General features: G+C 39.1%; 2 protein-coding genes across 2 annotated transcripts; one reads left to right on the forward strand and one right to left on the reverse strand.

The window, feature by feature from the left end:
• Positions 1–30,280: 30,280 nt before the first annotated feature.
• Positions 30,281–33,156, forward strand: LOC133777453 (serine/threonine-protein phosphatase PP1-like). Its single transcript, XM_062217049.1, has 3 exons — positions 30,281–30,731; positions 30,842–31,401; positions 32,601–33,156. Exons 1-3 carry the CDS (start codon positions 30,563–30,565, stop codon positions 32,778–32,780), a joined length of 909 nt encoding a protein of 302 aa, XP_062073033.1. The 5' UTR covers positions 30,281–30,562; the 3' UTR covers positions 32,781–33,156.
• A 4,205-nt stretch (positions 33,157–37,361) lies between these two features.
• Positions 37,362–37,769, reverse strand: LOC133779233 (uncharacterized mitochondrial protein AtMg00810-like). The gene has a single exon (XM_062219220.1). It carries the CDS (start codon positions 37,767–37,769, stop codon positions 37,362–37,364), a length of 408 nt encoding a protein of 135 aa, XP_062075204.1.
• Between the last annotated feature and the right edge of the window lie 23,179 nt (positions 37,770–60,948).

The following is a 60,948-nucleotide window of genomic DNA, read 5'->3' on the forward strand; positions in this document are numbered from 1 at the left end:
TAAATTAGAAATGTAAAATGGAAATTCTTCCATTCTAATTTATGAACTAATTAATTAGAGGGATGAACTATTGTAAGATGATTATATCAATGGGTGACTTAAGATAAGATTTCTGTAAAAGTATATCTATAACATAAAGAATGCAATTCTGAATTTATAGTGGAGAAATATCATAATTAATAAATCAACTATAATGATTGAAGAGTTTAATCATTTAGTTACAATTTATTGGAGCTTAATGTTATAGGTCCATGGTCCCCGAAATGGCTCAAACAAACACTGACAAAGGTAAATACAAATATGGGCAAAATGACTTATTTAATAAGTAAATTATTTTTCTATGCACTAAACATAATTATTGTATAATTATGTGTAATTAATTAATTGAGAATTAATTAATTATTTGATTTAAAAAATATATAATTAATTTATTTTTTGGAATTTTGGTATTTAAGTAATAATAAAAATTGGGAAAACTCACATGTCTTCCCTGGCATGTGATACACGTGTAGCACAGTGCTCAGTCATTGTGCTACACGCATAAGAAGCTCTTGGTAGTTTCTTAGTTCCACAATTTTAGTTATTTAAATATTAAATAAATAATGAGATATTGTAATATGATTAAAATATTATTATTTAATAAAAATTTGATAACTGATTAGTTATTTTCAAATTGTTTAAAATAACTAATATTTTATTTTTAATATATTGGATATATTAAATATAGAATATTAGTTTTTCAGAAATATACTTTTCAGGGATAGAAAATATATCATAAAATCTCTCTGAGAGACAAAGAACAGTGATACAAGCATAGGTCACTGTTCTTCACAAACTTAGGTCCAAACTTTATCAGATCTCATGTGTCGAGAACATCTGATAAATAGATTTTTCCTATTATTTTGTATAGCGAGCCCACACTCGTTCTTTGTGTGCTGGGAACATTTTGGAAGATCTTGGTGTGAGATCTCAAGGATTTTTGTCATACAAAAAGATAGCAGCAAGGAAGGACTTGAGGTAATTTTCTATTCATATCTTTGATTCAATATATATATATGTATGTGAAGAAGTAGATCTAGAAATCTTGTGGGATTAAATTAACAATTTTGATTGTTGTTCCGCTGTGTATAATCTCTGATTTTATCTATAAAAACCAACAGGTCGAGGTTGAGTTAATATTCATCGTTGTAGTTTTCGTGGGCTGAGGGGTCAGTTTTAATGCTGACCTCGCCTCCTCTACATCGACGAATCTCTGAGCCCTGTTGTTGAACTCGATTATTGTTCTTATTGGTTTTCTCTGCATATCATCCCAAAGAGGACTTACTAGTAATACCAGCTCAAACAGCCATAAGATGGCCACTGTCATCGATGTGGCACGCTCGCACCACCTCTATGTTAAACCTCGCGAGGTAACTTTTTAATAATTCTCCTGGTTGTTGTCTGACAATTGTCAAGGTCGAGGCTTCGAGCTTGATGCCTACCATGGCTTTGAACTGCTTTTTGAATTCCTTCGCCAATTGATCCCAAGACGAGATCAAATGTCTTCTGAATTTTTTGAACCAGTTTTTTGCTGGTCCTATCAAAGTGGTTGGGAATAACATGCACCTGAGCTCGTAGCCAACATTGTTGGCTCTCATGATGGTATCAAATGTGCTCAGGTGCATGTATGGGTCTGAGCTCCCATCAAATGGAGCTACGTGGGGTATCTTGATCCCATGAGCGAATGGTGTTTTTGAAATATGTGGAGTGAAAGGCTCGAGGTCCTCATCAAAGTCATCAGCCTTGTCCCTGTTCCTTTCATCCTGAAGAAGCCTGAACGCTCTTTCGAGCTGGTTAATTCTCTCCTGGAATAAATCCAGTGGAGGCTGAGCTTGTGCTGGGGGTAGCTAGTTATTGTTTATAAAAACTCCAGCTCCCTGCCCTGGCATAGGGTTATACTAATTCCCATATACCGGTTACACAGGTTCCTTTCAGCTGTTCAAATGTTCACATAAATTGGGGTTTGTAGGATGGGCCTGCCCCCGGTTCTGGTTCAGATGATCTCAAAGATCAGGATTATTGCCATAATTCCCAGTATTCCTTGGTTCGGTATCATAAGGTATAAGCTCCCACTCATAAAACTAATGTTTCTTTTTAGTTGATGGGCTCGATGGTTACGAGGTGGATTTTCCACCGACCCCCTTGCTCCACTCATTTGTGATCTTGACATGTGGCTTCCTGCTGGTTAGGCAGCCCTATGTCCTTGGGTTGTCTCTCACTCGCCCCTGTATCCAAGTCGGGTTCGACAGTTCCCATCTCAGCTGCCACTGCGAGATGGCCTTTGTGGTGCAGACTCCCCTACCCGGTTCCTATGAGAAGCTAGTTGGGGTGCCTCTTGGAGTGGTGAGGGGTGTCTTATGGGAGATGGTGGATGCCTTATAGGCGATGGTGGTGGCCTCCCATTGTTAGGCCTAGAAAGCCCAGAATTGGCCTGCACTAGTTCCAGGTTATTCCTGACAGATTCAAGGTTAGAGCTCCGAGCTGTTGGTGGAGCTCGGTTATTCCCTATTCCTGAAATTACCTCCACAGTTGGGTTGCCAGTAGTATTGGATTGAGTATTCCATCTAGGGCTTTCATTGTCAGTGTTTTCCCTGGGCCTTGGCTGGGCATGCTGAGCCCCTTGTTCAGCCATTCTGGTGGCCTTGCTCCCGCGGGGGCGTCCTCTAGGCCTTCGGGGTGGTGCTTGGACCTCAGCGGCCTGCTTGGCCAATTCTTCATTGTTCCTTGTGGCCTCTGCCAATTGCTGATGCAGTTGATGATTCTCTAGTTCCACGATGGGAATACACCTCTTAGGATTATAATAGAGGCCCTCGTCAGTCCTGGAAGCAAGCGGCCCCCGGGAGTCAGATGATGCACTCCCCTCGTCTGGGTCGTGGTCTGTCATTTGTTGCTTCCCAGGCCTCCGTGGGTAATCTTCTGTGAGAGGAGTTTGCTCCTCAGGTATTTGGGGCAATGGTCGCCCACCAACTCCTGGGTTTTTTGCGGCGACCATTGGTAATGCAAGGGGTTTGTTACTAAACAATCCAAAGATTTGCTTAATTCTCTCAATGAAAGCACCGAACTGTTGACGCCATTTTTCGTCAACTTAAATCTGAAGAACTCTAAACAAAGATTTAGAAAATAAGAAAAGAACAGTAGGACTTTTACGTGGTTCGGCAATTAAAATCTTCCTAGTGCACGAGTCAATATTATTTATTCGTTATACTCTCTTAAAGCATTTTCAGAGTAATTCAATAAAATATTCCCAGTACAATATTCTGCGTGTCTATAAATGAAAAATACCAGGCTATTTATAAACCTTGTTTGGAGAATATATTCCACTAATTAAGAGAAGTTACAATCAATTATACAGATTTGAAATACATGTAATTAAATACATTAAATGCACAATATCCCATGATAATTGGGATTTAATACCAGATAACAACAAATCCCTAAGGAATAGGGATCTCCTAACACTTGTCGTGTGCAAAACGCGTTGCTGATCTCGAATGCCTCGTTAATGCGCTTTCAAGATTTACCAATACTTCGAGCTTGCTATTCCAGTTAGCCTCCTCCTTAGCCAGTGGTTTTGTTGAGCTCAATCTTCGGAGGCCAATTTCTTCGAACATGCAACTGAGGCTCAAATAACACCCATATGCTTTGGAGAAGATTCATTCCTTTAAGCTTGATGCTCAAGCTTGAGTCTTTTAAACTTGTGCTCGATCGCCAACAAGAACAAGTTTGGAATCACACAAATTTGTACAAGTGTCCAACCACTGCTTGTCATTTTTGAGCTTATGCTTTACGAGCCTACATTTCGAGGCTCATTTATGACTGTGTCAAAATTTGGGTGTAACAGCTCCTTCTAGTACAGACAACATTCGTACTTGCAAGCATGGATTGATTAATATCCTAACCCTAACTTCCTAATTTTTTTTCTTAGATTCATAGTATGAAGCTGAAATCTTATTGTCCTTTGGAAATGCAAATTTTATAAACTTCAAAAGTTCATCAAATGAACTAGTTGTCCATTTATTCATGACCTTCATGTGCAACATTTTTTCCAAGAAGTTTAAGCAAGACAACCAAGTGCAACCAGGGTATAACTTAGCTTCAACCTAAAAAAACTCATTAAATTGATGCTCTGCATTGCTTCTACCTCCCTCTAAAATGTCTTCATTTACCCTTCTTTACTAGCGTCTTGTTCACCAATAACATCATTGATTATGTTAATCATCTCATCTGTTATTGGAGCTCTATCGTCCACTATTGGAGGAGGATCAACTTCACCATGGTAAGTCCACTATTGATATCTTTGGAAAAACCCCAAATCTGTGTATGTGAGCCTCCACCACATCCAGTTTTGACTTAGCATATTCACACATTGATTGCATGGGTATCTTACTTCTCCTGAAGAATTCACATGATCCTTTGCCATTTGTAAAATTTCTTGAAGACCATCCCAAAACTCATTAGATCTATGACGTCTACACGTAATCCAACTCTTATCAATCGTCAAAACTACTTCATTCTTAAAATGAGTAAATATATAAGTTCTTTTAGTATTGATCAAAGATCAAATAATATTAACTAGGTGTGTGTGTTTGAGTCCTAATCCACCTTACAACTCCATTTCCACAAAGGTAAGGCACCTATCTCATTCAGGTTTACTATGTACATATATTACAAATTTACACTATTAAAATTATTTCAAATTTGTAAAAAATTTGGCAACAGCTCCCCATAATTCTCGTAAGTGTACAAACTAAAATTAAGTATGCACAATTACGAAAACAGAGGAGACGCACACAAAAATATCTTAAAATGAAACATTAAATGAGTAGACCAAATTGTATTCGAGAAGACCAAATTGTAGAAGATAGTTTCATTAAGCTTGTGGAAGCTCTATTACAGCTGAAGTGGAATGAGGAAAATTTTGAACCTACCATTTACATAGATTGTGTCTTGTATATAATCTAGAAAACTAGGATAGAGTGCCTTTTAAGAGGAACAAAATCAAATATGATGGTTGTTTTGATCAATGTCAAGAGCATGTTTTGAGAATTCAGTAGAGGTTGCACGGATAATTGCGCTCCTAGCAAGTAACCTACATGTGAATGAGCAAGTGGAAGGGGTAATTTTTGTTGATGGTTCTTTCAAGGATGGCATGGTTGGAATAGCAAGAGTGGCTATGCCATTAGATTCATCGAAATGGGAAGGGAAATTGGATCGTACTGCAACCTCAAATGCTACTCACGTTGAATTGCTTGCTGTCGAGAAAGCCCTGATGTGGGCTAAGGAAAATGACGAAAAATGCATTGCCATTTTTACTGACAACATTTTGATTGCTAAGGCCATGCACACAAAGAAATGATACTATTTTGGAAGGTTAGAAGTTTATTTGAAGTTGTGTTGTAGCATGTTAGTTATTTTAGTTACTATAGTTTTAATTATGTTATAAGGAATGCCAATAGCTTAGCTTATGGTTTGGAAAAACAAGCTAGAGTCTCTAGCCGAAATTCCTCCTTTGTGCATAAGGAGGGACCTCTTTTTGTGGTACTTATCTTTTGTTTTTAATCTATGAACTTTACATGTTCTTACCCAAAAAAATTGAGTAATAGATGGCAATATAGATATACAGTAATCTCAAACTGTCTGAACTGGACAATTCAAAAAGAGGAAAATTCAAGAGTTCTTACTGACTCACCTTCTCCAAATGGGTCTAAGGATTTTAGTGAAAAAAAAATATATCACTATGTGATAATATTATATCCTACATATCTTTAATAATAATGACTTATCACCAAAGAAGAACAAATAACCAATTTCCTTTAGTAGAGTATGAAATGTTATTCAATCTTATAAATAAATGATGAAAATTTATATTATATTATTAAATTTTATAATCTTAAAATAATTATGTATAATTTTATTAATTCATCATATTTTAATATTATTCTTATTTCAACAAAATATAAAAATGATAAACTTAACTTGAAGTTAACTTATTTTTTAGAATTATTTCATAATTAGTTTAATTATGGAAATGCATTATATTTTATGAAAATATTATGCAATCTTATAAATATTTTTTATTTAAGAATTTATTACTAATTTCATACCTCACTAACTTTTAATATTATTGATTTTTTTAATTTCAGCATCACTAATTAATTTTACTTTTAATACTCATAAAATAATAGAAAATTTTCACATGGCACCCTATTTATCATCGTAATTATGAAAATTCCTTGACCCATTTAATTTACAATAATACAATTTTTTCCCTATCGTTTTTTAAAAATAGTATAACACTACTTATTTCTCTCTCACACACATAACTATCAACCACTGGAGCAGAGTTTTTGTACATGCGTCGTACGATTGGAAAGAAGAGCTAACGACGAAGCTTCGGCTCAACTTTCGTCACCAAACGTCCTCAGACTCCACCGCACACGTAGGTCAAAGGCGACGTCTGTGACATTTTGACTAGCTCTTCCGACCAACTCTGGCCACCATGGACCTCGAGGTTGGCACCGTTAGATCAAGCTTTTCGAGAGGAACAAAAACCAGCCACCCACTCCGCCTATATCGCCAGTATTTTTTTGAGAGTTTATGGGTATATCCACAGATTTAGAAGCTTGTTCTAGTGACCCCACTAGTCATTTATGCTCAAGAGTGGTACCATCGTCTCTTTGAGGGGATCATTTTGATGTATGGCAAGCATGGGTCTCTTACAGTCGCTGGAGAATATGGTTGGGATGGGTCCTTTTTTGTTGTGTTTGAAAAGTTACCAAAAAATGTATTATTCTTCTACATTTAAAAGATATCATATGGTATTCTAAATTTTTTTTAAGTTATTTTAGAAATATTTAAAGTCACTTTTTTAAAATAGGTTCTTTAAGATACTATTTGGTAACTTTTAAATAGAACATAAGAAGACTCTTTTTGGTAACTCGCTAAGTCATTTGATTGTTTTAAATTTGTTTCATACACAAAAATTAATCATATATCAAAAGGTAAGTGATTGGTATCTTAAATGATTTTAAAAACAACGAAAAATGTAGCTTTTAAAAATAATTATATAGAATACTAAATAGTATAATTTTCTAATAAACTATTCATGGTAACTTGGAATTATAGTAATAACTTTTTATTCTATATGATCACTAATTAGTTTCTAAAATATGCTTGAAGATAACGTAAAAGTATCTTAAAGAATAAGAGCAATAAATTACATGAGTGACTAAAAAAACCTATTAAAAGTTTTCATTTAAAAGTTAATGTGTAATATACTAAATTAATTTTTATTAATAAGCTATATGGTAACTTGTTATACTATATGGCAACTCATTAGTTTCTTAAATAAGCTTGAAGGTCACCAAAATGTATTTTCAATTGTAAGATACCATAATATAACCTAAAACTAACTAATTTGTATATTAAGATGTCTACAAATAAGTTTTTGAGGTAACCAAAAGGTATCTGAAATGATATGATCTAATAATAAAGTTTTTCATATATAAAAAAAAAAGTAACTAATCGATATCTTATCAGTATCATAAGCAATCAAAATGTAACTTTTTACAATCTAAAAAAACAAAAACAAAATTGAGAAGCAGGATGTCCCTTTTTTTTTTCAAATTCTAGTATACCATGCTGATGTGGCACAATATATGTGTAAATAAATTATTTTAAGGTATTTTTTAAATTAGTTTATATTTTAAGGTATTTGTGTAAATTTCTCTAAATTAATCCCAAAACATCCAGAATATACAAAAAAAAATCAGAATAATCAAATAAGCAAGAACTCATGAAATCTTTTTTTTAATTCATGATTAATCTATTTGATAAATACATCATTGCATCAGCATATACTTAAACATATCAATTATTTACAAAATTAATAACCAAAACCTACAATCTAATACCGTTGCATCAACCATTTTTTCAAGAACTCAAAACAAATCACATTTGTATAAATATATATCTACAAACTAATAACATTAAATAAAAAAAATATTAGATCCTGAAAATAAATACTAACCTACTTTTAGCAAAGAAAAAACAGTCCAAGCCATAGTCTGAAACCCCATCCTCAAACACCAGTCCAATACTTCATTGCAACAAAAATATATAGAAATAAATTATTAACCAGCCAACATCCAACAAATAGAATAAAAAAATATAAAGACTTGCAATGATTTTGTTCTTCTTCCATGCTTAAGGAATGTCGCAATGGAGTTGTAGGCCAGAGGAAGCTTGCTAAAATAAATAGACAGAGGGTGAGGGTCGGTCGACTAGCAAAAAAATTAGAGAGAGGAAAACAAATTTAGGGAAAATATCTTGTGTGGCTTGGAAATTGAAGGGGCCCAGGGAAATCATACAAATAACTAGATAAGCATTAACATGTATTGCATATTCTATCATAACAATTGGTTCACATAGATTTTCTTAACAACATACGACTCATGCCAAGTAGATGGACATTCCATCTTCATAATGGCCCTACCACTATGGCGGATACTATATCCACGTTATGGCATCGCCACTACGGCATACATTACACATGTAATGTCTTTAAATGTCTCTCGACCAAGCAATCACTACCAACAAGTATATTAGCATAAATTCAAACACATCAAACATTCAACTATAAATAGTTTCATGACACGATCATTCTCGTGCCCTATCATTGGGGCGCACACCCTACACTTGGTGCAAGAGACGATTTTCTTACCTCGAGTCCTCTGTAATAGTTTAAGGCGACAACGAGCATGATCCTTTCCTTCCCAAGCCTTGCGGTACCCCTACTCACAATACAATAGCAGATAACCATCAATAACTAAACCAATTAAAAGCTTCAAGATTAATTCCTTCCTGATCTACTAAACCAGGTAGTAGAATTCTTCCCGGTCCTTTAGGTTTGAGTTCCCATACTCAAAAACCCTATTTGGCTAATATCTCCAATTTGAGCCACGACGCCCCTCACAAGTGTCGTAGCCATCCTTAAGTCAGAGAGCCCAACCCTCATTTTTTCATTGACATGAGCCGAGGCATAGCCCACCAAGCTTCGCGGCGCCATAGCAGTTTAAGGAGCTGCCCTGGCCTCTGAGTTCGTGAAGGTCGCGGTGCCCTAAGAACAGGGTCACGACACGACCCTGCGAACCCAAAAAAACCAATGATTTTAAGAAATCACAAGTCTCCCAAATCCACCCCAAAACACAGATTTAACCCAATTCAACCCTAGAATTGACTCGACAGCTCAGGCAAATAGTAAACAACCTTAAAAACACATCAAAACTCAATCAAAAGACCATAATTCAACCCTTGAGTTATAAAATTCAAGCACACTCTAAAATTTCAAAAACTCATTATTTAAAAGGTGGAAGACATTACCTTAACTGATAAGAACGACTCTAGGGTTCTTGTTAACGAATTCCTAGCACCAACTCCAAGCTTCCAAGCCTTAAACTCAAGAATTCTACTCCAAAATCTCAAAATCCCAACTATTCTTAGAGATAAAGTGAGAATTGAGAGAGAGTGTGTGTGAGGTGTTTCTTTCATTTCTTACCTTTGAAGGAACCTAGTGCTTAAGTCACTATATTGGCACAAAGACTAAACTGCCCCTTTGCCTACACCTTGCTCTCTTATGCCCTCAAGGACAAGTTAGTCTTTTGCCACATTTCCCGCTAAACCTCAAATTCCACTTACGATTCTCAATTAATCCCACTAATCTTCCAAAAATTTAATTTTTTCCCCCCAAAAATAATTCATACTCTCATATCCCCGGTAACTCACTAAATTACTAAAATACTCATAGGCTCATCCCGAGTCGTGAATTAATCCCTGATGTGACTTTTCCGATAAATTTCTCACTAGGATCGTCTCGTGCCACACACCTCAAACATATCCAGATAATAATGTGGTCTCACTCACAAACCACGTATAATTTACAGTTATACCCTCAACAGGTCTAAAATTACGAAAATGACATTTTCACCAAAACGGGCCCACAATCACAGTTAATGCGCATAAGCATGCATAAATATTCATATTATCATACAACTCATATATTTCACATAATTACACATGTATTCAATTAAATTAACATATTAATCCATTTATGCCCTCCTAGTACGCTAATAAAGGCGCTAAGCCTTATTAGTAAATTTGGGACCTTACAACTCTCCCCTCCTACTAAAAATTTCATCCTCAAAATTTACCTGAACAACTCGGGATACTTATCATGCATGTATGATTCTAGTTCTCGGGTCGCTTCCTCGACCTTGCTATTCCACCATAATACTTTAACCAAAGGTATATTCTTGTTCCTCAATACTTTATCCTTTCTATCTAAGATCTGTATTGGATGCTCCTCATAGGACAAGTCTGTCTGTAGGTCCAGATCTTCATAACTCAATACATGAGTGGCATCTGATACATACCTCCAGAGCATCGATATATGATATACATTGTGAACTTCTGACAATGCCGAAGGTAAAGCCAACCTGTAGGCTACATGACCAATTCTCTCTAGGATCTTAAATGATCCTGCAAATCTTGGGCTCAACTTGCCCTTCTTCCCAAACCTTTTCACCCCTTTCAGCAGTGAAACTCTAAGGACGACATAGTCTCCCACTTGGAATTCCACATCTCTGCACCTCGGATCTGAATAATTTTTATGTCTACTCTGTGATGCAAGCATCCAAACTCTAATCTTTTCTATTGCCTCATTGGTCCTTTAAACTGCTTCAGGACCCAGGATTTTATTTCACCCATCTCGTCCCAGTAAATGGGTGACCTATACCTCCTACCATACAGGATCTCGTAAGGAGCCAATCCAATGGTCGACTAGTAGTTGTTATTGTAAGAAAATTCTATCAGAGGAAAATACTTACTCTAGGACCCTTCAAAGTCCAAAATGCATGCTCAAAGAATGTGTTCCAGTATCTCAATCAACCTCTCCAACTAACCATCTGTTTAAGGATGGTAAGTTGTACTGAATTTCAACTGGGTTCCCATAGCCTTCTATAAACTTCCCCAAAACTTGGAGGTAAATATGGGGTCCCGATCTGACACGATAGATCTAGGAGCCCCATGGAGACGTACAATCTCTTTCACATAAAGATCAACATATTGATCCATTGTATAGTTCATCCTTACTGGTAAGAAGTTGGCTGATTTGGTATACTGATCTACAATCACTCACATTGAATCATGTTGACCCACTATCTTGGGCAACCAACTACGAAGTCCATAGTGACGTCCTCCCATTTCCATTCAAGGAAACTTAAACGTTGTAATAACCCTGCTAGTCTCTGATGTTCAGCCTTGACTTTCTAACATGTCAGGCACTTAGCCACATATTTGGTCACATCTTTCTTCATCCTAGGCTACCGATATAAGGTTTTCTGATCCTGGTAAATCTTTGTGGTGCCCAGATACAATGAATACGATGTCGTGTGAGATTCATCTAGAATCTCTCGTCTGGTAGCAGAGTCCATCATAACACAAATGTGCTCCTTGTATCTCAACAAACCCATCTCCGAAATAGTATAGTCCTTAGCCACTCCAGCTAGGATGTCCCCTCTGTACTACATCAACTAAGGATCACTCAATTGACCCTCCTTTATCCTCTCCAAGAGAGTGGACTGTAAGGTAACGTTGCTACCCGACCCAACACCAACTCCATCCCTACTCTAGTCATATCTTCTGCCAACTCTTTCGATATCTACTTTAGAATGAATAACTATCTCGGACCTCTTCGACTCAATGCATCTACCACCACGTTGGATTTCCCTAGTGTTAAAGAATCTTACAATCATAATCTTTCACCAACTCCAGCCAACACCTTTGTCTCATGTTTAGATCCTTTTGGGTAAAGAAATACTTTAAGCTCTTGTGGTCCGTGTATATCTCACTCTTCTCCCCATAAAGGTAGTGTCGCCATATCTTCAATGCAAAGACCACTGCTGCTAACTCGAAATCATGTGTAGGGTACCGCTGTTCATATTCTTTCAATTGTCATGATTCATAAGCAATCACCTTCCCTGCCTGCATAAGGACACAACCTAACCCCTGCCTTGACGCATCACAATAAACCACACACTTCTCCTGATCTGGTGGAAGACTCGGTACTGGAGCTGTAATCAATCGTCGCTTCAACTCTTGGAGACTGTTCTCACATCTGTCACCATACAAACATCTTATTCTTGTGTGTCAATTCTATCAGTGGTGTAGCAATCCTTGAGAACCCTTCTAAAAAGCGTCAGTAGTATCCTGTCAATCCAAGGAAACTCCTAATCTCTAAGCCACTTCTGGGCCTTAGCCAATCTCTCACTGCCTCAATTTTAGTCGGATCAACTTTAATTCCATCTCTTCTAACAATGTGACCAAGGAAGGTCACCTTAGGTAACCAGAACTCACACTTCTTGAACTTGGCATACAACCTGTGCTCCCTCAACCTCTGAAATACCAATCGAAGATGTTGCTTGTGTTCTGCCTCTGTCTGAGAGTAGACTAGGATATCATCGATGAAGACAATCATAAACTTGTCAAGGTAGTTCTTGAACACCCGGTTTATCATATCCATAAAATCTGTCGGGGCAATGGTCAATCCAAACTGCATGATCAGAAACTCATAATGTCCATATCTTGTGCGAAAGGCCATCTTCATAATATCCTCATCTTTGATCCTCAACTGGTGATAACCAAATCGAAGATTGATCTTTTAGAATACTGTCCTACCCTACAACTGATCAAACAGGTCATCAATCCTTGGCAGCGGGTACTTGTTCTCGATAGTCAGCTTGTTCAATTCCCTGTAATCGATACACATCCTCAATGTCCCATCTTTCTTCTTAATAGACAACACTGGGGCACCCCACAGTGAGAAGCTAGGTCTAATGAATCTTAAATCCAGTAACTCTTGTAATTTTACCTTCAACTCTGTCGAAGCTATCCTGTATGGTGATCTGGATATTGGTTCTTCCGCTGGTGCAACCTCTATAACAAACTCAATCTCCTGCTGCGACGATAATCTCATTAGGTCCTTGGAAATACATCTAAGAACTCATAGACCAATCTGGTCTCTGCCGGCCCAACTAGCACGTCCCTGGTGGTATCCACTACGCTCACTAGGAATCTTATGTAATCTTCCTACAATAGGTCTCTAGTCTTCAGTGTTGAGATCATCTAAATACGAGGCTCGTTCATAGCGCCCACAAATACAAACGTGTAACGTCCCAAATTCCCTAATGTAGCTTAGTGCCTGGATTAGGGGGGCAAAGGGGAAATAATTGGTTTAATATGTTATTATATGATTATATGCATGATTATGTGGGTTGTATTATTATTATATGGTTGTATTTGCATATATATGGGGTCATTTCTTATAAGAAGGGCATTTTCATAATTTTGGCCCGTTAAGGGCATATTTGTTTATTTATGTGCATGTATGTGATATAAGGGTGAGACCACATTATTATGTGGACATATTTGAGCTACTCGGCATGAGACGATCCTAGGAAGCAAGTTAGCAGTTTAGTCATAATAGAGTCAAATATCGGGCTCGGGGGGAGCCCAGGGGTAATTTGGTACTTAGTACATTACCGAGATTGAGCGGGTAATGGGTAATTATTTGAGGACATTGGGAGTAATGGGAATTGCGAGACGTTAGTTATGGTTAACGGGGTAGACAACAAATGAAAAAACTGCCCTTGAGGGGTTTGAGAGAGAAGGTTGGCCCTAGGGGTATACAGGTCATTTCCCCTTAGGGGTTAGATACATTTAGCCAAGGGAAGGTTGTAGAATGAACCAAAGGAACAGGGCACACTCTTCTTTCTTCTCTTGGACACACTCTCTCTCATTATCTCTTTGATTTTCTTCAGGAAGGCTTGGAGTTTAAGAGAATTGAAGCTAAGTTTGAGCTAGGTTCTTGATTGGGTAAAGCTAAGGGATAATTCAGTGATTGAGGTAATGATTCTAAGCTTGAATTTTTTAAGTTATTTCTCTATTTTTATGTTGTTCTTAAGCTTGAAAGCTTGGTTCTGGGATTGGGTATTTTGGTAGTGTTTTGAGCGCTTTAAAGCTTGGATTTTGCTGTTGGTTTTGTGTTAATGTTGTATTGGATTTTAGTTATGATTATAGGATTGTTTGGAAGTGTTTTTGGTTGAGTTTGGGTTGAAGGAAAAGCAGGGGTGCGAGGTTCGTAGGGTGAAGTCGTGGCTGTGTTCTTGGGCATTGCGACCTGAGCGAACCCAAGAGCCTAGATGGGGCTCTATCTTGATAGCGCGTCGCGACCCTCAAGGGCAAGTCACGGCCCGCCACTGGCACCCAGACAGGGGGCTTTCTGTTTGGGAGGCGCACCGTGACCCTTGGGAGAAGGTCGTGGCCTGCCTAGTTCTCTTAAGCCAATATAGGATTTTAAGGTTGGATTTCAAACCTTAGGGCTCGGGATCGAATCTACTACCCGATTTGGTAGAATTCAAGGTCCCGGAGGCTAGGACTTGGTCCGGAAGCCCTTATTTACTCATTATTGATGGGATTTCATATTTGGTTATGACTAGGTTACTGCTAAGGGCTCAAGGTCAAAATCGTGCTCAAGGGTCATTCTTAATTTATTTTACGCTCAAGCCTGATGTAAGAAAATTGCACCCATTATGTGACATACATGATTATTGATGAAGCATGTTGAGTGCTCTATATATATGGATATCTGTTGCATTATGAATGCTTGGTTGCATTATTTACTTGAGAAAGGCATTGACTTATCAGTCAAGAACGGCAATAGCGTTGAGCGCTGGTCATAAAGCATTGACTTATGAGTCAAGAGCGGCAATACTGTGTCAAACGCTGGTCAATAAGATTAGATCTAATCAACAGAGCATTACACGCTCGTCCGACCCCATGGTTGTAGAAAACTAAAGTGCTTGACTAGTTCTATGGCTAGTTTCTCAGAGCCAGGACGAAAAGCCCAAGGTGACTTTATGGTCACATGGCTAGGGAAAAGGACCCCAGGATGAATCCATGGTCATCTATTTAGGGAAAAGGACCCCAGGTTGACTCCATGGTCATCTAATTAGGGATGTGGGCACCAGAATGCTTCTATAATCATTTACTTGTACTTGTATGCATGCACTAATAAGTTTTCTTGCTGAGCCTTGGCTCACGGGTGCTATGTGGTGCATGTAAAGGAAAAGAAAAGCTTACCTAGCCAAGAGTGGAGAGATTAGGTGGTGACGTGTACATATGTAGTCACTTGACCACCACAACCAAGGTTTCTTAGAGGAACTAGGGTTAAACCCTATTTTTGCCGCTTAGGTCGGAGGATTGTAACTTTTGAGTTGTAATGACCATTTTGGAATTGTAAACAACTATGTAAACATTATTATGGGATCCCATGTACAGTTTAACGTTTTTAATAAAATATTCATTCCTTTTGACCAAGATTTTAACCCCTGCCTATTAATTACATTTAGATGCACGTTTATGGCATAAAGACCCATTTAATGGGTTAAGCACTATTTAAAATACACAGTGTGATGGTCTTAGTTAACTAGGGCGTTACAAAATGGGTCATCTCCCTCAGGCTCAAAGGTCACCATCCTCCTTTACCAATCTATGGTTGCCACATGCTTGGCCAACCAATCCATGCCCAGAATCATATCGAAATCCTCCATAGCTAGCTTAATCAAGTCTATTGACAACTCTCTGCCATCCACCTCTAGTGGCAAGGATCTAATCCATCTCCTAGAAAGTACTAGTTCCCCAGTAAGAAATAAGGTCTCAAACCCCTCAGTAAAGAAATCATAAGGCCGACACGGTCTATCAACCACTCTACTAGAGACAAACAAATGTGTAGCACCAAAATCAATCAATATAGTGTAAATAGAGCCAGCGCTAGAAATCTGACCTGTCACTACCGAGGACTAGCCTCAGCCTCTAACTGGGTCATGTGAAAACTCGTGCTGGCACCAAACTATCAACCTTCTTCTGTTCATCTCTCTTCAGTTGCGGGAAATCTCTCCAAAAATGTCCCACTCCCCCACAAAGGAAGCATGCCTTAGCACGAAATTCTCCCACATGGTGTCTCCTGCACCTGGTGCATATTGGATAACTCCTCCAGGCCTCATTGCCGCCCTGGCGGCCACTCTGAGTACCCCGACCCCTCCTATCAAGACCAGGAGTAGTAGACCTGTCAGGGGTCTTCCTCTTCTGGTCACTAGGGCCTCCGCCCTACCAAACCTAGTAAATGGAGGTACCAGACTCAAATACCTGAGCATATGTAGTAACCCCAGGCACTGACGTGATCCTAACATCCTGTGTTATCATGGAGTTTAATCCTCGAACAAACCTATCTCTCCTGGCAGCATCGATTGGCACCAAGTCGGAAGCGAACTTGGCTAACCTGTCGAACTTCAGGCCATACACAGTCATAGTCATGTTGCCCTGAACCAGCATGGTTAACTATCTACCTCCGTGGCTTGAACTGTGTTGTTTTAATACTTCTTGTTGAACAAATCCCAGAACTCATCCCAACTCAATGCAACAACGTTCCGGGTCTGAGATACAACCTCCCACCAAATACAAGCATCTTCTCAAAACATATAAGTGGTGCAGGCCACCCTATAATGGTCCTGGCCCTACCACCATCATAAAGTCCCAGATGGAGGAGGTCATACTCATCCACTACTCAACTCGCAGTGGGTCTGGCCCTCCCTCAAAAGTAGGAGGGTGATGCTTCCTGAACAACTCATATAATGGTTCCCTTCTATTTGTTACTTCTAGGTGCTACTATACAACTTGTACTAGGGCAGCGGGTGGTACTACTGGCACAGTGCTCCCTGCTGGAAGTTGTTGCTGTCTCAACTGACGGCTTTCTTCTACCTATCTCTGTGATCTGGCTTGCATTTCAGCAAACATCTGCTGCCAGTTCTCAAGAGCTGGTAGAGGGTCCTAACCATGGTTATCATTTCTATCCCGGATTTCAGCGCCAACTAGTTTGTTTAATCGCCTTGGAGGCATAACTCTCCAAGTATATTGCAATCAATTACTCAGTTTATCAGCCAATGATAACAAATTCCGCAACTGCCCCACAGTTCACAATCGAGCAACTATACAACATTCACAAACATCATGCTACTTGACATTCCACAAGCATCAATAGTATAACAAACATACATTCTCATATTCACCTAGGATTCAAGGGCCAGGCTCTATTAGTATAGCTCATGCACCCTAATCAAGCATGTAGATAAGGCATATATATTTCATTTAAACAATTAAGCACATAATCATATCATTAGTTACCAAACCCTGAGTCGAGCTTACTTTTAGTGGCAAATGTACATGCCCAGCCAATCTTCAAGAGCTAATAAACCTTGGTAACTCTGATACCAAGTTGTAACGCCCTGAATAGTCAGAACCATTATACCGTGTGTTAAAAATAATGCTTAACTCGTTAAGCAAGTCATTTGGACCTATAAATAGTTTCATGCCTCTTTGCATATGCCTTGCTCTCTTTTGCCCTCAAGGGCAAGTTAGTCTTTTGCCACATTTCACGATAAACCTCAAATTCCACTTAAGATTCCCCATTAATCCCACTAATCTTCCAAACTCTAATACTTTCCTCCCAATAATAATTCATACTCTCGTATCCCCGGTAACTCACTAAATTACTAAAATACCCCTAGGCTCATCCCAAGTCTGGTATTAATCCCCGATGTGATTTTTCTGCCAAATTGCTCACTAGGATCGTCTTGTGCCACATATCTCAAATATATCCACATAATAATATGTTCTCACTCACAAAGCACATATAATTTACATTTATACCCTCAACAGGTCCAAAATTACAAAAATGTCATTTTTCACCAAAGCGGGCCCACAATCACATTTAATGCACATAAGTATGCATAAATATTCATATTATCATACAACTCATATATTTCACGTAATCACACATGTATATATATATATATTCAATTCAATTCACATATTAATCCATTTATGCCCTCCCGGCACGCTAATCAAGACGCTAAGCCTTATTAGAAAATTTGGGACATTACTTTTCGGAGGGTAAAAATAATTGCACACTAATGTGTCACGTCAAAAATTGGGGTTTTATAGTGATGACTGGTAATCACAATAGGTCACCCATAATTTTAAAAGAAATCCAAAAAAATTCTTATTATTTCATGGTTTTAAATGATTATAAACGACGATAAGTGTCGTCGCAATAAAAGTCATCGGAATAGACCCAAAGAAAAAAAAAACCTCCCAAAATCTCACGTGACTAGGTCACACAAGCACTACCAGTGACCAGACACCTAAGCGAGCACAAATAAACACAAACATGTCTTGACCTGATCGACCTAACTGCTCATTGACAAATTATGTCCTCCTACAAGCTAACTTGTTAATGAATTCCAACTATCATTTGAAAAAAGTGATGTAAGCTTCTATTTTACTTTCAATAATATTACTAATATATCCCTAGTCTTTTCTGTGATGAAAATGGTCACAACAACATCTAAGTCATTTTTTAGCTAGAATGGAGAACTTGAAAAATACCCAGTTTTATTATTCAGTGACTACAAATAGACACAAAATTTATTTCATTGATTTTTAGCCATATTTAGTGAGCGAGTGACCGAACTACCCCTCTTACTTTTTTCAATGTCTCCGTCTCATTTTTTTTCTTTTTGAGCTAGCACTACCACCTCACTGCCACTATGCCTCCACTGTCCCAAATGATTATTTGAAGTGTCTAGACTCACTCCAGGTGCCATGGCTCATTCAACAACTCAATCCCAATCAAATTTGGCTTGTCTGCATATTTGCGCATGCAAACAAGTGTACTTCAATAATCACTTTGTCAATTTACATTATATAATAATGATTAAAATATTAACCAAAAAACTTTAAAATTTAAACTACTAGGCTTAAAATTTAAATCACAATGCTTAAAATTTAAAATTTTAACAAGGACACTTAAAATTTAAACCACAATATTTAAATAGCTTAAAATTAAAATTACTATGCTTAAAATTTAAACCACTAGCTTAAAATTTAAACAACAAAGCTTAAATGGCTTAAAATTTAAACCACTAAGTTTAAATTTTAACCAAAACACTTTAAAGTAACCACTAGGCTTAAAATGTAAACATTAGGCTTAAAATTTAAACCATTAGGCTTAAAATTTAAATCACTAAGCTTAAATGGCATAAAATTCAAACTACTAAGTTTAATATGTAAACAACTTGGTTTAAAATTTAAACCACTAGGCTTAAAATTTAATTAACAAGGTTTTAAAATTTAATCATTTAGGCTTAAATTATAAACTAAGTCTTTTAAAACTATAATTTTAATCTATATAGCATAATGTCTAAAATCTAAACCAAAATCTATAAAAATATATACCACAATGTTTAAAATATAAACCATAAGGCTTAAAATTTAAACAACTAGGCTTAAAATTTGTAGAAAAATGTGAATTAATTAGATATTACCTTCTTATATTTTTTTAGAAACTTTCTAGGAATAGATTGTACAGCTATTTCCTTCCATGTATAGTGATGATTTTCCCTAGCTATTAGTCAACTATGTATTCTATAAATACCTATGTATATTCTCAGTTTTAATATCAATAAAGAATATATTTTTTTCTCCAAACTTTATGGTATCAGAGCTTATAGGTTTAGGGTCTACTGAAATCAGACCACCATGTCCAAAAATTTAGCCGACAAAACTCCACCTTCATCCCCTACCACAGTCGCATCTCATACCATCCAAAACACCATAAATACTGTTGATTTCAACACCAATGCTTCCATTCAAATCACTATTGTTAGGTTAAACGGTAAGAACTACTTAGAATGGGCCCAATCTGTGAAATTAGCTATTGATGGTAGGGGAAAATTAGGTTATGTGACAGGGGAGGAGACTCAACCAAAGGAATCTGACACTACATTCCGGAGATGGAGATCAGAAAATTCTCTAATTACCACTTTTCTTCTTAACTCTATGGAGGAATCCATTAGGATGTTGTATCTTTTTATGTCTGCCAAAGAAATATGGGAAGCGGTGCGTGAGACGTATTCTGATGCGAAAAACTATTCCTAAGCCTTTGAGTTAAAGATACGATTGTGGAACTCCAAACAAGGCGACTTGGATGTCACAACATTCTACAACAACATGCTGACGCTGTGGCAGGAACTCAACCTCTGTTACAATTATGAGTGGGGAAATCCCAAAGATTTGGCTTGATTTAAGAAACGTGAGGAAACTGACAAAATTTATATGTTCTTAGCAGGCATTAATATAGGGTTTGATGATGTCAAAATTCAGATCATAGGGCGGCGTCCACTTCCATCAATTCGTGAAGTATTTTATGAGGTACGATAGGAAGAAGGACGCAAATGAGTGATGGGAGGAGCTATCTCTCAATTTTCATAACGTGAGGGATCGACTCTAGTCACAAAGGTCATGATTCTGAATCTGACAAAAGGAAGAAACCTTAGTGTGATCACTACAAACACCATTGGCACACGAAGGAGACATGCTGGAAAATCCATGGTAAACCACCAAATTGGCAACCGGGCTAAAAAAGGAGGTAGGAAAGAAACAAGACACTGAACACCAATTCTGAAACTTTTGCAGAGCCCAATTCTACCTCCAGGAATCCCAGTCAATCTCTATTCACCACGGAGCAAATAGAGCATCTCTTAAAACTCTTTAATTCTCCACAACTTTTAGGTTCTCCTTCATGTTCCTATGCCAATCAAGGTAGTTTGTTGTTCTTTTCATCTAATACTTTGGAACCTTGGGTAATAGACTATGGGGCTACAGATCACATGACTAGTTCTTCTCGTCTCTTTCATTCCTGTAATCCATGTGTAGGAAATAAAAAAATCAAAGCGGCTGATGGTTCTTTTTCAGCCATTGTAGGGATGGGTGACATAAAAATTTCTTCATCCTTAATACTAAAGGATGTGTTACATGTCCCTAAGTTGTCTTCTAATTTACTGTCAGTCAGTAAATTAACTCGTGATCAAAATTATTATGATGATTTTTATCCTTTTCACCGTGAATTTTAGGATCTGGCCTTGGGGGAGATGATTGGCAATGTTAGACTAAGTGGTGGACTTTATTACTTTAATGATGGATTTCTTCAAAATTCAGCTTCTCAATGTTTTGGTGTTATTTCTGGTTCTAATAAGACAAATATTATGTTATGGCATTTTCGTCTAGGACATCCTAGTTTATTTTTCAATAAAGATCCATCCTTATTTCAATGTGAGATTTGTACTTTAGCAAAAATGCATCGTTCTACTTATTCTCCTCATTCTTATATACCATCAAAATTGTTTTCACTCGTTCATAGTTGTAACGACCCAAATTTACTAATAAGGCTTAAGGGCCTTGATTAGTGTAGCGGGAGGGCATAATTGGAATATATGTGATTTAATGATTAAAAGTATGTTATATGACTATTTGAATATCTAAGATGCATGACTATGTGTATTAGTATGCATGTGGGCCCTGACTAGGTTAGAAGGGCATAATCATGATTTTGGCCCACTGAGGGCATAACTGTATATATATGTGATAATTGTTGAGACCACATTATTATGTGGATATATTTGTGATCTGTGATTCGAGACGATCCTGGTGAGTGGGTTAGCAAAAAAGTCACGGCGGGGATTTATACCCGGCTCGGGGCGAGCCTGGGGGTATAAATGGGAATTTAGAGAATATATTGGGGTTAATTTTGACATTTAAGAATACAATTGGTGACTAGCTAAGTGTCGGGAAGTAAGTGGTAAATATTAGAGACACTCGAGGAATTAGCGGGAATTGGGTGAAATGACCAAATTGCCCCTAGGTGGATTAAAAGATTTAGAATTAAAGGGGAGGGTATTGTGGTCATTTGGCTTATAAAGGATAAGTATAACTGAGGCTTTACACTTAGTGGAACGTGTAGAAAGAAATAGAAGTCTGAAGGAAAGAAAAGAAAGAAAAAGAAGGGAAAGAAAGGGGAAGGAAAAGCAGGGCATTTCCAAGGTCGGTTTGGGACCTCTTCATCATTTTCATCTGGGGGTTTGAGGCTAGAATCAAAGGAGCTTAAGGCTGAGATTGTGAGCTTGAGGTTTTGATTAGATTGGGGAAATCTAGCTGAGGTTATTCATCAGTTGAGGTAAGACTTTGAGGTTTTCTTTAGTTTCTGGTTTTCATGTTGAACTAAGATGTCTAAGATAAATTTGATGGGAATTCTAGGGAATTCAAGCTAAGGGTTTGAGGAGGAGTAAGCCAAGGAGGTGTAGAGGCTAACTTAAGGTCGAATCCCCATTGTTGGTATGAAATTATAGCTCTAAATTATGAGGTTTTGGTTGTTTTGTTGAAGTTTCTGAGTTTGATGTTCAACCATGGTGAATTTTGAGATTGGGAGTGCATGTGTTAAAATTTTATGTGGTTGGGATGCTTGGGATCAGTTAGACATGTTAGTAAGCTTGATTCTAAGTTTGGTTGAAGTTTGGAGAAGTTTTGGTAAGGTTTGGCTCGGGGAAAATTGAAGGAGGGAAAAACAGCATTTGCTGTTCTGTGACTAGCGCTACAGCGCTAGCCTTTAGGCACTGTAGCACTAGGCCATATACCCTGGGATGATTTTGGGCTCTGTTTGTAGCGCTGTAGCACCCTCCTTAGAGCGCTGTAGCGCTACCCTATTTCCAGAAAGGAGTTTTTGAGTTATTTTCAAGGGTTTTTGCCCGAGGGTTCGGGGTTCGATTCCACCACCCCGTTTGGTGGAATTGGGGCTTCCCGAGGGCTCGATATTGGTCCTGAGGCTAGGTTTTGGACTTGAGGTTTGGTGATGATTCTAATCTATGTTTGTAACTAGGTGTGCGCTAGGGCTCAAGAGGGATCGTGCTCAAGGATCAAGGTGAACGAAGCTAGCGAATTTAAAGGTAAGAAAACTGCACCTGGTTATATGTTTGTGATGGGACTAAGTGCTCCCCATATCTTTATAATGTCAAAGATGGTATTATGCCATGGGACATGTGATAAACGGCCTAAGGGTGCCGTTTACAACATTTGCGCATAGGGCGCGGCTTGGCCACTGGTAGCCAAGGACAGCTTAATATTCACTGAGCTCAGTTTAAGCGGGCCGGAGTCAGTGGGATAAACAGAGGGTGCGGCCTAAGGGTGCTAAACCTAGTTATCATTTGTGAATTGATTATTGTTATGAAATGATATGTTTGGTATGTTGAATACTTAGTTATCATGGATGCTTAAACTGTTGAGAACATGTTTATGTGATATGAGATATTGAATTGTCTGTTGACTGTTTATGCTCTGTTATTGTGTTTTCTTGTTGGGCCTTGGCTCACGGGTGCTACGTGGTGCAGGTAAAGGCAAAGGCAAGTTGGACCGATCCTGAGATGGAGGGCTGCGGGGCTGAATGTACATAGTCAGCTATTCGGCCACAATGGTCGAGGAGTGGATTAGGACAAGGAATGCCTAACAGTCTGTTTTGCCTTAGAGTGGCTAATTATTGTATTTAAATCTTGAATCTTTGTAAATGATTCTAATCTTGTTATTTTTGGGATCCCGTGTAAACAGAAAATGTTTATTTAAAAGAAGTGTGGCTTTTGAGACCAAAATATTTTAACCCTAGTTCCACTATAGTTTTAGTAACACATTTTAATTAAATGACTTGATTAGCAAGTCTAACACTTTTATAAACACACAGTGTAACGGTCTTGGCTATCCAGGGCGTTACAATAGTGATATTTGGGGGCCTTCAAAAAATTTAACTCCTACAGGAAAGAGGTGGTTTGTCACTTTTATTGATGATCATACACGGATGAGTTGGGTTTATCTTATGAAATAAAAATATGAAGTTGAAGGAATTTTTAAGATGTTTTATAACATGATACCAACTCAATTTGACACAAAAATTAAAGTGTTCCGTATTGACAATGGTAGGGAATATATACACAAATTCTTGGAGATTTTTTTGCTACTCATGGTATTTTTCAACAAAGCTCTTGTGTAGATACCCCTCAACAAAATGGTATTGCTGAAAGGAAAAATCGTCATCTTTTAGAGGTAGCTAGAGCATTGTTGTTTACACATATAGTGCCCAAAATTTTATGGGGTGATGCCATCCTAATAGCCACCTATCTCATCAATAGGATGCCTTCCAAAACACTGAATTTTGAAAAACCAGTGACTATGTTCTTCAAAAAATTTCCACAGTCTAGACTTCAACACTCTTTACCTATTAAAATTTTCAGATGCACTGTTTTCATTCATAACAAAGATTCAAATCAAGGAAAATCTGACCCAAGAGGGAAGAAGTGTGTTTTTTTAGGGTACTCTCCCACACAAAAAGGATACAAGTGCTATGATCCCTTAACTAAAAAACATTTTGTGACATTTGATGCTTAGTTTCTTGAACAACAGTTGTATTTTAAGTCTCATCTTCAAGGGGAGCACAGAGAGGAAGATTCTGCTAGAGGGGGAGGAAAAAATCTAGATTTTCACTTTCAAAATTATGATGATTTATTTTATTTCTCTAAAGAATCAATTCTTCCTTTTTCAGACTTTGTGGGAAACATTAATCCAAGCTCTGATTCTACTACCTTTTTTTAACATCAAAATCTTTATCAAGGTAATAATGAAAACCAGGTTGGAGAAAATGAATTAATAAAAAATACTGATGTGCTTGAAATTGAAAAAGGGATGAATTATCATGAAAATGTTTCTTTTAAATAGTGAAAACATGGCTCCAATATATATTAGTCCCGATTGAACCGAAAAATAACACTACAAACAGGCTTGGCAGATTTTTTACACGAAGGGAACCAAAGTCTAGAGTATTGTCTGAAACACTTCAGCAAAGCCATGAAGAGACCCCAAGTCCAGATCCAGAAAACTCAGGTTCTGATTCCATTCTTGAAAATGCTACTATGTATGATCTAGATATTCCTATTGCCCTTCAAAAAGGAACAAGTGAATGCACTAGGCATCCTTTGTATCCATTGTCCAATTTTGTTTCCTAGAAAAATTTGTCTCCTTATTTTCATGCTTTCATTACTCAACTAACTAATGTGGAAATTCCAAAGAGTATTAGAGATGCTTTACAAGTTCCAAAATGGAAAGAAGTTGTCCTAGAGGAGATGCGATCTCTGGAAAGGTATCAGATGTGGGAAGTGATGGAGTTACCAAAGGAAAAGAAAACAGTGGGTTGCAAATGGGTCTTCACAGTAAAATTCAAGTATGATGGAACTCTGGAAAGGTACAACGCGAGACTAGTTGCCAAGGGGTTCACTCAAACATATTGTATTGACTATTCAGAGACATTTTCCCCAGTAGGAAAACTTAATACTATCCAAGTATTGCTCTCCATTGTTGTAAACTTGGAGTGGCAACTGCAACAATTGGATGTTAAGAATGCGTTCTTGAATAGAAACCTCAAAGAAGAGGTATACATGGATGCCCCTCTTGCTTTCGAGGAAAATTCTGGATCCAAAGTCTACAAATTACAGAAGTCTCTCTGGGTTGAAGCAGTCACCACATTATTGGTTCGAAAGGTTCATAAAATCAATAAAGAAGCAAGGGTACACTCAAGGATAAACTAGTCACACTTTATTTTTTAGAAGGAATGATGAAGGAAAAATTGTTATTCTCATTGTGTACGTTCACGACATAATCCTAACTGAAGATGATGTAAAAGAGATGAACAGATTAAAGAAGTGCTTGGAAAATGAGTTTGAAATTAAAGACCTTGGGAGTCTTAAATATTTTTTGGGAATGGAAATTGCCCGGTCAAAGGAAGGAATAGCAGTTAGTCAAAGGAAGTACATTCTCGACCTACTCAAAGACACCGGGATGAGTGGGTGCTGACCTATTGACACACCAGTTGATCCCAATGTGAAACTAGGTAATGGTGAGGAAGAAGGAGTTGATATAGCCCGATATCAAAAGTTGGTTGGGAGACTGATATACTTATCCCATACTAGGCCTGACATTTCTTTTGCCATAGGATTGGTGAGCCAATTTATGCATTCTCCCAAGAAGGTTCACATTGATGCATTTTACAGGATTCTTCGGTACCTCAAAGGATCACCGATACATGCCTTATACTCCAGAAGAGTAGTTGTCGAGCTATTGAAGCGTATACTGACACAGATTGGGCTGGGTTTGTAACAGATAGAAGGTCAACTTCTGGTTATTGTTCTTATGTGTGGGGAAATTTGGTTATATGGCGAAGCCAGAAACAAAGTGTTGTTGCTTGGAGTAGTGCTGAGGCTGAATTCAGAGCAATAGCAAACGGACTATGTGAGGTGATTTGGCTGCAGCGAATTATGAAGGAACTAAAGCTACCTATTGAGCTTCCAATGAAACTTTATTGCGATAACAAGGCTTCCATCAATATTGCTAATAATCCCGTCCAACATGATCGAACAAAGCATGTGGAGATTGATCGTCATTTCATCAAGGAAAAGCTTGAGGTAGGATCTGACATTTTTACGAAGGGATTGTTCAAACCAAGTTTTGAATCTTGTATTAGCTAGTTGGGATTGATTGATATCTTCAATCCAACTTGAGGGGGAATATAGAAAAATGTGAATTAATTAGAGATTATCTTCTTCTATTCTTTAGAAACTCTCTAGGAATAGATTGTACAACTATTTCCTTCCCTGTATAGTGCTGATTTTCCCTAGCTATTAGTCAACTATGTATTCTATTAATACCTATGTATATTCTCAGTTTTAATATCAATAAAGAATATATTTTTTCCTCCAAACTTATAAAATTTAAACCATTAGGCTTAAAATTTAAACCACAAGTCTTAAATGACTTAAAATTTGAACCACAAGACTTAAATGACATCAAATTTAAACCACGAGGTGTAAAATGTAATCCTTTCGGCTTAAATTATAAACCAAGTCTTTTTAAACTATAATTTTAATCTATAGAGCATAATATCTAAAATCTAAACCAAAATTTTTAAAAATTTAAACCACAAGCCTTAAATGGCTTAAAAATTGAACCACACGACTTAAATGTCATAAAATTTAAACCACAAGGTTTAAAATTTAATCATTTAGGCTTAAATTATTAACCAAGTCTCTTTAAACTATAATTTTAATCTATCTAGCCAAAATCTTTAAAAATTTAAACCATAAGGTTTTAAATTTAAACCACAAGACATAAATTTAAACCGCTAGACTTAAAATTTAAACCACAAGTCTTAAATGGCTTATAATTTAAACCACAAGGCTTAATGGCATCAAATTTAAACCTATAGGCTTAAATTATAAACCAAGTCTCTTTAAACTATAATTTTAATCTATATAGCATAATGTCTAAAATCTAAACCAAAATTTTTAATAATTTAAACCACAAGGTATAAAATTTTAATCACTACGCTTAAAATTTAAACCATAAGGATTAAATGGCTTAAAATTTAATCCACTAGGCTTAAAATATAAACCAAGTCTCTTTGGACTATAATTTTAAACTATATAGCATAACGTTTAAAATATAAACTAAAATTCTGTAAAATTTAAACCATAGGACTTAAAATTTAAACAACTAACCTTAAAATTTAAACCAGAATTCTTAAGTGGTTTAAAATTTAAATCATAAGATTTAATTGGCTTAAAATAATTTATGGATTAATGTTTTCTTACGCGCTGCAGCACAACTATTTCAGAGTCGCGACGCTCGAGTAAGGAGAGTTTTACATAGCGTCTGCTCGCCGCAGTGCGTAATAAGAGGCGCCGCAACGCTAAAGCGACATCGAGTTGCCATATTGTATGTGCCTCACAACTCCGAAAAGTTGACGTGAGAGCTTTATCCTTGGAACTGAGGGGACCTCCCAACGAGTTATGTTTTAGGGACCCACGGAGGGTCCTGAGACCCTTCTTCAGATGTCTAGTAGTTCATGCACCAATAACTCTTCGGCAAGGTAGTCCACCTCTGAGGACCTCTTGGGAGATATGTCGTATATGTCGTCATGTGTCGCTTATTATTGATGTCGACGGTAGGCCAAAAAAGGCCTGGAATAGTATGGTTTACATTTATAAATGTAAATTGTTTATTAAGTAAGTTATGTGGGTACCTCTATGTCCCTAATGGATAGTGCCCTCATGCGCCTATGCATGTATCTAGTGCCTATATGCCATTTTTGGGGGTCTTGCATTAATTTTTTTTTTTTTATTTGAGTAAGTCATAGGCATTCCTCTAGCTTGTACTTCATACCTAGTTTAGGTGCCCTTACGTCCATACTCTCAATTATTATTATTTTTTGGGAAGAAACAATAAAAATGGAAATGTTAAAAAAAATCAAATTGATTACGGTGATCTAACATTAATTAATAACAACACTATCAAATGTAACAGATGAAGTGTTATTTCAGATAAAATTTCTAAAAACCACAGCAATTAAAATGTAAATCATGAGTTAAAACAAACTTTTTAGCTAATAATATCCGCTTTATAAAAATATTAGATACCATTTAGTAAATAAATAAATAAAAATAACGTGAAAACTCTGCAATAAAAACAAGATTAAATATATCAAAGAACAAGTAATCTCAAACATTCACAAGTGAATATAAAATTAACAAAAAATAACCTTTACTCCCCTGATTTTAAAAGTCATATTCCCATAATATAAATTCTTTCTTTATCATTACTCAGAAATCAATAATATCAATCTCTGCATAGTTGGAAATGCAATTCGATTAGATCAAACATTGTCAGTCCTGATTTCACAATCACATTCCATCAATATAAGAATATAGAAATTGAGTAACATTCATTCAACTTCATCATCAAGTGCAGCACAGATTCAGTCAAAAAGTTACAAAGATCTAAATGACACATGATGTACCATCAAGCAAGCAAAACAAAATGCACAGATAACTCAATTCAACTGCACTAAGAACCCAAATCATAGACACAAATCAACTAAGCCATGAATAGTAATAGTACACAAAAGAATAATGCTTTATCTAAAAGAAAATAAATAGATAAATAATAATTTGGAAGATGGCAATTTTTCAATCTCTTCAAACTAAATGATCATAAGTTTCTCTTGGAACTATTCTAATGAGTTGGATATGTGCTGAAGGCACATTGCACTAAATTTATAAATGTGTCGAGAAAAAACCAATTATTGCTCTAAACAATGTCAATGGGCATTACTATTACTTGAAGCTGCAGTAGAAGCATTTGTTCCTTAACAAACTTTCTGATGAAGCTCCATTCTCATTTCTTGAGTCCCAATGTGACTAACACTAGGATCCCACCATCATCCCAATTAACCATCAATGAACCCCCTCGTTCCCACGACTATTCTGTAATCCCATCTGCAATCCCACCACTCATTCCTATGCACTTCTTCACATTAATCTTAGCCAAAATGGAGCAACCCTAAGCAAGTGTTTCGATCCCGATATCCGATCGGCATCCTTCAAACCATTGCTTCTTTAGCGCTACACATTTGTAGCAATGCAGGAAATTTCTACATCACCAACAAAGCCACTGCAACAAAGAGCCAATCGTTCAAGCTTTTGGCAATTTGAAGTGACTGCTCGCAAACCCATCTTGGTGGGGTTAAGACCAATCTAAAAAGGCTCCTGCAAATTAACGCATTATTTGGCTACAACAATCCGACCCTTATCCCCAATTATGTTAGTCCTCCATGCATCGATATGATGCCGAGATCAACCTCTACCTGACCGGAGATACTTTGTCGTTGTTGTCCACGCCAAGACCACGCTCGGGCTCTCTTGCCCAAACACCGCCTCCTATGTTTTTATCATCACCATCGACAATCACAGCAATAACAAAGAGAAAAACATGGGCAAGGGTATAATAGGCAGTTTGTTAAAAAACTGGGTATAAAAATAAACATTTAGAATATGGGTAAAAGTTAAATAGGCTTTCTAATACTAGGTATAGAGTCTAATTTCTCTATAACGCGTCCTACAATGAGTATTAGACAAAAAGATCAAGGAAACGTCGTATAATTGCTTTCGTAAAAAATGAATGAAAGTAAATAAACATTGCTAATGAAATATAGGGTATTAAAAATGAAAAATGAAAGAATTTAAAAGGCAATTGTATACGCATAATAGGTCAAGTAAGTCAGGAAGAGATTAGTGGTGTGAGTAATTCTCTCTTATTAATTAGCTGGAAAGTTTCTAACAAAAAAAAAAGGAAAATAAAACTAAGTTATTTGATTAGAATTAAAAAAAATAAAAAATAAAAAAAGAGTGTCACCATCCCTTCTGCAGAAAAACTAAATTTCAACCATTGCTTGCAAAATATTTTCTTTTTTTCCTTCTTTTACGGAGAGAAGCTAAATTATATCCATTATTTCTCTCTCATGTCTTTCATTTCTGCATTTTTTCACCTTTACTGGCTATATCTCTTAAAGCTTTGATTTGTTATATATACAAAGAGAGGAGGAAAAGAGGTCATAATCTGGGGTGGGGGTGGGGGTAGGGGTGGGGGATCTATGGAAGGATTGGATGGGTTGATAGAAAGATTATTGGAAGGAAGGAAGAATAGAGGGAAACGGATTCAGCTGATCGAGTCCGAAATCAGACAGCTTTGCATCAAAGCCAAAGAGGTCTTCCTCAGCCAGCCTGTACTTCTCCAATTAGAAGCTCCGATCAACATTTGCGGTAGGTTCAAAATTTTATTTATTTTTATGTGCCATCTTTATTTATATATATATAAAAGGCCGACCGACATTAATTGGTCCATATATATATATACTGTATTTTTTAATTAGGAGACACACACGGCCAATATCCAGATCTCCTACGGCTATTTGAGTACGGAGGGTTCCCACCAGACTCCAATTACGTGTTCCTAGGAGACTACGTGGACAGAGGGAAACAGAGCATAGAGACAATATGTCTCTTGCTGGCTTACAAGGTCAAATTTCCGGACAAGTTGTTCTTGTTGAGAGGGAACCACGAGTGCGCTTCTATCAACAGAATCTACGGATTCTATGACGAGTGCAAGCGTCGGTTCAGCGTCCGCTTATGGAAAATGTACACCGATTGCTTCAACTGCTTACCCGTGGCCGCCGTCGTGGACGACAAGATTCTCTGCATGCATGGCGGCCTCTCGCCGGATCTTGATAGTTTGGATCAAATCAGAGCCATTGAGAGGCCGATAGACGTCCCGGATCAAGGGCTCCTTTGTGACCTTCTTTGGGCTGATCCTGATAGGGATATCAAAGGGTGGGGTGAGAACGATAGGGGTGTGTCCTACACCTTTGGGGCCGACAAAGTGGCCGATTTCTTGAAGAAGCAAGAGCTTGATCTCATTTGCCGGGCTCACCAGGTTAGTTAATTATATATAATCCTTTTTCTTTTCTCTTCTTTTCTTTTCTTTAATAATATAGAGTTAAATTCAACCCTAATAATAATAATAATAACTGTACTGTTTACCTAAGTTTAAATTTAATTAGTATTTTGTAAGGGTGATATATGTAGGAAAAATTTGTGCTGTCCCCAATTTTCAGTCTTTCATGTCCCACCAATTATTTTAAGACTACTAATTATTTTAAGACACCTCATTAATTTATAGTATTAATATAATTGAAAAGAGAGAAATATATAAATCAATTTAAATATATGTTAAATAAATGAATGAAGTGTCTTAAAATAATTGGTAGGACACAGAAGATACAGGAAATTGAAAAGAACAAATTTATTTTCATATATGCAAGCAGAGTTTAAAGCTGGTGATTTTGAATGATGGAAAGCTTTAGCCACCTTGATCGATCGAAGCAATTAATATGTATTACAGCGCAAAATATAAGTAATTTGCATTAAATAAGAAGTATTAATTCCTTTTCTCCTTCTTGAAGGCCTCTCAAATTATTATAATTTGGGAGGGTATTAATTAATATGAGAGAGAAAATGAAAACTTCTCAAATTATATGTATATTTATTTTATGTATATTTGTTTTAGTTGTAGAGTGAAAAAGAAAAATCTTTGTATTTCTCATAAAATGTATTTTCATTATCAATTATTAATTTTCCTAAACTAATCCTCTTTATATAAATGAATCATTCTATTTTTTTTTTAAATAAGAATCATTCTAATAACCAATACAAAAATTTTAAATCTGGAACATCTGATATAATATTACAAGGATACATAAAACACATTTGTATAATAATGAGAACTAAATTTAACTAGAAAAAAATAGAATAAATATAAAAACGTTATAATTCTCTTATTTTACTACTAATATACAATATGAAAAAGAATACAGTAAATACAAAAAAAAAACGTTTTATAAAGTATATACAATAGGAGTTAAATACAATAAATATACAATAGGAGTTATATATAAATATAATAAATACACAAATTGTGAGAGAATGAGAAAATTTGAGAAAACAAAGAATAGGAAAGATAGCTTATATAGGCTTCCACCTCACCACCTCAAGAGGGAGTTGTGGAATTAAATTAGGTCACTAAAGCTAATTAAGAAAGTACTTGTGATTGTGTATATGTGTTTAAATTGGCAGGTGGTTGAAGACGGATACGAATTCTTCGCAGACAGGCAGCTGGTGACAATATTCTCAGCACCCAACTATTGTGGAGAGTTCAACAATGCAGGCGCCCTTATGAATGTCGACTCAAGTTTGCTATGTTCATTTCAGATACTCAAACCCTGGAAAGGGAAAAACCCTCAGCATGATTCATGAATATCCGACGCTAGCTACAACAAAAATATTTCATATAGAATGACTTGTTTGGTAATATTTTCATGTTATGTTTCTCCCATTTATACAGGCGATAGATATGGTGAATGTCACCATTATGTTCTCTAGTATATTGAATCGATCTTCACCGCTCAATTTACTTAGTAAATTTTTTTACATATATTACCAAAAAGTATACTTAAGTGCGGAATTGGTCAATTAGAACGAATTAGTGTAACATTCAACTACAAGGAAATAGTTTTGTTATGTGTTATAGGACAGGTTGTTTTATGCTGAAAACCATTGATCTTTCTCAATTGTAGATAATTCTTGAAACTACAAGAGAAGCTTTGTATATATATATGATGTTCCTTGCTCATTCTGGCCTTGTATATGATGTTCCTTACTCATTCTTACCTTGTATTTGGTATGGATTATATAGAGTAAATTACGATAAAATACACAATATTTGTGCTTTGTAGTACCTATGTGTCCATTTTTCTTACAGCAACAATACTAAAAGTTTGTGTTTTGTTGTGTCCTTGCTACAGTAATTTAAAATAAAAATTATTAAAATTATATTTTAAAAAGAAAATATTTTTAATTAAAAAAACAATAACCTAAAACCATTTTTAATTAATTAAAAAAACATAATTCATTAATACTTTAAAAATTAAATTATTGTTGAAAAAAAATCACATAAAGAGTAGTGCTCAAAAAGACAGCAAGAAGAGGAGCCACAAGAGTGTACTTCCTCAATATCTCTTCGACTTCACTATCTAAACTCGAAGAGGAATCGAAACTGGAGAAAACATCAATGGGAACACAAGAACACATGATTTTTCTATACCTGTGTGGTTTACTTTAACAAAAGCCCAAGGCTATCGCTAGAGTAGATAAAGGAAAAAATCATAAAAACTCTAGCAAGAAAGACATCTAGAAACCAACAGCAGACACCATAGTTGCTCGAAAGATGAAGGTATACGACTCAAACTAGGAAAGAAAACAATAAAAAGAAGCAATTTTTGGGTGAAACCTTTGATAAACGAAAACTAATAAGGGAGAAAAATTCTTAGGGAAAAGGAAGAGAGAATAAATAAGAAAATCAAAAGATAATCTCAATGTCCATCACTACAAATCAAACAATAAAAAAAATGGGAATTTAAAAAAGGTACCAAGTTAAGCGTGAAATAATCATGAGCAACTTGGATAGTTGTCTCGAACCATCAACTCCAGGCTCCACATGTCAGCAAGGCACGATTTATTTCGTACCTTGAGTACTGTAATTGTCGTACATTCAATATAATTGAAACTATCTCATGAACTAGGGGCAAATGTTAAGCACACATATTCACCTGAGTTGAAGCAACACTGAAGACGTGAGTTGAGAAGGTACCAGTAAAATAGTGACTGACATTATCACTAGCCTGCAATAATACTACTATAAAAAGAACAATGCAGCTGCCAACGAGTGCTCTATCAAGCTCACTACCTGACCACCATAACCTGTTGGCAGGTTCTACAGTTTCTTAAGTACATGTTTTTTGTCCCTTTCTAAAAAGGAGGAAGAATTTTAGTAAATGGGAGGGTCCTCTATTAGAATGGCAAAAGCATGAGAAGAAAACGAGAGAAAAATTTTTAGTAAATGGGTCCTCTATTAGAATGGCAAAAGCATAAGAAGAAAACGAGAGAAGGAAAAAAAATGTTGGAGCCTCTGTTTTTTCTAAATACTTAATTGAATCCTGTATTTAAAAAAATTCATTTTTGGATCCTATATTTTGTAAAATTGTTCAATAGTCCTATAAACTCAATCTTGATAAAGAAAAAAAATGAATATAACAATACAGATTTTAATAAGGATGGCAAAATGGGGCGGCGGGGCGGGGCGGGGCGGGGCGAGGCGGGGCCCCGACCCGACGGGGCATCTTTGCCCCGGTAAAAACGGGGCGGAATTCGGGGCGGGGCTATGAATTTAAGCGGGGCGGGGCAGCCCCGACCCGCCCCGCTATGAATTTAAGCGGGGCGGGGCAGCCCCGACCCGCTAGGAATTTAAACGGGGCGGGGCCGGCCCGCCTCAATTTTTTTTTTTTTAGTCTCTAACTCAATTCTCTCATGCTACTTATATACATAGTACGGAAAATTGACATTTTATATGTGGTTTAGAATATTTTTAATTCTATATAGACTAGAAAGAATTTTAAATATTGAAAAATATGTTTTATATAATTCATCATTATTCTTGTATTTATTTTGTAAATGTTAAAATAAAAAAAAATATATATTATTTGATGGTGTAGTTGATACCAAGTGTAAAATATAAAGATTACAATAAAAAATAATATTTAGGCTTGGGGAAAATTCTAAAATTATAATTTAATGTTTCTAAAAAAAAAAAAAAGTTAAATGGGGCAAATGGGGCGGGGCAGACCCGCCCCGATTAAGCCGGGGCGGGGCAGGGCGACCCGCCCCGCTCCAAGAAACTAATCGGGGCGGGGCGGGGCGGGGCAAAATTTTCGCGGGGCGGGGCGGGGCGGAAGCGGGGCGGGGCAGACCCGGCCCATTTACATTCCTAGATTTTAAGCACAATGATTTTATTTTTGTTCTGAATTTTTAGTTTAGTGAATTAATTGTGATTTTAGTTGAGAAAACTTTGACCAAAATTGTATTTATATTTGAACCATTTTACAAAACATAGGGTTCAAAAAGTAAATGTTTATACTTTTTTAAACCCTATATTTTTTCTAAAAACCTGATTGAACCCTGTAGTTTAACAAATTCATTTTTGGATCCCATATTTTGTAAAATTATTCAATAGACCCATAAACTCAATTTTGATGAAGAAAAAATTGAATATAACAATATAGTTTTTAAGCACAATGATTTTATTTTTGTTTTGAATTGTTAGTTTGGTGAATTAATTGTAATTTTAGTTGAGAAAACTTTGACCAAAATCCTTTTTATATTTGAACCATTTTACAAAACATAGGGTTCAAAAAGTAATTTGTCAAAATACAGGGTCCAAACAGGTAATGAGACAAAACACAGGTCCAAACAAGTAATGAGAAGAAAACGAGAGAAGGAAAAAAAATGTTTATACTTTTTTGGACCCTGTGTTTTTTCTAAATACCTGATTGAACCCTGTATTTTAAAAAACTCATTTTTGGATCCTATATTTTGTAAAATTGTTCAATAGATCCATAAACTCAATTTTGATGAAGAAAAAATTGAATATAACAATACAGTTTTTAAGCACAATGGTTTTATTTTTGTTCTGAATTGTTAGTTTGGTGAATTAATTGTGATTTTAGTGGAGAAAACTTTGACCAAAATCGTGTTTATATTTGAACCATTTTACAAAACATATGGTCCAAAAAGTAATTTGTCAAAATACAAGGTCCAAACAGGTAATGAGACAAAACACAGGGTCTAAACAGGTAATGAGAAGAAAATGAGAAAAGGAAAAAAATGTTTATACTTTTTTGTTACCTGTGTTTTTTCTAAATACCTGATTGAACCCTGTATTTTAAAAAATTCATTGTTGGATCCTATATTTTGTAAAACTGTTAAATAGACCCATAAACTCAATTTTGATGAAGAAAAAATTGAATATAACAATACAGTTTTTAAGCACAATGATTTTATTTTTGTTCTGAATTGTTAGTTTGGTGAATTAATTGTAATTTTAGTTGAGAAAATTTTGACCAAAATCGTGTTTATATTTGAACCATTTTACAAAACATAGGGTCCAAAAAGTAATTTGTCAAAATACAGGGTCCAAACAGGTAATGAGACAAAACACAGGATCCAAAAATGTATAAACCCTAAAAAATATTATTGAAGAAAAAGTTATGTTTTTATACAATAGTCACACTTGGTTAGTCCGAGAAATAATGGACTCCTTTTATATTAAGGAAGGGTCCCATAACAGAACAAAACGATAGGATAGTACTCCTCGAACGGAAAATAAATAAAAAAATAAGTTATACAACTAAGACTCCCCCATAAGAGGGGTCATATATAGAATGAAGACCCATTTTGGAGACAAGGTGTTGAAACTAGTTTGGCTGCAAAGCTTTGATAAGGATGGTAGCTAGCTGGTTGTGGCTAGAAACGTGAAGAGTTTTGAATATTCCTTTAGAGATTTTGTCCCATACAAGATGACATCCAATTTTTATGTGCTTGGTCCTCTCATGGAAAACTAGGTTAGATGAGATGTGAATAGCAAATTTGTTGTCACAGTAAAGGAGAGTGGGCTTGGATTGGGGGAAATAGAGCTCATTCAGCAAGGAAAGCAGCCACATGAGTTTTGTGGTGGCATTAGCCATAGATCGATATTCGGCTTCAATGGAAGAACAAGGAATGGTGTGTTTTTTCATGGAATTTTAGGATATGAGAGACCATTACGGAATACACAGATGCCAGTGATGGAGTGCCAGTATTAGGACAAGCAGCCAAATCTACTTTACAGAAAACTTGTAATGTATATCTCATGGTCCAAGACTAAGGAAGGAGCTGAGAAGTGATGTTGTTGTTACTAAAATATAAGAGACCACGACTAGGAGTTATTTTGATGTAATGTAAAGCTCATTGAGCAGGAAGGAGATAAGGCTTCTGAGGGGCTAAGAGTAATTGACTAAGGTGATTTATGGCAAATGAGGGGTCGGGCTGAGTGATGATAAGATACAAGAGTTTCCCAACGAGTCTGCAATATGAAGTACAATCTTCAAGGAGGACCCCATCCTCATTTGACACCTTCAAGTTAGCTTCCATGGGAGTAGATGCAGTGCTTTGGTCAATGTTCCCAGTTTCATCTAATATTTGTATGGCATATCCTCTTTGAGATTGAAAAAGACCTTTAGCATTTCTAGAAATTTCAAGACCAATAAAGAATTTTAGTTCACCAAGATCTTTTAATCGAAAGCAAAATGATAAATATAGAATTAAGGTGTGAATAGCTTGTTTAGAGTTGATGACAACCATGACATCATCCATATATATCAATGTAACGCTATAACGACCTAAAATCACTAAAAAGGTTTAAGGACCTTGATTAGCGTGTCGGGAAGGCATAATTGGTATATGTGTGATTAAATAATTAAATGCATGATTATGTGGCATGCATGATTATATGATTATATGACAATGTGACATGCATGTTTGTGAGTACTAGATATGCATATGGGCCCTTTATAGCTTATAACGGCATATTTGTAATTTTGGCTCGTTGAGGGCGTAAATGTGATTATTTGTGATAAATTGTTGAGACCACATTATTATGTGGATATATTTGTAGCGTATGACTCGAGACGGTCCTAGTGATTGGATTAGCGAAATAGTCACAGCGGGATTTAATACTCGGCTCAAGGGAGCCTAGGGGTAATTTTGGGAATTTAGAGAATATATCGAGAATGATTAGATATTGAATAAATAATTGGTAATTAAATGGATGACGGGATTGATTGGTAAATATTAGGAACATTTGAGGAATTAGTGGGAACTGGGGGAAAATGACTATTTTACCCTGAGAATAGCTAAAGGATTGGTATGATTAGGAAGGGCATAGTGGTCTTTTTCTTAGAAACTAAGGGATATACTCAGAAATCATTCGGGACTAGGCAGAAAGAGGTAGAAACTGAAGGAAAGCTCTCTCTTATCTCTCTCACGATTTCTCTCCTCTCTCTCTCTCTCTCTCTCTCTCTCTTGGTGATTGAGTTTGAGATGTTGAAGAAAGTTAAGGACTGAGGAGCTTAGGATTGAAGCTGGAAGTAGATGAATTGAGGCTTTGGAAATAGGGAAGCTAAGTTGGAATTTGTGGGGATTCAGCCATAGTTGAGGTAAGCTCTGGTTATTTAACTTGCTGAATAGTTTAGCTTGATAGGAAGGAATTTAAGTTGAGTAGTTGTACAGCTTAGAACATGTATAATTCTGGGTATTTAGGTGATAAAATTGTTATTGAGTTGGGGTATGGATTTTAGTGTGTTGATTAAGATTTCTTGGTGAAATGCTGGTGGTTTTGATAAAGTTTATGCTGTATAACATGCTTGGAATTTAGGGATTAGAGTCATGCACTCATTGTTATGTTTTAGTTGGAAGTGGGAGGTATATTTGGTTTGAATTCTATAAGTTTTGTCTGGAAGGAGATGGAGAAAAACCCAGAATTTCTGGGCTCGAAGGGGCGCGCCGCGACCCAGCTCTGGGGTGCCGCGGCACGTGTGGCCACTTTGGCATGGGATGCTTTCTGAGATGGGGGCGCATCGCGACCCACTAAAACAAGTCGCGACCCACTTCCCCTTTTGCTTGGGTACTTGGTCTCTGACTTGGGGGCAAGTCGCGACCCACTAAGCTAAGTCGCAACCTGCCTGACGTTTTAGTCTTAGAATTATTTCTAGAATTGGTAAGGCTCGGGGGTTCAAACCTAGGCGCTCGGGACAATTTCTACTACCCGGTTTGGTAGAAATTAAGATCTTGGAGGCTAGTTTCTATCACCTAAGTATTTATTTGGATAGGAAGTTAGCATTTACCCATTGGACACTGTGACTAGGTTTTTCGCCAAGGCTCGGAACTGAGGATCGTGCTCGGGACCAGTCCATTATCTCTGCTCGAAATTAAAGGTAAGAAAATTATGTTTTTTGCAAAAAACACAAGGTGTCAATAAACCTAGCATGAACTAAGTTTCAAACCATTAAAAAATACTGGATATGACCAAGACCACGACTTAGAAGTTAGCAAAATTGAAGATTCGATGGCTTCCTTAGAAGCTCAGGATAATAATAAAACCTAACAAGAACTAAGTTCAGAATATTCAAAATACCAGATAGAAACGGGTCCAAGGCCTTATACTTAATAGGTAGGATATAAATCAAACATTAACTTTGGTTATAACTGAAATTAGAATATCTGTCCCAGTCTAAAAGTCATTTCCTAAGATTTTGAATGTACAAGTCATAATCATAAGAAAAATCAAGGAAAAGACAGGTGGATAAAAAGTAGATATTCCAATTATAAATAAATTGTCTTGAGGAAAATAACCTCACATCGGGCCAACACAGAAAATGTTTACAAAAAAAAATTATTTATATAAAAGGTGAACAAAGACAAAAGAAAATTAAGACCCTCCAAGGCATTCTGAGGTCGTCACCTCCTCAATCTCCTGCTCGCCAGCGGTGGAGGCCTCCCCAATCTCGGACTACTCTTGTTGAATCCGAGCCTTGAACTTCTCGAGGTAGGGATCCCACACTTCAGAGGCCAGGAAGGAGAAGTTACCATCCTGTTTGAAGGCCAAGCAATGGTACAACATGCCCTCCATGGAGGTTAGCGAGGCCGCCTTCTCCTCCTTGACAGCAGTCTCGGCCTCCAATTGCTTGGCTTTGGCCTCCGCGAGCTTGGTTTGCAGAGCAGCTAAGGCAGCCTTTGCAGCCTGCTCACCCTCTTGAGATGCTGCAAGAGCAGCCTTGGCATCCAGCTCGCCTTGCTGAGCAGTTGTAAGGGCAGTCTGGGTGGCAGTCAAGGCTGTCTGAGCAGCCTCGAGCTCGCCCCGAAGCTCGTCATTCCTGGCCCTGGCCCGAGCTATGCTAGGGTGCTAAGCCAAGACCGCTTGCAAAAAGTAAAGAAGCAAGTTAGACACGTGCTGGGATAAAATCAAAAGAGTATGTTTGGCTAAGGAAAGTTGTTTTACTGTAAGGTTCATCCCCAGCACGGACTCCATAACGTTCTCCGGGCTCCTCTCCTCGATCACCCTCAGGTCCTTCGGATTGGTCTTGTAAAAATGCTCCACCGTATGGTTACCCGTGTCATAGAGAGTCCCCCAAAAGGTATCCGGGATCTTCTCCAAGTCCTGGGCATTGACCAGAATACGTAGGGAGGCGGTGGGGATGATAGGCGCTGGGGGATCAGCTTGTGCTGCCTGATCCTGAGCAGAGGCGGGTCAAAATCGGGGAGGAGGTGGAGGCGGACCCCTCTTCTCCTGAGTAGCAGGAGCTGTCGAGCTCTAGCCTTTCCCCTTAGCCAGGGATTTGGAGGTCGTTCCTGCTGCAGGAGGCACCTTCTTTGATGTAAGCCAGAGCTTCTTTACGAGTGGCCCCGAGCTGGAATTTCCCTCCTGGAAAATCATGCGGATATCAGGAACCCCTTGTTGTGCCATCTCCTTGCCTGAAAAAGATTGGGAAGGACGTTAATATACATACAAAGTCATCAGTTTACATAAAATGATATACTATATAGCAAAAAGTCCTACCCTCCGAGCTAGAGGAGGAGTCTATTGCCACGACCTCCGGCCTCGGAACCGCTATAGGAAAAGGGGAGCCTAAGTCTACAACTTCTTGGATTAGAGGAGGTTCAGGCTCAGTTTCTATCGTGGGGCTAGACTCTTCTACATATTGTCTAAGTCCATGGGCAAGGATACCCTGGCGCAGGGAGGCTCACGACCTAAGGTTGGTTCCATACTCTTCAAAAAAGACTGACCTAAGGGATAGGGTGTTGTCTACAACTACAGTGCCCCTGGGGTGGCCCATGTCGTGGAATAATACTAAATGATCCAAACACTGAAGCAGTGTTATGTTACGGTTGAGGTCATTAAGGTGATGATGTACGAGCTAGTTTGGGTTAAACCTAACTAGCCTAAGGTCGGCGACAACCCTATCTAAGTCCCTAAAGGGGTATGGGTTACCTTGGCCGGAGGGGCCGGCTGCTGCCCCCGATGAAGCTCACTCTACATCAAGGTCCTGAGCAGCCTCAAGAGCTTGCCTCTTCCACACGAGAGGTACCTCATCTTCTTCTTGCTCTTCACCTTCGTCGGCTTCAGCACCCCCTTTGGGGATAGGCGCTAGCTCGCGAACTATCGGAATGTTAGCCTGTGTTCTTCTCAAGGCCAGAGTCTAGCCTTCAGTAATTAACTTACATGCCAACATCGTGTTGTCGAACACAAGTTGGCGGTAATCCTTCTCGCTAGGCGGAAGCCTCGATAGAGTATCATATTGACTCCCGAGGGTCACAGATTTGGCCGTCCTCGCAAAAATGGCTGCATGAAGATACTACTCAGTTAGTATACACGCGAGAAGATTCTAGTTATGAAGAGAATAATTTCATGAGCTAAGAAAGAAAATAAAACTTAAGAGGACGATTGAAGTAGAGATGTTCGCAATTGCAAAACCCATTCGACATAAAGAACTGATCTTTGTAGTCGTTGGGATGCCTGGGCAACTCGATGACTGCGGGCGAGTTTGGGAATCGGGTCAAGCAATAAAACCTGTCACCTCGCCCTCGTTGATCCGGGCTGGCCTTGAGGCAGAAAAAGTAGAGAATATCCGCCGGGGTGGGGACCTCCCACTCGTGCTTCAGGAAAAGGTACTTCAACCCCGCCAGTAGCCAATATGAATTCGGGGGGAGCTGAAATGGTGCCAACTTCACGTAGTTGAGGAAGTCGGCAAAATATTGATCAAGGGGAAGAAAGGCCCCTGCCTTTAAGTGCTCATCACTCCAGGCCGAAAAGTCATCGTGGAGTGGCGCGCAGCTTCGTTCCCTTTCATATGGAGGTTGGGCAATGAGGGTGCCAGTCCCGACCTCAATGTTGTGGGACAACATTATCTTGTTGACCCTTCCTTGGGTTGTGATCTTGGAGACAATACTCTCTGCCTCGAAGAATGCGTCAAGTCCGAACACGACCTCCTCCTCCACCACAGGGCCAAACTGAGGGATAGGGGATTCGAAGGCAACCTCCTTTCCTTTGTTGGCTCGTTGAGATGATGAGCTGGTTGCACTATTCTTGGGTACACTCTTCTTGGACGCCATTAGTTCACCTGGCGAACAAGAATGATGGATCACTTAGTAAACGGCCTAGAATTTTTATAAAAGCAAGAAAGCACGAAGGAGGGTTGAGGCTTTCAATACACGAGCTAAGGTAATCTCAGCCTGCGGTATGATGCCACACGCTACCTATGCTACGCACCTAGGTTCCCCAACAGACCCCTGATGTTTAGGGATCCGTGTGTCAGAAAAACAGGCCACTATTCTCCTTGGGGGGCGGTTTACTGCAAAACCACTCAGGAAGCGTAACCTCTAAGCAAGCTGGTTTCGAACCCTAAGAACTTTTCATCTTCTATATCCTGAATGGATATTTCCTAAAATTCTCCATAAATTGCCCAGGTTTACCCAGAAATTACCTAGTTTTATGAATATCACAGTTCTAGAGATATCTTAAACCTACTCAGTAAACCTAAGTCGAAGCCTACGTGCCAAAAACATTTGGAGAACAACCTAATATTGACTACAGTGAAGTGTGGATGAGCATGATATAACAAACAAAAAAACACAGAAACCAGTAAAAGAAAAGTTTCTTCAAAACCAAAAGACTTATAGTGTGTTCTCCAAATGTGTGGCTATGTTGGGACTGAGATTCCCTGTATTTGAATACATATGTTGTATAACTATGATAATGCCATGTGAGCATGAAATGAACAGCCTAAGAGTGTTAGGGCTGATAATTTGCGCACAGGACGCGGCTCGGCCACTGTGAGTTGGGGTCAGCTAGATAAACACTGGACTCGACCTAAGCGAGCCGGAGTCAGTGGGTTAAACAGAGGGTGCGGCCTAACGGCGTCGACCTTGAGTATTGTGTATTGATTGAAATAAACTGTTGAATATAGATGTTTATTGTTGTTAGCATGATGCTATGGCTTGTTGAATATCTGGTTAACTGTCTTCTGAGTTATGAGATTATCATCATTGATTGTCTTATGTTGTTATGGTTTTCTTGCTAGGCCTCGGCTCACGGATGCTACGTGGTGCAGGTAAAGGCAAGGGTAAGATGGATCAATCATGAGTTGGAGAGCTCTAGGGGTGAGATGTACATTGTCAGCTGCTCGTCTACCATGACCAAGGGATTGTACAGGGAAAAAAACCTAAAATGTGTATTTTTCCATTAGAGTGACCTCTGATTGTATATAACTGTTGAGAGATTATAAATTGTCTTTTAAACCCTGTTTTTGGGATCCCATGTACCAACATCTATTTTAATGAAAACTAACCATTTATGATCAAAATCTTTTAACCCTAACCTAATTATGACTTTAGCATCACATTTTTATTCAAATGACTTGATTAGCAAGTCTTGTACTATTTCAAATACACAGTGTAATGGTCTTGGTTATCCAGGGCATTACAACTTGGTATCAGAGTGGTCTAGGTTTAAGGGTTCTTGAAGACTGGCTGGACATGTACACTCGCCGCTAAAGACAAGCTCGACTCATTGTTTAGTAATTGTATACATGTGATTATATGCTTAAGTGCTTGAATGAAATATAAATGCTTTACTACATGATTAATAGGGAGCATGAGATACTGATAGGGCCTGGTCCTTGACTATTGTGTGATGATAATGAGGCGTCCAACATTGCTGTTACGTGTGGGTGAACATTAGAATGATTATTTTCATCTTGATTGCTTGTGGTTGGTTGTGTTCCAACGGTGGATCGTTGAAAGATTTGTTACCCTGTCATCATTGTCTGACCTTCGAGTTGTTGATTGTAGATAAACTTGGATAGCTATGCTTCCAAGGTGATCTATACGACTAGCCGACACAGGATTTGAGGCTAGAGATGATGACCAGGGCCAGAACCCTCCACCAATCCCTGAGAACTAGCAGCAGATACTTGCAGACAAGCAAGCTCGGTTACAGAGTCAGGAAGAGAATATTCGTCTTCTGAGACAGCAGGCTCCGTCAGGGAGTGCTGCACCTATTTTGCCACTTGTTGTGGCACCAATTGTTTAGACACCTGAGGTTGGGAGCATGTGGGAGCCACTACATAAGAGGTTTAGGAAGTAGCATCCTCCAACCTTTGAGGGAGGACTAGATCCACTAAAGGTCGAACAATGGATGAGTATGATAACTTCTGTCCTAGATTTCATGAGGGTGGAAGGCAATGATAGGGTAGCTTGTGCCACCTATATACTGAGAGAGGATGTGCGTATCTGGTGGGAAGTGGCATCACAAACCAAGGATGTTTCTACTCTGACTTGGGATGGGTTCAGAGACTTGTTCAGTACTATAATGTTGATGTCAGGGCGGCGAAGGTGAATGAGTTTATGGGGTTAGTGCAGGGCAATATGACAGTTACAGAGTATGCCCTGAAATTTGACAGGCTTGCAAAGTTCGCACGAGACCTAGTGCTTCCTGATGCAACCAAACTACATAGATTTATTAGAGGGCTTAATGCTATGATAGCCCGAGATGTGAGAATTACAACAGTGGCTGGGGGGACGACTTATGCCCAAGCTGTTGAGAAGGCTCTTACCGCTGAGGAGGCAGAAAATAAGATTTTGAGGGAGAACGCTGCGAGACGGGAGGTTCGCAGAGCGGTGCCTCCATATTCAGGGTCTGGTAGGGGTGGAGGCTCCAATGATCTGAAAAGGAAGACCCCTGACAGTTCAAACACTGATGATCCTGATAGGAAGGGTCAGGGTGCTCAGGGTGGCCGCCAGGGAGGCGGTGAGACATGGAGAATCTATCCAAAGTGCATGAGGTGCAGAAGACGCCATCCGAGTGAATGTCGGGTGAAGGCCTATTATGTATATGGGGTGGTGGGATACCTCAAGAAAGACTGCCCAACAGTAAAGAACGAAGAAGTAGGGAAGGTGGACAGCTTGACTCCAGCTCGAGTGTTCACCCTGATGCAGGCAGAGGCCAAGGCTAGTCCCTTGGCGGTGACAGATCAGCTTTCTAGCACTGGCTCTCCTTTTACTGTATTGATTGACTCTGGTGCTACACATTCTTTTGTTTCTAGTAATGTAATGACCCACTAATCTAGACTATTTGGACCATTAACGAAACTATACATAAACTTACATTTTTTACGAAAATACCATAATTTTATTGAGTAACTTGTAAAATAAGAGATACTTACAAATAAATACTAAGAAGGATATGGGATCCCATTGTCTTTAAAAACAAAACATGATTTAAATGAAAAGAATTACATAAGAAATGCGGAAAATACATATAAAACCATAAAAAGATAAAATGAGACTACATCCTCGAATCGAATAACGCTCGGCCCCTTGACTCCATTCACCATCGATACACATCCTCTAAGCGTCACGAATCTTACCGCCTCTAAAGCTTATTTTCCTGCACATAAAACAGAAAGGAATGAGCCTAATGCCCAGCAAGGAAAAATCTAACACATAGTCATACACATAAATTTCACAAGAAACATAAAGACTTAACATAATACATATAACATACACTTATTATAATGGCCATTATTACTTGGGGTCCCATAGACTAAACAAGCATATGCCCATGGGATTAGTGGGGTCCTACTAGCTAAGTAGGTCATATGCCCAAGCCTACAAACATACATGCATACATATCATAACACATTTAACAACATAAAACATAAGATAATAGAAGCATATAACATATTGATTCTAGCCCATTTTCCTTACCAAAGTTACCGGGATATGTGGACTGAGTTGGGACTTTTTGGAACACTCCTAAAACCATAATGAACAAGAGTGAGTTGAAAGAAGGAAAGAGATGAAAAGGAAATGGGAAGACTAAACCATTTAAGAAACATGCTTACCGAAACTTATGCGCTCAAGAACTTAGATTCCCTAACCAAAATGAAGATTAAGGTTAGAGATTGAGTAGAAGACTATGAGAAAGAAAATAACATAATGCAGAAATGAACTAGAGTTTTGGTTACCTCAAAGACTTGAAAGACCAATCTACACCTCAACAGAAATACTATAGAACCTCAATTCCCAAAGTATTTGATAAGCTTATGATGTTTAAGCTTATGATTTTCCCAAACCAGGTGTTTACACTCTCACACTCACTTAACACTAGCAGCTTCAGAACTTAGAGCAAAAGGTGAGTAATGGCTGGGTACTAGGTCCTATTTATAGAGTTTGGGAATGAAAGTATCTTGATTTTACTTGAATAAAAATAATGGCTTTTTAGGTGAAAATCATTTGAATAATCGTTCAGCAGAGGCTGAAGACTCGTTCAAAAGATGCTGGACTTATGGAGGAGTTTGAATGGCTGAAAGGAAAAGAATTCAAAAGTGTTTGAATTTATGCTGGAGGAGGCGATATATCGCCCCCTATAGGCGATATATCGCCTGGACCATTGTTCCCGAGGCGACCGTGCATCGATTCGTGTTTTCCGTATCTACGTGCTGCGATATATCGCCCCCTATAGCTGCGATATATCGGCACACGCTGAATATTTAAACATGAAATTACACATTTTTAGCTAAGTTTGAATGGAGTAAACAGCCTTGACTAAGCCCTCAACGTACTCAAAGCTGCTGACTGACCCTATAACATTCAAACTTTACTCCTTATTAAATTTAATCCTAAAAAATACTTAATCCTTAATCACCATTCATAACATGTGCTTAAAATCCTATTGGTTGATATCTAAACCTTATAGTATAATAAATATAATCCTTAATATCAGTCACATTAATCAAACCTTAGGTTATACTTAATATTCTTAAACTATAGATTAAACTTAGAAAATCTATAAGTACTACTATGAGTGTCCAAATAATTCCCGGTCTGAACCAAAAATCCACAGTTACAAAGATAATACTAAACATACTATAATACTACTAAACAATTAGCTAAGTAAAGTTCTTGGACTCTACAAGTAAGGTGATTGATAGATTGTGCAGACCTAGTGAGTATTATACTGCGAGGTTTGGGAGTATACTACCTACAAGGGAACTGGTGGTTTCTAGGAGATGGATTAAAGCACTGCCAGTGATGGTTGATGGTAGGGAGCTATTAGTAGACTTGATTGAGTTAGGTATGGAGGATTTTTACATGATCCTTGGGATGGATTGGCTGGTCAGATATGGGGCTACCATTGATTGCAAGAAGAAGATGGTGACTTTTGAGCCTGAGGGAGAGGATCCATTTGTTTTCCTGGGTGCGATGCATGGACCCCGCATCCCCAGGATATCAGCATTGAGAGCTAGAGATGTATTACGGGGAGGTTGTATAGGTTTCCTAGCTAGTGTGGTGGATACTACCAGAGTTTTGCCAGTAGGGCTGGGAGAGACCAGATTAGTTTGTGAGTTCTTGGATGTGTTCCCTGAGGATTTACCAGGACTGTTGTTGCACAGGGAGATTCAATTCGTTATTGAGCTAGCGCCAGGGATTGAGCCAGTGTCTAGAGCACCCTATAGGATGGCTCCAGCGGAACTAAAGGAATTTAAGATATAGTTGCAAGAACTTCTTGAATTGGGGTTTATCAGGCCTAGCTACTCACCATGGGGTGCTCCAGTTTTATTTGTGAAGAAGAAGGATGAGACTTTGAGGATGTGTATAGACTACAGGAAGTTGAACAAGTTGACCATCAAGAATAAATACCCCTTACCAAGGATCGACGACTTGTTTGACCAGCTGCAGGGAAAGACGGTGGTCTCAAAGATTGATCTTCAATCTGGTTATCACCAGCTGGGGATCAAGGATGAGGATATACAAAAGACGGCCTTCCGAACGAGGTATGGGCATTATGAGTTCCTGGTCATGCTGTTTGGTTTGACCAATGCCCCAGTAGCATTTATGGATTTGATGAACAGGGTGTTCCAGGACTTCTTGGATCAGTTTGTGATTGTCTTCATCGACGACATCCTAGTGTACTCTAGTTCAGAGGCAGAGCATGAACAACATCTCCGACAGGTCTTGCAGAGGTTGAGGGAGCACCAATTGTATGCCAAATTTAAGAAGTGTGAGTTTTGGCTACCAGAAGTGACACTCCTTGGAAATATTTTTGGTGAAGATGGGATTAAGGTGGATCCATCTAAGGTGGAGGCAGTGAATGATTGGTCGAGGCCAAGGAACTCCTCAAAGGTTAGGAGCTTCCTTGGATTAGCGGGATATTACAGATGTTTTGTGGAAGGGTTCTCAAAGATTGCTGCACCGATGACAGAATTGACACCAAAGAATCTAAAGTTTGTCTGGTCAGATAAGTGTAAAAATACCTTCCAGGAATTGAAGCAACGACTGATTACAGAACATGTGTTGAGTCTCCCTTTGACAAAGGGAATCTTTTGGTATATTGTGATGCATCGAGGTTGGGTTTGGGATGCGTGTTGATGCAGAATGAGAATGTTATAACTTGTGCATCACGGCAGTTGAAGGTGTATGAGTAGAGGTATCCTACCCATGATTTGGAATTGGCAGCGGTGGTATTCGCACTGAAGGTGTGGTGACATTATCTGTATGGAGAGAATTGCGAGATATACACCAATCACAAAGTTTGAAGTATTTTTTCACCCAGAAGGATCTGAACATGAGGCAGAGGCATTGGCTAGAGTTGGTAAAGGATTATGATTGTGATATCCTTTCCCACCCAGGGAAAGCCAATATGGTGGCAGATCATTAAGCCAGAGGGGCACGGGACAGTAGTTTAGCTCGGCACAAATATCAAGTCCAGAGCAAGGATAGAGTTGGTTGTGGGGTGGTTAGCCAATATTACTTTACAGTCGACCCTGTTAGAGCGGATTAAAGTGGGCCAGTTGGTAGATGCATAGTTGTAGAAGGTTAGAGAGAAAGTCTTAGCGGGAGTGGCTAAGGACTATTCCACTTCAGAGACTGGGTTATTACAATATAAGGGTCGGATCTGTGTCCCGACTGATTACTACACCATACTCACTCCATCCAAGTACCATGAAGATGTATTAGGATCTACGGACATTATATTGGTGGCCTGGGATGAAGAACGATGTGGAGTACGTGGCCAAGTGTTTAACTTGTTAACAAGTGAAGGTTGAGCACCAATGGTCAGCGGGGTTGCTACAGCCTTTAGGTATTCCTGAGTGGAAATGGGAGGACATTACGATGGATTTTGTGGGAGGTTTACCCAGGATAGTGGAGCTGCAGGACTCGATGTGGGTGATAGTAGACAGATACACCAAGTCAGCTCACTTTCTACCAGTGAAGTCGACTTATAATGTGGATCAGTATGCAGAGTTGTATGTGAGGGAGATTGTACATCTCCATGGGGTTCCCAAGTCTATAGTATTAGACCGGGATCCTATGTTTACCTCCAAGTTTTAGGGTGGATTGCAGAACGCTATGGGGACTCTGTTGAAGTTTAGTACGACCTTTCATCCTCAGACTGATGGACAGTCTGAGAGGATGATTAAGGTATTGGAGGACATGCTCAGAGCATGCGTGATAGACTTTAAGGGGTCTTGGAGTAAGTATATCCCATTGATAAAGTTTTCGTACAACAACAGTTATGAATCAACGATTGGAGTAGCTCCATACGAGATGTTATATGGGAGGAAGTGTAGATCACCCATTCATTGGGATGAGATGGGTGAAAGGAAGTATTTGGGACCGGAGATGGTTCAGAAGACTAATGAGGTTATCGAGAAGATCTGAGCTCGAATGCTCGCTTCGCAGAGTAGACAGAAAAGCTACGCTGATCCTAAGCGTAGGGACATGGAGTTCCAAGTAGGGGACCACGTGTTTCTGGGAGTCTCAACACTGCGAGGGGTGAGAAGGTTTAGGAAGAAGGGCAAGTTGAGCCATAGATTCATTGGACCTTTTATGATCCTGGAGAGGATCAGGCAGGTGGCCTATAGGTTGGCACTGCCACCGTCATTGTAGGGAGTTCATGACGTATTCCACATTTCTATGCTTCGGAAGTACGCCTCAGAGACGACTCATGTGTTGAAATATGAAGACTTAGAACTGCAAACAGATTTGTCTTACGAGGAGCGACCGGTTCAGGTCTTAGACAGGAAAGACAAGGTTCTACGAAACAAGGCGATTCCTCTAGTCAAAATGTTATGGAGGAATAACAAGGTTGAGGAAGCGACCTGGGAGCTTAAGTCAGCGATGCAAAATCAGTATCCCGAGTTATTCAGGTAAATTTCAAGCACGAAATTCTCAGTAGGAGGGGATAGTTGTAACGACCCAAAATCACTAATAAGGCTTAAGGGCCTTGATTAGCATGCCGGGGGGCATAATTGGTATATGTGTGATTAAATTATTAAATGCATGATTATATGATTATATGACTATGTGACATGCATGTTTGTGAATACTAGATATGCATGTGGGCACTTTATAGCTTATAAGGGCATATTTGTAATTTTGGCCTGTTGAGGGCATAAATGTGATTATCTGTGATAAATTGTTGAGACCACATTATTATGTGGATATATTTGGACCGTATGGCTTGAGATGGTCCTAGTGAGCGGATTACTGAAATAGTCACAGCGGGATTTAATACCCGGCTCGGGGGAGCCTAGGGGTAATTTTGGGAATTTAGAGACTATATTGGAAATTATTAGATATTGAATAAATAATTGGTAATTAAATGGATGATGGGTTTGATTGGTAAATATTAGGAACATTTGACGAATTAGCAGGAACTAGGGGAAAATGACTATTTTACCTTGAGAATAGTTAAAGGAATAGTATGATTAGGAGCGGCATGGTGGTATTTTACCTAAAAACTAAGGGATATAGTCATAAATCATTTGGGACTAGGCAGAAAAAGGTAGATTTGAAGCCTCTCTCTCATCTCTCTCATGATTTCTCTCCTCTCTCTCTCTCTCTCTCTTGGTGATTGAGTTTGAGTTGTTGAAGGAAGTTAAGGACTGAGGAACTTAGGCTTGAAGCTGGAAGTAGATGAATTGAGGCTTTGGAAACCAGGAAGCTCAGCTGGAATTTGTGGGGATTCAGCCATAGTTAAGGTAAGCTCTGGTTATTTAACTTGCTGAAGAGTTTAGCTTGATAGGGAGGAAGTTAAGCTGAGTAGTTGTAAAGCTTAGAACATGTATAATTCTGGGTATTTGGGTGATGAAATTGTTACTGAGTTGGGGTATGGATTTTAGTGTGTTGATTAAGATTTCTTGGTGAATTGCTGGTGGTTTTGATAAAGTTTATGTATTATAACATGCTTGGAATTTAGGGATTAGAGTCATGGACTTGTTGTTGTATTTTAGTTGGAAGTGGGAGGTAAATTTGGTTTGAATTCTAGAAGTTTTGGCTGGAAGGAGGTGGAGAAAAACCCAGAATTTCTAGGCTCGAAGGGGCGTGCCGCGACCCAGCTCTAAGGCGCTGCGACGCATGTGGCCATTTTGGCCTGGGATGCTCTCTGAGATGGGAGGGCGCCGTGACCCACTAAGCCAAGTCGCGGCCTACTTCCCCTTTGGCTTGGGTACTTTGTCTCTGCCTTGGGGGCAAGTCGCAACCCACTAAGCCAAATCGTGGCCTGCCTGAGATTTTAGTCTTAGAATTGTTTCTAGAATTGGTAAGGCTCGGGGGTTCGAACCTAGGCACTTAGGAAAATTTCTACTGCCCGGTTTGGTAGAAATTGAGGTCCCAGAGGCTAGTTTCTATCACCTAAGTATTTATTTGGATTGGAAGTTAACATTTACCCATTGCACACTGTGACTTGGTTTGCCGCCAAGGCTTGGGACTGAGGATCGTGCTCAGGACCATTCCATTATCTCTGCTCAGAATTAAAGGTAAGAAAATTGTACCCTTGTGTGGATATGTTGGGTCTGAGATTCCCTATATTTTAATACATATGCTGTATAACTGTGATAATGCCATGTGAGCATGAAATGAACAACCTAAGAGTGTCGAGGATGATAATTTGCGCACAGGACGCGGCTCGGCCAATGTGAGCTGGGGTTAGCTAGATAAACATTGGACTCGACCTAAGCGAGCCGGAGTCAATGGGTTAAACAGAGGGTGTGGCCTAACGGCGTCGACCCTGAGTATTGTGTATTGATTGAAATAAATGTTGAATATAGATGTTTATTGTTGTTAGCTTGATGCTATGTCTTGTTGAATATCTGGTTAACTGCCTTGTGAGTTATGTGATTATCATAATTGATTGTGTTATGTTGTTATGGTTTTCTTGCTGGGCCTCGGTTCACGGGTGCTATGTGGTGCAGGTAAAGGCAAGGGTAAGATGGATCAACCATGAGTTGGAGAGCTCTGGAGGCGAGATGTACATTGTCAGTTTCTCATCCGGCACGGCCGGGGGATTGTAAAGGCAGAAACCTAAAATGTGTATTTTGCCATTAGAGTGACCTCTGATTGTATATAACTTTTGAGAGTTTGTAAATTGTCTTTTAAACCCTATTTTTTGGATCCCATGTACCCAACATCTATTTTAATGAAAACTAACCGTTTATGATCAAAATCTTTTAACCCTAACCTGATTATGACTTTAGGATCACATTTTTATTCAAATGAGTTGATTAGGAAGTCTTGCACTATTTTAAACATACAGTGTAACAGTCTTGGTTATCCAGGGCATAACCAAGACTGTTACACTGTGTATTTGAAATAGTGCAAGACTTGCTAATCAAGTCATTTGAATAAATATGTGATCCTAAAGTCATAATCAAGTTAGGGTTAAAAGATTTTGGTCATAAACAGACTATTTTCATTAATATAAATGTAGGGCACATGGGATCCCAAAAACAGGGTTTAAAGGACAAATTTACAAACTTCCAAAAGTTATACGCAATCAAAGGCCATTCTAATAGAAAAATACACATTTTAGGTTTTCTCTCCCTGTACAATCCCTCGGCTGTGGCGGACAAGTAGCTGGCAATGTATACCTCACCCCAAAGCTCTCCAACTCATGGTTGGTCCATCTTACCATTGTCTTTACCTACACCACATTGCACTCGTGAGCCAAAGCCCAGCAAGAAAACCATAACAACATAGGAGACACATAATCAGTGATGACAGTCAACGAATCATAAGTCAATCATCCAGATATTCAACTAGCCATTTGCATTAGATTAAAATTAGAAAACATATTTATATTGAACAGTTCATCACAATCATCATACAATATTCGATGTCGACACCCTTAGGTCGTACCCTCTGTTTAACCCACAGACTCTGGCTCGCTTAGGTCAAGTCCAGGTTTTATCTAGCTGACCCCAGCTCTCAGTGGCTGAGTCGCGTCCTGTGCATAAATTATCAGTCCCAGCTCTCTTAGTCCATTTATTTCATGCTCACATGGCATATCACAATTATACAACATTTGAATTCAAACACAAGGAATCTTAGTCCCAACACTGCCACACAAGGGTGCAGTTTTTTTACCTTTAATTATGAACATAGATAATGGAATGGTCCTGAGCATGATCCTCAGTCTTGAGCTTTGGCGATAAACCTAGTCACAGTTTCCAATGGGTAATTATTAACTTCCAATCCAAATAAATACTTAGGAGATAGAAACTAGCCTCCGGGACCTAAATTTCTACTAAACCGAGTAGTAGAAATTGTCCTGAGCGCCTAGGTTTGAACCCTCGAGCCTTACCAATTCTAGAAACAATTCGAACCCTCGAGCCTTACCTTTAATCCCCAAGCAGGTTATGACTTGGCTTAGTGGGTTGGGCCTTGCCCCCAAGTCAGAGAGCAAGGACCCAAGCCAAAGGGGAGGCGGGTCGCGACGCGCCCCCAAGTCAGAGAGCATCCCAGGCCAAAATGGCCACACGCGTCGCGGCGCCCCAGGGCTGGGTCGTAGCACGCCCCCTTCAAGCCCAGAAAATCTGGGTTTTTCACGTGCTTCTCCTAGCCAAGAACCTCAAGACCTTAACCCATAATTTTACCTAAACAAACCTCCCTAATTCAACATCAAACTAGCTACGAATTCAAGACCTTAATTCACCTATTTAAACATAAAACTACCACAATACAAATTGAAGTTTCTATCCCAAATCAGTGATAATTACTCATTCAATTACTCAACTTAAATCCCATTCTAATAAACTAAACTCTCCAGAAAAACCAGGTTATGAACTTACCTTAATTATTTGTTGAATCTCCACAAGCTTTCAATCTTCTATCTTGAGCTTAAATCCCCATGCTCCTAAGCTTAATCTCTCACTTCCAAGCCTCAACTCAGCCTTTCCCTTAAATTCTCCTTCAATTAACACTAGCTCAAGGCCTAAGTTCTGCCATTTTTCTTTCCTTAATCCACAAAGCTCAATGAGAGAGAGTGAGAGAGAAATCGTGAGAGTGAGGGAGAGAGCTTTCCTTCAGTTTCCAGTTACTTCTACCTTCCAAGTTTTGAATATATCCCTTAGTTCCTAGGCAAAAGACCGTTATACCCTTCTTAATTAACTAGCCCTCAAGTTATCCCTAGGGGTAAAATGGTCATTTCCCTTAGTTCCCCCTAATTCCTCAAATGTTCATATTATTTACCAACGAACCCCATCATCCAATTAATTACCAATTATTTATTCATTGTCCAATAATTTCCAAATTATTCTCTAAATTCCCAAATTTACGCCTAGGCTCCCCCGAGCCGCATATTGAACCCCGCTATGACTATTTTGCCAATTCGCTCACTAGGACCATCTCGAGCCATATGCTGCAAATATACCCACATAATAATGTGGTCTCAACATTTTATCACATATAATCACATTTATGCCCTCAATGGACCAAAATTACAATTCTGCCCTTATAAGCTATATAGGCCCACATGCATATCTAATATTCACAAACATGCATGGCACATAGTCATATAATCATATTAATCACGCATGCCACATAATCATGTATTAAACCATTTAATCACACATATACCAATTTTGCCCTCCCAGCACGCTAATCAATGCCTTTAAGCCTTATTAGCAATTTTGGGGCGTTACAATCAATATGGCTAAACAAGTATCAGAATCATTCTTAATGAAAAGAGAATAATCAGCATAAGAGTGTTGAAATCCATAAGCTAGCAATGAATTAGTAATTTTTTCATTCCATTGTATTGGGGCTCGTTTAAGGCCATATAGACTTTTATTAAGTTTGCAAACATGTGTAGTGAAGGAAGTGATCTCCCCTTTAATGGTATAACCTTGTGGAAAAGTCATGTATACTTCTTCATCAAGATCTTAATTTTAAAAGGTATTTTTTTATATCAAGTTGGTGTAAATGCAAACAATTATAGGCTGCCAGAGCAAGGAGAAACTTAACATTAACCATTTTAGCAACATGGACAAGACTTTCAAAATAATCGACACCATCTTGTTGAGTATATCCTATTACAACTGGACGAGTTTTGAGTTTATCAATGGTACCATCAACTTTTCTTTTATTTTATATATGCATTTGAATCGTATAGGTTTGTGTCCTAAGGGTAGATCAATAATGGTCCAAGTGTCATTTTTATCTAAATATGAAAGTTCTTCTAACATGGCATTGTTCCATTCAATACTTTGGCTAGCTTATTTATAAGAAGTAGGTTTGAGTGTACTACTTATGTAACATATAGCTTTACAAAAATTAGGAGTAAGTTTAGAGTAGTCTAAGCATGTAGAAAGAGGATGAAGAGTTGAAGTAGCTATTGGGAGAGAGTGAGATTGCATCACCACAATAACAAGAATCTACACACGATAACACCTGACAGAGTCCAATAAAAGATTGAGGTAGAGAGATCCAAGCCTTAGTTATAGAACAAACACTTTTGTTCTTCTTGTAACCTTCAAACCCTAGGTAGAAGACCACTTGAATCCTTTTGATGAAGATAATCAAACACAAGGCTTACACATGAGATGTATCATTGTCTGAATTTTTAATTTCCTAGTCCTTCATGGATGCTTGATGCTTTCTCTAGAAAGAAAGGGAATTGAGATTGAACAAGCCTTGAAATTCACAAAGATAAGCACTTTCTTTCTTAATTTCTTAGAGAAACCTTATGATCTTAAAAGATAGAGAAATGGAGAGAGAGGTAAGAGAGAGATTTGTAAGAGTGATCAAGTCTATCAAAACTCTAAAAGTCCCCAGTTATAGGGTAGACATCGTCATTAAGTTTAACCAATAGAATTTGGGCTTTTTAACACCCCAATTGGAGCTTAAAATGCGTGTTTGTATGGACACGTTAGGTGATGCATCGGCTGACTATAGGTGATACATTGCATGCTGCGTCTTTCCCAAATTTCAAGGTTTTAGGTGATGCAATGTCATATGGGCAGGTCCAGCTTCTCAAAAGTGATCTTAAACATATCCAAATGCTACCAATATTTTTAGGAATACTTAGATACTTCAATGTATAACTTTGGACCCAAAAATACAATTATTAAATGCCTACAACAATCAAATTTCACATCTTCATTATGTGAAACCATTAGGGTTTTACACCTAGCTTGTGTAATACCACTTTAAGCCTTTTATTTTAACCAATCCTAAATTCCCTCTGTTATCCCAAAAATCAGAAGTGAATGACATGGCAGGCATTAATTACACGTGGCTGACACCTGGCAGAATCTGTGTTTGACTATCGACTAGGAAGACGTTCAATATCATGCGATCGGTTTCTTTGTACGACCAGCCTGGTCGTACGCACATAATACGCGGAGGAAATCTTAGGCAGTTATGATGGAATCCGAAATTATCTCCCATGATTTCCTGAGTATCCGATTATTTAGGAAATAATATTTGTAACAAATCAATGTAAATCTTCCCTGAGCTTATAAATAGAAGAAGAGGGCTCAGGGAAGGGGATCCTTTTTCTTTTCTTCGAGATCACTTGAGATTAGAGTTATCAAACTAGTCATATTGTATTGTTCTTCAGAGGTTGGTGAAACTCATTGAACCCTAGTTCTTTGATCACTCCTTTGGATCTTATATCAATAACAATCTAAGTGGACGTAGGTTATTACCAGATCCTGGAGCCAAACCACTATTAAATATTGTGTTCTTATTACTTTTGTCATCACATTCTTTTCAACGTATTCATCCACGTCAAGCGTATTTTGACTCCGTTTCAGTTGCCCAAAATCTAGGTCAACATTCTGGTGCTTTCATTGAGAGCTTGATATAGCATCGTTAAGAAAACCAATGGCGAAAACTACCAGGAAAACTGGACAGGCGGCTGGCTCTGCACCATCTAACCCGCCTCCTCCTCCTCCTCCCAACATGGCTGAGGATGAGCCACATTTGGAATTTGATGAGGAAGAAATGGATGACGCGACGCTGAAGAGTACCCTAGGGGCATTGCATGAGGAGCTGGCCAATCTGAGGGCCGGCCAGGAAAGTGCTGCCGAAATCATGGCGCGGCAGCAACAAGAAATTGAACGGCAGCGCGCGGAACTGAGTGAAAGGCAGGCGGAGATGGACCATCGCCAGAGCGAGGCCATGGCAGCCCTTGAGGCAGCTTTGCAATTGGCTAGGAATCAGGCTGCACCTGCCTCACAGCCTGATCAACCCGCGAATGGGCCACCCCACAAGGGTCCCAATCCTAGCCCGCCTATCAAACCCTCGAGTCCACAGAGGCCCAAGCAGCCACCGACGCCTCAGGACGATGTCCCGCTAGGAGACCCTGAGGCACATCCTCCATCCGAAGCTGGTCGCGGCAATCCCCCGCAGCAGAGGTAGAATAGGACCGGGCAGCAGCCTCGCAATCCTAGACGCCATAGGGGCGACGAGCCAAACCCTCCGAGCAGAGGATAACATCATCCTGGAAACAGGAGGAACTCAGAGTTAGGCTCTGTGGTCCGAGGCCCCCCATGGCATGGTAATGCACGGGGACCTAACGACCAACGCAGACCACCCTTTAACGCTCGGGAGTTTCTAGCCCGAGGGGGCAATCGAGGGAACAGTCGATCCCACCATAGCCAATCAAGATTCAGAGATGGCCATGGTTATAATGAGGCCGACTTAGGAAAAGGGAATGCCGGTCAGAGGAATGAAGAAAGAGGTGGAGGCAGGAGCCAGCCACCTCAATATGACCAACCCGACAGATGGGATGCTGGGGGGCAGCCCAAACAAAATAACGTCTTCGACCAGCTCAGAGCTAGCGAGCAGTGGAGGAGAGACGAGGACTTGAGAGATATACTCAACGATCGCCGTGAACGACACGGTGAGTACATCCCCCCAGCACCAGAGCCCACGACGATTCCTAGCGCTGTGCAGGCCCAGATAGATGCCCTCAACCAGGCAGTGCAGCAGCTGGTCGGGGGAAGAACATCTTACATCGATCATGATAGGAGAAAAGGCACTCCTTTCGTCCAGAGGATAGCTATGGCAGAAACTCCTAGCAAGTTTAAAATGCCTACGCTTCCAAACTTTGATGGGTATGGTGACCCGGTATCTCACGTCAACAAGTTCGAGATACAAATGGACATTCAGAAAGTGTCCGAAGACGCTCGATGTAGAATCTTCCCTGCAACACTTTCTGATGCCGCACAGGAGTGGTTTTTTAAATACCCTCCTGCAAGTATAGTTTCCTGGGAAATGTTCGTAAAGGAGTTCTACGGACAGTTCTATGCGGGTCGTGTGCACCCGACTGAGGCAAACCAGCTGGTCGAAATACGCCAGCAGGATGGAGAACCACTGAAAGACTATGTCCAGCGCTTCATGCGAGCAGCTGCTGGAGCAAAGACAGTGGGAGACGAAGGAAAAATGATGGCCATAACCGCAGGAGTTAAGAGCCACACGCCTCTCTGGGAAAGCCTCTGAAAACATGGGGTTAGAACTACCCAGGAATTCTTGGATCGGGCTGATCGCTACATCAAGCTCGAAGATGCCATCGCCGACGAAGAGAAGCCCCCAGGCAAGGGCAAAGGGACTGCCGAGACCGCCAAAGCCGCCAATGGGTCCAAGCCCAATGGCAACGGCAAAGGCAATGGGAACGGCAACGGCAATGGCAAGAATGGGGGGAAACGGCCACACAATGAGCCTTCCACCTCTGACAATAAACGAGCCAAGGGTAACCGTTATGAACCTCGGTTCACTAACTATACTGCCCTAGTTGAGTCTCGGGGAGAAGTTTATCAGGCCACGAGTTCCAGCATGCCTTATAAGAAGCCTGCCCCCATTCGAAAGGATATTTCGAAAAGAGACACTACCAAGTTCTGTCGTTATCATAACGACTACGGACATGATACCAATGAATGCAACGAGCTGAAGGATGAAATTGAGTTCCTTATTAGACAAGGACACTTGAGAAGATATGTACGGGCCTCGGGAAATTCCCAACGAGAAGCTCCAGGTGGCAACGAGCAGGCGCCCACGCGCCAACGCTCGCCACCTTTGCAGCCTGCCCCCGTGACTGGCACATTGTTAACCATCTGTGGAGGCCCGCACCTCACGGGAAACTGCGGAAAAGCCAGAGAACGATACGCTTGGACTCTACGCCACGACCAGGACATCGAGATGATGATTGTGGATGACCGCGCACCGAAGAAGGCTCGATCAGAGGAAGGCGAGATATCCAAATGGCCAACATGATGGTGAAGAGAGTGCTGGTCGATACAGGAAGTTCGGTGAATATCCTGTATAAGTCTTCGCTGGAACGCATGAAGTTATCCATTAAGGACTTGGAGCCCTGCAACCAAACAATATACAGCTTCTCCGGTGAGGGACTTGCCCCCGCAGGATCAATCAGACTACCAGTGACGACGGGTACAGCGCCTGCTACCAGGACATTACTCGCTACTTTTATAGTAGTCGATTGTCCTTCGGCTTACAATGCCGTCATTGGGAGGCCTATACTGGTTGATCTACGGGCCGTCACCTCTATGTGGCACTTAGCCATGAAGTTCTCGACAGACGCAGGGGTAGGACGCGTGTTGGGAAACCAAAGGGAGGCCAGGGAGTGCTACAATGCCTCAGTCACAAAGGCAAAGAAGGGAACATCAAAGAGCACTCCCCCAGATAGGTTGCAGATGGCAATTGATACACAAGCCCAATCCGGTGATGAAGTCACCAAATAGGGTGTTGCCCAAAGTGAGGATAGAGATCTAGATCCTCGCTTTGGGGATTTTGAAGAGAACGTTGGACCCGTCGAGGACTTGGAAGAGGTCCAACTCGACGAAAAAGACCCGACCAGAGTCGTGAAGGTCGGGAAAAACCTAGAACCAACCACGGAACATGTACTGGGGGAATTTTTGCGGAAGAACCAGGAAGTCTTTGCCTGGTCGCACAAAGACATGGCTGGGAGAGACCCTGCAATTATCAGCCATGTCCTGAACATAGACAAGAGTTTTCCACCCGTGCAACAAAAAAGAAGGTTTCTCGATAAGGAACGGTCGAGAGCCTTAAAAGAAGAAGTTGAGAGATTAAAGGAGAATGGGTTCATCAGGGTGGCGTTTTATCCATCATGGGTCTCTAATCCAGTACTGGTTCCCAAGCCTAACGCCAAATGGTGAACCTGTGTGGATTTTAC

Source organism: Humulus lupulus, chromosome 5, assembly GCF_963169125.1.
Source record: "Humulus lupulus chromosome 5, drHumLupu1.1, whole genome shotgun sequence".
In the NCBI taxonomy this organism is placed as follows: domain Eukaryota; kingdom Viridiplantae; phylum Streptophyta; class Magnoliopsida; order Rosales; family Cannabaceae; genus Humulus; species Humulus lupulus.

What these genes read in the sequence shown, in the direction of transcription:
- LOC133777453 (XM_062217049.1), top strand. Translation starts at nt 30,563, where the DNA reads ATGGAAGGATTGGATGGGTTGATAGAAAGATTATTGGAAGGAAGGAAG. An exon ending in AGCTCCGATCAACATTTGCG is followed by an intron (nt 30,732 to 30,841) that starts GTAGGTTCAAAA and finishes TTTTTTAATTAG; the next exon opens with GAGACACACACGGCCAATAT. An exon ending in TCATTTGCCGGGCTCACCAG is followed by an intron (nt 31,402 to 32,600) that starts GTTAGTTAATTA and finishes TTAAATTGGCAG; the next exon opens with GTGGTTGAAGACGGATACGA.
- LOC133779233 (XM_062219220.1), bottom strand. Translation starts at nt 37,769, where the DNA reads ATGGATGATGTCATGGTTGTCATCAACTCTAAACAAGCTATTCACACC.